General features: G+C 43.8%; 1 pseudogene across 1 annotated transcript; it reads left to right on the top strand.

The window, feature by feature from the left end:
- The first annotated feature begins 55,134 nt into the window (after window positions 1-55,134).
- On the top strand, window positions 55,135-59,984 carry LOC147897507 (uncharacterized; annotated as a pseudogene). The gene is made up of 3 exons (XR_015541688.1): window positions 55,135-57,173; window positions 57,270-58,507; window positions 58,590-59,984. The product of XR_015541688.1 is annotated as an uncharacterized LOC147897507 (transcript).
- The last annotated feature ends 12,105 nt before the right edge of the window (window positions 59,985-72,089 follow it).

The following is a 72,089-nucleotide window of genomic DNA, read 5'->3' as shown; positions in this document are numbered from 1 at the left end:
TCTATTTTGCATATTCAGCACCATAACAAGACCGTCATACTTTGGTGGGAGAATCCGTATGCACCTTTGTGCTAGATTCTCACTGGTGATAGTGATGCCAATCATAGTCATCTGATCGCACAGATTCTTCACCCTGGTGATGAACTTCTCTGCCGCTTCACACTCAGACAACTTCTCGTTCGTGAGTTGAGTCTCCAAATTCTAAATCTGCATCTAATTCGTGATTTTTCAAGACCGTCCATGCCTCCTCTACTATGGTGACATGTTGAATTAATGCCATGATGGAATCACTAACACTACAGACAATAGAACACAATGCATCTGCATTTCTTCTTGTCCACGCAAGAATCTCATCCACAGTTGGTACTATCTGTTGTCCTACATTGGCTAGATCCGGCCTCGCGTCCACCACAGTAGCAGTGTCCCAAAGCTCATATGTGCTTGGGATGGTCTTCATCTTGAACTTCCAGAGTGGATAGTTAGAGCCATCCAAATTTTCGCTTTCATTGAACAGTGGGATTCGCAGTCTTGCAAGCTGGGCCATCTCTCACAATCTACTCGCAAACAGAAACACACTACCAAATCGTCTTGCTAGAGTCCAGGCTCTGATACCATGTAAGAAAATAATACAACGTCTGTGCTCAACAGATAACAGGTTCTTGTATGCAAGAGAGAAAACAAGATAGTATGGAGAATCAAAAAATTGATTACTATAGAATTGATACAATAGATGGCGCTGCCTCTCAACCGTACACTCCTCTAAAAGAAGCTTTGATGGCATGCTAGAAATAGTAGAAGACGGAGGCTGGATGCTAAGGAATCAGGGTCGCTGTAGCCAGTGTTGAAATGGGCTTCACGAGCTTGCTCTTATATAGCCACCAGTCATAGTCGGTTAGGCTCAATTGGGTGAATGACCCAGTCTACCCAAAACGGTTGATTGGGGGTCGGTCCCAAAATAGGCCACCGACCATATGATAGAACCGGTGTGCAAAATAGAGCAATTGACCTATGGAGTCCGTTCGGCCCAGAGCCATCCGGGATCATATGAGGCTCCAAACGGGCCTCGCAACCCGAGAGTGGGCTGCCTCGAGAAATGCTCCATCTACCCTCAGTGCGATCAGTCAAGGGATGCCTTCCCGCACTTGCATGTAGCCTAGTTGGCAGTGTGCCAACTCTATCTAAAGCCGTCCAACCATCAAGCCACACATGGCCCCCATTTGGTGTCCAAGCCAAGACCTACCGGATAACCGAGCTACTCAAATGCCTTCTCCTCATATGGGGGGCTTATAAGTAGAGTTAGCTGGTTCCCGCGTAGTTACACGAGAGTGGAGCATTGATATCTAATGCTTCTATCACTTTAATTCAAAGAATGCAGGAGTCTGTAAATGCTTGCTAATTGTCAGGCTATCAGTCTATTTTTTCTTTTGCATCTCGTGACGAGGGCATGCATGATAGAAAGAGGGCATGCTCAATGGTAATCTTCTTCTTTTCTTTTCTTGAGTTCATCATGTGGCTAGGAAGCTCTTCAACCTCACCTGATCTTTGGGATGCCATCTTTCGGGAGTTACATAACATTTTGGGGCACCCTCCTCCACTCCTGGGGAGTTGTACACATACATGACGGGTACTCCAAACACCCCCTAGGAGTTGGCAGTACATACTCCAAACCATGCCATTCCCACACCAGCTAAGATTACCCCACCAAAGTTGAGATGGCCTAGCCGGCTAAAAACCAAAGCCCCTTCTCCCCCCTATGGTCAGGAGGCCCTTCTACCTTGCACAGCCACCGATGTGCTCGTGTGCAATCAAGAGTCACTTCTCCAGCTATAAATAGCTAGCATACTAGCTCGACACAACAAGGCAACATGCGTAGTAGCAAGGAGAGCAGTGGGGGATGCATGGCACAGTGCTTTGGGGGGGTAATGGTGGGGGCGTGGATTTTAGATGATGTAGATTCACTACAAAGACCATCCAAAAAAGTTGGTTGATGAGACCCTCACTGCTGTTAGCTCTACGTATCCCAATCCTCGCAATGTTCAGTTCACAGATAAATGGGCCAAGTCAAAGATTGTTATGATACTTGCCAATAAAAGATCTTCGCTTAAGAGGCAGGCATTAGCCGAGATTACCAGGAGAGAGGGAGGTCAATCACGAAGGGGCTAGCCCCACACGGCTCACAAGCATGAGTGGAAGAAAGCAATGAATGCAGTAAAGGTAGGGACCCCAGTCTGCAGCACGTGGAGGCACGAAGAATCCAAATGGAGCAATATGAAAACATGCATTTTGGAGTAGGGAGTGTTGAATCATGGGAGGCCCAATTTGTAAGTATCGATCTCAAATTATATTGTGTTTATGTGGCTTATTAGGAGGTTGTTTCTTTGTACTAACCCCTCCATAGATTGTGTCATCTTCCAGCTTGATATCATGGGCAAGTACCCTACTCCTATCGAGATAGCCTACCACCACCACCATCCAGCTTGATATCATGGGCAGGTACCCTATCGAGATAGCCTACCACCACCACCATCCTAGAGGAGATACACGGAGGTACTTCTATCATGACAGGTTGATTACTGAGAAGCAGTATATCTGAGCTACTGGAGCGCCCCCTAGGTATTTAAAAGTAATTAAATAATGTCAATACTGTAAATAAAGATTTGATTTTTTATACATTGATACATGTTGTCCCTTGTTTATAGGGCCCTACGGCTGATTAGGAGGAAGAAGATGAGGAAGAAGGGAGTGAAGAAGGGAGCAAAGAAGGAAGCAAGGATGCAGAGAACTTAGATTAGTCGTAGAAGTAGTGCTAGCTACTCTTTGTTGTACTTGAAGCCATTGGCTTGGCTTGGTGTCTCTCTTGTACATACACTCCTCTTATTTTTTGTACTTGAAGCCACAAGACGTGGCTTGGCTTCATGCTATATGTACATAAAAGCACTTTTTGGGCTATGGATTAATATACACTCCTTTTATTTTTTTGGTTTTCAATTTTCTTGTGCAACGTTCTATCAATGACTGCCTTGTGAACTAAATGTTTTGGGGTTGTAATGTTTTATTTGGAATTGTAATCATCGGCTATAGACGTGCTTGGAGTCATGCTAAATGTGGTTGGCTATAAGAATTGAATTGCACAATGTGGAAATGGGATTCTTGTAACTACATAGCATACACAACATACACAACATTCTGTTCAACCAGGAAAATTTTGAAGTTATTTTAAAAAAAAGATTCTGTAGAGCGTCTATAAGTGCGTCTATGTATGCATCTTTCTTTTTTTTTTTAATTTCTATAGAGTGTCTATAGGTGCGTCTCTAGGTTATATAGATGCACCTATAGATGCGGGTCTGTAAATGCACAAATAGATGCACAAATAAATGCACCGTAATTTTTTTTAAAGTTAAGGAAACACATCTGTGTGCGTGTTTGTGGGTGCTTTGTCTTGTTGTGTGTGCTATGTTTGAGTTCTCCAAAATCTGCCTCCCCCTTTCTTTTTTGAGACAATCTGAAAGCTAACTTAACTTGTGATGTATTAACTTTCTTCTTGGCTTGAATCCTTTGTAGTATTCCTCGGTAGAACCACTAGAAGAATTATTTTAAACTATTGGCTTTCTGTTTTCCTCCAAAATGTTGTGTATGTCTAAAGAATGCATTCCGTGTCATGTAGTGTGATTTCTCCATTCCTTGTGTGGATGAAATTACAGGGCATCCATATTTTTTTACAAACAAAGGAAGATGATTGTAGATTATATGCTGTTTTGATACATAGGCAAGTGGGAATTATAATATATTAAACTAATATTTTTTGCTTTTAAAAAAAACATGCACAAAAATAGGATATTGTTCTTACCATGTAATGAGTGATGTTACATGTTGTCCAAGCCTCTTTCATTGCCTTTCCAAAACTCTTTACCGCTTCTTCAAATTCTTGTTGATCATTTTTTTTGAAGGTAGCTTGGTCACAAAAAACAAAAAGCTTATCTAAGCATTTCCACACTTCTACCTTGATAGCACTTGTAACCAATCTGTCTGCCTAATGATCTTTGAGAGGATTGTGTACTTTTCTCCACAAGTTATACTTTATCCTTGATATGTTTGTTGTTTTACTACCATTTATTTTTCTTTTCTCTAGATGAGACAAGAATCTTCTTGCCTTTACTCCACCAATAGATGGTTTGATAGGGACATATTTTCCATTATTTAAAGATCCTTTGTAATATGTACATCTCCTCCATGGAGACCAATTTCTGATAGCACAACTTCTAAAGATTGTAGTTCCTCTTTTCTTCTACTCTCGGGGTGAAGTTTCCATGCAAATCCAATATATAGAAAAACTAGTTTCTCAATTATCCTACATAATGCATGCAATGTACAAATGTGAACATTGCATAATGGGATCTCAAGAACTGCTTTGAAATTTTTATCTACTTTATCTTTGTTTGGTGATCTTTTCCACCATTTAGAATCTAGGACATGCGCTGGTTCGTTGCATTACAAGCAAGGAGACTTTGAGTTATCCCCTTTGCTTATATTGAACATACACTTCAGTGTCTTCAGGTCACCTGCCATATGCCATTCAATTTGAAAAGTACCCTTCCCTGGAACATGAAGACGGCATCCTTGGACTTGAATCTTTATAATTAATGGTATATATGTTTGATGGACTACCCATTAAAGTACTACATGGTCCTCAGTCTTCACCTATAATTTAAAACCATAGGTTTACAAGATATATATGGACATTTTGGGTAAATCTATCCATTGCACCATAAGTAGATATGCTGGGAGCTTGCTCTTTGCATGTTTTCCTTTTGCTCAGCATTTACAAGCGGAATCTTTCCTCTTTTCTGTAGTGGTACATATTGTTCTTCTAAATCAATGTGCAAAGGTGTAGTCACTTCTTTTGAGGTTCTTCTTCAACAGTGTGGTTGCACGTAGCCATTTTGTGAGGCTTGGTTCTTCATCTTATCTGCTTTTTATAAAACTGATCCAATCTTTTGCAGTAACCATTCAAATATTTGGAAAAAAATGGATCAGTGATGGCGTGATGGGTTCTTTATGAGAGGCTGCCAGAACGTCATCGAAAGAGATGCAAAATCTATATGGAGAGTTTAATGCAGTGTCTCCTCAATTATTTGAAAGGATGTTTTTATTCCTCCCTGGACTGACACACATGTAGTCTTGAACTGACAGTTTTCCATGTTTTATTGCTTTCTCCACATTTTATAAGAGAGATAAAAGAGAAAATAGCAAATTCTTACAGGGCCCGAAAATGAGCTCCCTTTTTTCCTAATGATTCTATTAAATGCCCTTGCACATATGGAGCCAAAAGCATTTTTTTGGTCCAAGGAATGTGACAAGGCTTACTATACCAACTCAAAGTTCAACTGTCTAGATCACCAATCCTTTTTTTCTTTTGGGCAAAAAATAATTTGTTGTATTAAATTCAGAGGATATATACAATCATACTCATATCATTTCAAAATAAAATTCCCTTCAAGGAGGTAGACTCTGAGTCAAAACTCCAAGGAAGTAAAGAGAAACCAAATCCCCCCCAAGGAAGTAAATTGAAGCGTTGTTTTAGTAGACTAGCTAAATCTACTAGGGGGTGTAATTACTCCATGGGTTCATCCTTAATAGAGGGAAAAGAGGAGGCAACACTTGTCGTGTAATCCAGAAGTGATTCATGTTTTGTGGGGATATTGGGGGAATGACATCGAAGCCTTTACTCTCAAACAACACCTTGTGGGAGCTACATATGCGTAAACCATCTACCTATGTCACCCAAGCATCTATTGGATCATGTGCAAATGCTTCCATGAGGAAAGGGAAGAGAGGGGAGAGGGAAAGATAAGGGGAATGAGATCATGAGTGAGAGGTAGGGAGAGAGTGGCAATCACAAGACAACTTAGCAAGAAATAGGAAGAAAACTCAATGCAAGATACCATCACCCTCTGGCACGTCTACATCATCTGAATCATCCCCGCCCCCACCATTACCCCCCCCAAAGCACTATGCCATGCATCCCCCACTACTCTCCCTACTACTATGCATTTTGTCTTATCATGTCGAGCTAGTATGTTGGCTACTTCTAGCTACAGAAGTGACTCTCGCGACTACACGGGAGCACATTGGTGGCTCTCCAAGGCAGAAGTGGTGAGAAGGGGCTTAGCTCTACCGGTTGGGCTATCTTGACTCTAATGGGGTAATCTCAGCTGGTGTGGGAATGGCGTGGTTTGGAGTCTATACTGCCAACTCCTGGGGGGTGTTTGGAGTACCCGTCATGTATGTGTATAACTCCCCAGGAGTAGGGGAGCGTGCCCAAAATGTTATGTAACTCCCGAAAGATGGCATCCCAAAGATGAGGTGAAGCAGAAGGGCTTCCTAGCCACATGATGAACTCGAGAAAAGAAAAGAAGAAGATTACCATCGAGCATGCCCTCTTTCCATCATGCATGCCCTCGTCACAAGATGCAAAAGAAAAAATAGAGTGACAGCCTGACAATTAGCAAGCATTTAAAGACTCCTGCATTCTTTGAATTATAGTGATAGAAGTCTGTATCTGCTTGCTCAATGTCAGGCTATTGAAGCTTCACATGGGGAAAAAGAGAGAAGGAAAGAGAGGAGAAAAGAGAGGAAAAGAGAGGAGAAAAAGATAGAAAAAGAGAGGAGAAAAAGGAGAAAAGAAAGGAGAAAAAATAGAGAAAAAGAGAGGAGATAAGAGAGAAAAAGAGAGAGAGTGAAAAGAGAAAAAGTGGGGATAAAAGAGAGAAAAGGAGAGAAGGAAAGAGAGGAGAAAAGAGATGAAAATAGAGGAAAAGAGAGGAGAAAAAAGAGAGAAAAAGAGAGGAGATAAGAGAGAAAAAGAGAGAAGAAAAGAGACGAAAAGAGAGGATAAAAGAGAGAAGGAAAAAGAGAGAAAAAGTGAGGATAAAAGAGAGAAGGAAAGAGAGGAGAAAAAAGAGAGAAAAAGGGAGGAGATAATAGAGAAACAAAGAGGAGAAAATAGAGAAAAAGAGACGAAAAGAGAGGATAAAAGAGAGAAGGAAAAAGAGAGAAAAAGTGAGGATAAAAGAGAGAAAAAGAGAGAAGGAAAGAGAGGAGAAAAGAGAGGAGAAAAAAGAGAAAAAGAGAGGAGATAAGAGAGAAAAAGAGAGGATCTAAAAGAGAGGAAAAGAGACGAAAAGAGAGAAGGAAAGAGAGGATAAAAGAGAGAAGAAAAAAGAGAGAAAAAGTGAGGATAAAAGAGAGAAAAAGAGAGAAGGAAATAGATGAGAAAAGAGAGGAAAAGAGAGGAGAAAAGAGAGAGGAGATAAGAGACAAAATGAGAGGAGAAAAGAGAAGGAAAGAGAGGAGACAAGAGAGAAAAAGAGAATGCAATCCCTTATTTCCTCACGAATTCAATCCCTTTCTTCAGTCATGCAATCCCTTTCCATCATTCATGCAATTCTTTTTTTCATTCATACAATCACTTATTTCCAACATTCATGCAATCCCTTTCTTGGGAGGGGAAGGGGAAGGGGAAAGGGAAGAACACACAAGAAAATTTATCGTAGTGCATCTATGGAGAGGAGAAAAGAGGGAAGGAAAGAGAGGATAAAAGAGAGAAGGAAAAAGAGAGAAAAAGTGAGGATAAAAGAGAGAAAAAGAGAGAATGAAAGAGATGAGAAAAGAGAGTAAAAGAGAGGAAAAGACTGGAGAAAAAAAAAGAAAAGATAAGAGAGAAAAAGAGAGGAGAAAAGAGAGAAAAAGCAAATGCAATCCCTTATTTCCTCACGAATGCAATCCCTTTCTTTATTCATGCAATCCCTTTCCATCATTGATGCAATCCCTTTCTTCATTCATGTAATCCCTTTCCATCATTCATTTAATCACTTATTTCCACCATTCATGCAATCCCTTTCTTGGAAGGGCAAGGGGAAGGGGAAAGGGAAGAACACACAAGAAAAACTGTCATAGCACATCTATAGATGCATCTAACAATGCATCTATAGGCAAGGCTATCTGTTTTCCCAAAAGTTAGAGTGTTACTAGATGCGCTTTTTGACACGTTTATAGACACGCTCCGACAAATGCCTTTTTGAAAGAAATGTAAAAGGACATGCCCGCGACCTCAAAAAGAACAACACTAGTACCAAAAACATCCCTTTCCTGCATACGACAAAGAAGAATCCAAAGAGAGCAACTTCCAAAAAAGACCAACCACCAAGAGACTTGCCTTGGATAGAGGAATGAAAGCTTCTTGTCCTTCTTCAAAGATGCTTCTCTTTCTTCTCTTCCTTGTTCACCCTCTTCTCTTGTATGCTTAGGGATGACTGTGTAAGCCTGGAGATGAGTGTGGCTTCTGAGTGTGGGTGCTTGGAGATAAGTGTGGATGCCCAGAGCTATGTCTGTTAATAGGAAATCAAGCCAAGTGATGCTAAAAGTATGTGAAGGAAAGCAAGCGTGCTAAAAGTAGGTTAAAAAATTAGCTCACAGTCTGCGCATCTAAAAGCGTGTCTAAAAGCACGTCTATCAGCACATCTACACTGTGTTTTAGATGTGCCTATAGATGCATTCCATAGCACAGATGCACTATTAGATGCGCTTTTAGATCCTACACAAAGTTTTGACATTTACAACTCATGCAAGGACACATTTTTTTGGTTGTTTATCTGTAGGATGTCTTCATCTTCAACAAGTAGCTCCAGTCAAGATGAATCCCTCCATATCCACCATCGTGAAATATGGTTGAAGAAAAAAATAAATTGTATGTGTGATCGATGTCGAGGAAACATGTATCGTGCATGCAGAATTACACTCAATCACGTCTCAAAGACCGAAGAATGAGATGTGACCGTAAACATGGCAAGTGTTAAAGCATTAAGGTTGATTAAGATACCTATGGGTGTTCATATGTTTGATATATGATCCTTTTTTATTTTGATATAGGATGCAATGCCACACCCGCATATGTTGCCAAATGCTCATCATGAGGAGGCGAAGCATCGACGATATCAAGTGGGATCTTTAGGAGGGATCGTTAGGGATGCATGGAGTGATGGTGATAGTAGCCCTCTGCCATTACCTCATGAGGCTGTGAAGAAGGATGTGTTTGATGATATGACGCAGGATTTATATGTCCATCAGTCCTTAGGTAGGGATGATAGCATGGAGCAGGACAATCTTTTTACTATATCATCGACTCCACTGTTTGAGGGGTGCATATTCTCTATTCTACGTGCCTCCCTTGAGTTACTAAACTTGCAGACCATCTATGGATGGAGCAATGCAAGTTTGAATGCATTACTCAAGTAAGCTTTAAAGTCGATTTCGCGAACATGGTGAATTATGCTAGTGGGTCAATTACTCGAATGCTTTTTCTCATTTATGGTGAGTTTATGGTCTTCATGTGCAGGCTATTGTGTAAAATGCTTCCAAGGGAGAATCAAGAGATATGGCAAGGCAACATGTGACCTCTCTTGGAGGATTAGATTACAAGTGCATCCATGCATGCGTCAACGATTGCGCTCTGTTTCATGGACCACATAAGGATGCAAGAGAGTGTCCTCAGAGTGTCCTACTTATGGAAAGGCAAGATATAGAGCACATCTCAAAACTTTGGATGTGCCTCGTAAGGTTCTACGACATTTTCCCATAATCCCTTGCATCCAACATATGTTCAAGTGCAAATCCATTACAAAGCTCATGTCATGGCATTCCTCCCATCGATCAACCAATGGCAAGTGGACAACTGCTGGCAGACACTCTTGCGTGGAAGCATATTAAGGACACATGGCCAAGCTTCCAAGAAGAACATAGGAACTTGATACTTGGATTGGGTGTGGATGGTGTGAACCAATTTGGTCTCAAAAGAACCTCTTACAGTGTATGGCCAGTGATATTGCTGAATTATAATCTTCCACCCTCCATGGCAATTAAGAAAGGACATGTAATGTCATCCCTTCTAATTCCAGGGAAACATAAAGTAAGAAATCCTATTTTCTATTTCGAGCCATTGATTGATGAGCTAGAGAAACTTTGGAGAGGTATCGAGGTGCATGATGTGAGCAGGCCTCCCTCGTCACAAGACCTCAACTGCAAAGCAGTCTTGATGTGGACGATGCATGACTTCCCAGGCTATGGCGAGTGTTTAGGTAAGCATTGAACTTTTAATTATGAGTAGGCAATCGATGTGCACCCTAAACCCACCTTGAACTCTTAATTGTGTCTATTGTTCAGGTCTCACTACATCGAGTTACCATGCATGTCCTGTTTATGGTCCTTCGCTAGTTGGCTCATGGGCAGACGCTTTGAATAAAGTCATCTATGAGAATCACCATCAATTTCTTCCACCTGATCATCCTAGATATGTCACTGTTGACTCTGTGCCAACATGAACTTATGAAGAAAGAGAAGGTGTTACAACTTTGTGTTACAACTTCTAGACACAACTTTATGTTACGACTTTGTGTAACAACTTTGTGTTGCAAGTTTGTGTTACAAGTTTATGTTACGACTTTGTGTAACAACTTTGTGTAACAACTTTGTGTAACAACTTTGTGTTACATCTTCTACATGAAGAGAGAGAATGTGTTACGACTTTGTGACACAACTTTGTGTTACAACTTTGTGATACGACTTTGTGTTACATGCAGAGAGGGAAGCTCTCCAACTTGTATAAATACCCCATAATGGAATGAAGCCCGCACTCTTGGGGCATTGTGTTGAGTCTACATTGGTATTCCAAGCATTTGTCTCAAGTGTCCATGCTTCCTTGCACTGCACGTCCAAAAGCATGTCCTAACCTTGCAACCCTTCTCCCCTCTCCTCCAACCCTGCAACCCATCCTCTCCCTCTCCTCCTCCCTTCTCCCTCCTCCTCCCCCTCCTCCTCCTCCCTCCTCCTCCCTCCTCCTCCTCCTCCTCCTCCTCCTCCCTCCTCCTCCTCCTCCTCCCTCCTCCTCCTCCTCCTCTCTCCTCCCTCTCCCTCCTCCTCTTTCCTCCTCCTCCTTCCTCCTCTCTCTCTTACTTCACCCATGCTCTTACACCTGCTTCCTCTCCCACTCCTATGCTTTCCTAAACCCTTAAACTCAATGATCTACGAGGGAGACGAGTTCTCCACCATGTACTTTACTCTGAACCTTGGATCCTCCTCCTAACCCTGAACTCCTTCTAAACCTTGGAACCTCCTTCTGAACCCTGGAACTCTTTCTAACCCTGAACTCTTTCTAAACCCTGGAACCTCCTTCTGAACCCTTAAACTCCTCCTAAACCCTACAACCCCCAATGAAGGTGGAAGCCTTCATTACCCCAATAACAATGGTTTACGCGCCTTTTACACATGCTTGCATTATGTTTACTCACCACACTTAAGCCTACGTCTCTCACCGGAACACGACTCGAGGTCCTAAGCTACAAATATACTACAACGACAATTCCAATATATCTGTAGGTGACAAAAAGCCTCGGAACCCTGCAACATAGAATACCCAGCTCTTCCTACAGAAGCGGTAGGAAAGAGCCAACATTTGGCGCCGCTGCCGGGGAGACTAGCGTCTCAAGTAGCGAGTAAACATGCGTAGGTAGGTGTAAAACAAGTCACTACTTCAAACTTTCACGCACATACCACTCAAGGGCAAGGAGAGTAAAAATTTTTCCAAATCTAGCCAAACATATCAACCCCAAACATCCACTTTGGGTTACTACCTTAAGAGATTTTCTTAATTTCTTAAATAAAAGCCGCATGATGTACAATTAGGCTAGGTAGTGGATACGGTTGCGTAGAGCTTTCAATTACGATCATTTTACCTTTTTACAGAAAGGCAAACCGAGCTCTCCACAAAGAGTTATGGCTTGGGAAGAGTTTAGGGTTAAACCCTAAACCTAAACCCTAAACCTAAAATCCAAACCTATAAAAACCTACTCCACCCCCCTCATTCTTCATCTTTCACTTTTTGCCTCCATTCTCTTCCACCTTCCGAGCCCCACGCAAGACACTCCTCCCTCTCCATCGACCGCCCCCTTACTCCTATCCTCGCCATGTAAGTGACATCGAGCCCTTCTCGCAGCGATGACCTAGCCTTCCACCCACCGTCCATTGTTCCGCGACAATCCCGTTACATCGAGAAAGACTTGGAGAGCGATCAGGTGATCACCTCTCCCTGCTTTTCGGTTGCAGTCTTTCAAGTTTGTTTCCCTCTTTCTTCCCCCTCCCCCTTCATCTTCCCCCTCCCCCTCTCCGCCTCCCCCTCTCCACCACCACCTCCCCCCTCCCCCCTCACCTCCCCCTCACCCCCTCTCTCTCTCACTCTCCCCCTCATTCCCGGCCCCACCCATTCTCTCTCTCTCCCCCTTACCCCCCTCGTCCCCTCTCCCCCACCACCTCCCCCCTCCCCCCTCACCTCCCCCTCACCCTCTCCCTCTTTCTTCCCCTTACCACCACCTCCCCCCTCCCCCTCACCACCACCTCCCCTCTCCCCCTCCCCCTTCATCTTCCCCCTCCCCCTCTCCGCCTCCCCCTCTCCACCACCACCTCCCCCCTCCCCCCTCACCACCACCTCCCCCCTCCCCCTCCACCACCACCTCCCCCTCTCCCTCTCCCCTCCCCCTCTCCCTCCCCCCCTCACCTCCCCCTCTCCCACCTCCCCCTCCACTACCACCTCCCCTCTCCCCCACCACCTCCCCCTCTCCACCACCTCCCCTCTCCCCCTCCCCCTTCATCTTCCCCCTCCCCCTCTCCGCCTCCCCCTCTCCACCACCACCTCCCCCCTCCCCCCTCACCTCCCCCTCACCCCCTCTCTCTCTCACTCTCCCCCTCATTCCCGCCCCCACCCATTCTCTCTCTCTCCCCCTTACCCCCCTCGTCCCCCCATCCCCCTCAACCCCCCTCCCTCTCTCGTTCCCCCATCCCCCTCACCCCCCTCTTCCTCTCATTCCCCCATCCCCCTCACCCCCCTCCCCCTCTCGTTCCCCCTTACCCCCCTCACCCCCCTCCTCCTCTCGTTCCCCCATCCCCCTCACCCCCCTCTTCCTCTCGTTCCCCCTCTTCCTCTCGTTCCCCCTTACCCCCCTCACCCCCCTCCTCCTCTCGTTTCCCCTTACCCCTCTCTCACACCCTCTCTCCTACCCCCCTCGTCCCCCCATCCCCCTCACCCCCCTCTTCCTCTCATTCCCCCATCCCCCTCACCCCCCTCCCCCTCTCGTTCCCCCTTACCCCCCTCACACCCTCTCTCCTCTCTCTCTCTTATCCCCTACCCCCATCCCCCTCTCTCCTCTGTCCACCCCCCTGCGACCCCCCACCCCCCCGGCGGCGCACGCAGCGCCGCCCCCCCCCCTCACCTCTCACCCCCCGCTCCCCGCCCCTCCCCTGCGGCGGCGCACGCAGCGCCGCCGCCCCGCGCCCCCTCACCCGCCCGCAACCCGGCGGCGCACAGCGCCGCCACTCGCGCCGCCCACCGCCCCGCCCGCGCCGCCCACCGGCCCGCGGCGCGGCGCCACCCCCGCGCGCCCGCGCCAACCCCGCCCGCGGCACCGCCGCCCCGCGCCCCGCGAGCGCAGCCCGCGTCGCCCACCGCCCCGCCCGCGCCGCCCACCGGCCCGCGGCGCGGCGCCACCCCCACGCGACCCCGCTCCCCCCCGCCCCGCGGCGGCGCACGCAGCGCCGCCGCCCCGCGCGCCCCGCCAGCCCCCAACCCGCCCCGCCCCGCGCTCCCCCCGTCCGCCACCCCGTGCCCCCCGCCCGCGCAAACCCCCTCGCACCCCCCTCGCCCCCCCTCGTTCCCCCTCGCCCTCCCCCGTTCCCCCCGCCGCGTCAAACCCCCCCCCCCTCGCCCTCCCCCGCCCGCGCAAACCCCCTTGCACCCCCCTCGCCCCCCTCGCCCTCCCCTTTACAACCCCCCTCGCACCCCCGTCGCCCTCCCCCGTTCCCCCCGCCGCGTCAAACCCCCCCCCCCCCTCTGCGGGCGCCGCCGTCGGGCAGCCCCCCCCCACACAAAAAAAAAATAATAATAACTAAACCTAACCACACTAACCCTACCCTAACATTAACTCTAGGGTTAGTTTAACCACAGTTAGGTTAGTACTAACTACAGTTAGGTTAGGTTAGTTAACCCTAGGTTAGATAGCTAACCTCAGTTAGATTAGCTACGTAGGTTAGGTTAGTAGTACTTGAGGTTAGGTTAGTTTAGTTAGCCCTCAGTTAGATTAGTTACGTAGGTTAGGTTAGTAGTACTTGAGGTTAGGTTAGTTTAGTTAGCACTCAGTTAGGTTAGACTAACTACAGTTAGTATCTAACTACAGTTAGTTAAACCTCCCAGTTACAGTAACTGGGAGGATCTAGGTTAGTTACTCTAACTAGAGTCACTTGGTTTCAACCCCTCGGTTGGACTTAAAGTCCATTCACACCACCATTAGGACCCCCCAAACGCCAAAATTAGCCCTCCTTTAACCCCTCGAAACTCATCCGTTTGGGACCCAAATTGAACCCCGTTTGAACCCAGATTTCACACACGGAAACACCACGTTACGGGGTATTTTTCCAGCCCATTGCACACCATTTCGGCATCCCTAGCACACGTTCGTTCGCGCCCCCGTGTGGGCCTCATTTTGCATTAATTCACTCGTATTTTCACGCCGCGACCTCCGATTAACGATCCGTCTGCACCATCACATTTCCCTACACACGTAGGACAATCCTAGGCACATTATTAACACGACGGTCCCTACACATGTAAACACCACTCTAACTCTCCTAACAGCACTACCTCCACACTCACACTTGGGGTAGCGATACCCTCGGCAAATCACGCACCATCTGCATGCAGTTACGTTCCGGCCAACGACTTCGACTTCAACGCTCGCCCAATCCGCAACTAACTCCACTGCAACAACCGCCCTCGCCAATCCTCTACCCCGAATTCCCCCCTGAGATTCAACAACTTCCTTTAACTCCTCCACGCCCCAACATGGCTGGACGCCGTCCTGAGCATGATGGGGACATTGAGCTCGATGCCGAGGCTGACAACTTCTTCAATCGACGAAATCACAACAATCACGGCCGCCGCCCCTTGGGAAAACTGGAACTTCCCAAATATAATGGTAGGGGAGACCCTGCTCGCTTCCTCCAACATTTTGATGCCGCATGTTGAGCAGGTGGTGATCAGTCCCATGAAACTAAGGTGGCTTGGTTTCCAATGGCCTTAACTGATGAGGCATCAGAATGGTACCTCGACCTTCTTGTGGAAGAACGTGCTACATGGGACCTACTTCAAACCGAGTTCAAACGTCGCTTTCAAACGGAGAGGCTACAAGATGATCCCGCTCTCCAACTCAGCAAGATCGAACAAGGCCGGAGGGAAGATGTACGCACATACCTGGGAAAGATGAAGAGATTGATCGCCAAATGTGACCCACGCCCAGATGCAAAGTACCTCACGGCATGGTTCATAGCAGGTCTACGAAAGAAAATCCGCAAGGAGATGAAAAAGATAAGTAGCTATGAAACATTCAGTGCTGCTCATGCGGCAGCCATTGACATCGAAGATGGCATGACAGATTCAGACACTAGCAGTGATGATGCCAGGTCCAATACACGAGATAAGCGCTCGAAAAAAGGTAAATCAAAGGACATTGCCGAAACATCCAATGAAGATCGCCTCGAGGCCATGACCTTGAAGCTGAAAGAAGATATGATGCAGGCCATGGATCAAAAACTTCACTTGTCTCAGCCGCCAACTCAAACATATCCACGGCGAGAAAATGTCTGGTGCCCACACTGCTTGGCAAATCATACAGCAAATGAATGCCCAGTCCTAAGAGCAAGAATCAATGCACAAGCAAATCCACCGCCACGATTGTGGTGCCATATCTGTGTCGTCGGCGGCCATGATGAGACCAGTTGCATCTTCAACATGCGCAACAATCCGCCTCGACCACCACAATACCAAGCGGCACCCATGCCAGTATACAGGCAACCGGCACTTGCACAAGCACCCCCAGCTCCGAGACTAAATCCTGTACCCGTTCGGACACAAGTCCCCCAACTACTCAGGAATCCGAATCCACGACCGTATCCAAGAGCAGCAAATCCAGCTCCTCAGGCAGTTCCAATACATCAATTACAAGCCGAGGAAGTCGGCTCGCTATTTGAGTATGAAGCAGAGTACCCAGTGTACTACGTCGAAGGTGCAGAGGGTTTAATACCAGTCTATGCAAATCAAGTGCGACCCAACACATTTCGCGCACCAATCAAGTGTTACGGTTGTGGAGAAAATCATAGAATCGCAGAATGCCCTCATCGCGGTAGCCCAGCCACTTTCCAACCACTCTGCAGAGATTGTGGCATAGGACATGCCTGTATGGATTGTCCCATGAAAAATAAGGTCCCAGAACAAACAGAGGTTAAGCCCGACGTCCCCATCGGCATCATTGGGGTGGACCATCAAAGTCTGGGACCGGCAAGTCTAAGGTCACAACCTATCAATGTAATTACACGCCAACAGAAAGCTGCTACGAAGGACCCTATCATTCCGATCCAACCGAAGCGACTTCTGAGAAAGAAAGCACAAGTTCCTCCACCTCCACCAAGCAATGAGCAGCCGAGTTCATCTACATCAACTCCCGAGCCTCGAATAAAAGCAGCTCCATTCCCGAATGCAGAGGTGGAAAAGGCTCGTTTTCAGGCACTTCAGCAATGGGTCCAAAATGAACAAGCTCAATTTGAGGCTTAGAAACAAGCTCAAGACCCACTCCATGACTTGGCCCAACAAAGTATTGATACTGTACTCGAGCCTTTGTTCCAACAACAGACTCCACAACAGAATGTACCACCCCGTCAACTTGAAGGAGCTGCACTCTCTAGCATCCTGAGTTGCCCTGTGTCCATTCCCATCGGAATCCTCTTACGAAATTGTCCCAATCTCTGGGAAAGTTTCAAAGGATGGATTGAACTCGCAAATCCCTCTCCACCTATGAACGACATTGATGATATCCCTGTGCGGATGGGTGAGAAAGATGACATACGCAACATCACTGTGCCTTTGATCCACAAGGCATATAATGAAATCCAAGCCATAGTGGATGGTGGCGCAGGTGTCAATGTCCTATCAAAGGAGCTTTACGAAGAATGGGGTCTCCCACCAATGCAAAAGGCTAATTTCAACATACGCCTTGCCGATGATTCACGGGCTAAACCCTTGGGAATAGTGAATGGTGTGTCCACAAAGATCGCAGGAGTCCGCTTTTCCCTTCAATTCACAATCTTGGATCTCCCCAAAAAATCCTATCAAATCTTACTGGGACGTCCTTGGTTACGGGAAGCATCAGTCCTCCATGACTGGGGAACGGATAGATTGACAATCCAGAATCGAGACACTGCAGTCAGGGTGAATGTGGGGACAGGAGCTATTAAACCCATTGTTCCTAGAGCATTAGATGACACATCTTCCACGACAATTTCGAGCAAATCAGATCCCTTGCAACAGCATGCCATAGCAGGTGACTCACAAAGCAATGTCAATAACTGGATACAAACATTGGCAACCATTGACAACTGCCATTCATTAGACCCCATCTTCTCACAGATAGATGTTAACACACTACAGGTTGATCCTCCACCGACACATGAAGAACCAATCGATCTAGAGATGCCTTTCTTTATGGCTGACCTCGAATGGGATATTGAACCTGAAGAAGGTACCCATACCAATGATGACTCCGATTTTCCTTGGGACCTTGAAATAGAGGCTGCGAATGCTGCAATTGAAGATCAAATCTTTGATAATGACCTAGCCATTCTGCATGCCCTAATGGCAGTTGAGCTCCCAAAAGTTGAACCTCCACAGTTGCATAACAGCAGACGATCCCGCAAGAAAGCTGCAGGAGGAAATCGCAGAAGAGCCAAGGCCGAGCACTTCAATGAATTCGAACGAGTCCAAACACGGATTGTGGAATTGTATCTTGCAAAGGCAGTCCCCTCAAAGTCAAAACCACCACCTCTTGAATGGTCCCCTGAAGGACTGGAAGGAGTATGTGCAGCACATGAACCCTTACTTGGAAACACCTTGCCAGTGGAAAAGTTACCCCACAGTTCCCAACCCAACGTAAGAAGTTTCGGAAATATAAGCCACATGTGCGGATGAAGCTTGATCAAGAGACTTCAGAAAAAGAAAGGAAAGAAGAGCCTAACAAATTACTTAATGCAACTATGCCACCCAGTACTCATGACACATCTCAGGCTAGTTCAACCCCATCAGAGGCCGATCTTCGAGCAGTGCCAGAATACTTTAAGAATTATACAAGTGGAAGTGCACCAATAGCAATGCCAAGACCAATCAGAGAATCTGAAGTTCAAGAAACCGATAGCATTGGAGAAACTCCAATCTATGAGGGACCGGCAAAAACACGCACAATAAACCTCGCCCTTGAAGGGGAGGAAGAAAAGTTGGTTTTCATTGGGAAACAGCTCCGTCAAGAAGATGAAATCAAACTCAAAGACCTCCTAATGGAATACCGTGACTGCCTCGCATGGTCATACAAAGAGATGAAAGGAATTTCACCAGAAGTGGCAGTTCACACGATCCCTATAAGGGAAGGTGCTCGCCCTAAGGTATGTGGACCTTATCGCACAAATCCTAAATATGGCACCATGGTTTATGACGAGCTGGAAAAACTCCTAGATGCCGGATTCATCTACGAGATAGAGCACACTGATTGGGTTTCACCCATTGTCATTGTGCCTAAACGCAACAAGAAGCTCAGAATATGCGTAAACTTGAAAAATGTGAATGCCGCCACAATTAGGGATCACTACCCCCTACCCTTAACAGAAACAGTGTTGGAAAAGGTGGCAGGATCCGAAATTTATAGCTTCTTGGATGGCTTCAGTGGCTATAACCAAGTACAAATTGCTCCTCAAGACCAATCAAAAACAGCATTTGCTACAGAATGGGGTATTTTTGCATATAGAGTCATGCCATTCGGCCTTTGTAATGCCCCGGCCACATTCCAGCGAGTCATGTTCACAGCTTTCAAGTCATTCTTGAATAAGTTTCTACAGGTGTTCTTGGATGATTTGTGCATCCATTCAACCAAACAGGACCACTTCAAATGTCTGGAAGAAGTATTAATCAAATGCAGGGAGTATGGCATCTCCCTAAATCCAACAAAATGCCAGTTCATGGTCACCCACGGAGTTGTTTTGGGGCACATCGTCTCTCAACATGGGATTGCAACTGACATGGACAAAATCAAAATCATCATGGAATTGCCTCCTCCTACAAATTCCAAAGGTGTACAGGTCTTTATGGGACATGCCGGCTATTATAGAAGATTTATATTGCGGTATGCCATGATAGCTAGACCACTTTACAAGTTATTAGTGGAGTTCTTATGGACCGAAGAGTGCGACCGAGCCTTTGAGCTTTTAAAGTGGCGCCTAATCACAGCACCCATCCTTCTATCTCCCAATTGGGATATTGATTTTCATGTTCATACTGATGGATCCAAGTATGCAATTGGGAGTGTGCTTTGTCAACTTGGTGAACATAAGAAAGACTACCCAGTCTACTTCGCCAGTCGACAACTCAATGATGCAGAGATCAACTATACAACCACAGAAAGAGAAGCCCTAGCAATGGTGTACAGTGTAAAGAAATTTCGGCACTATCTCCTTGCAAATGATTTTGTCTTCTACACCGACCATCAAGCATTGCTTTATCTTGTGAACCGTCCGTGTACCACAGGAAGAATAACCAGATGGCTCCTCTTGCTACAAGAATTCAACTTCAAAATTGTGGTCCGCAAAGGTGCCCAACACTACATTGCCGATCACATGTCTCGAGTAAAGACAGGAGAAGAAGCCACTGGAGTAGAAGATGACTTACCAGATGCCACACTATTTCAAATAGATGCTGTTCTAGAATGGTGTGGAGATATCATTGGGTACTTGATGGCAGGAAGACCACCCCCTGACATGAAAGCAGTAGATGCCAGAAAATTGATTCTAAAGGCTGCACCATATCAACTCATTGCAGGACAACTATACAAGATGGGCAAGGACCAGATATTAAGAAGATGTGTAATGCCTCATGAGATCCTGCCAATCCTGAGTGAAGTCCATGAAGGCATTGCAGGAGGACACTTCCAAGGGGAAGCCACAGCAAGAAAAGTTCTCCTCGCAAGCTACTGGTGGCCAACACTGTGGGCAGATGCCTATGAATATGTAAAAGGCTGTGATGTATGCCAACGAACTATTAAACCACAACACAAAGACTTCAATCCTCTAACAACAGTTGTTGCACAACAGCCATTTGAAAAATGGGGGATTGATTATGTGGGTCCCATACATCCAGTAGCAAAAGGCACACAGGCACGCTACATCATTGTGGCCACTGATTACTTTACAAAATGGGCTGAAGCTAAGGCAGTCAGAAAGGCAGATGCCAAAAGCACAGCAAGATTCTTGTATGAACATGTGATCACCCGATTCGGATGCCCCCTTGAAATTGTGTCGGATAGAGGCACACATTTTGTCAATGAGGTAATCCAAGAACTCTTGTCTGGCTTCATGGTCATTCATAGAAAAAGCACACCCTACTACCCCCAAGGGAATGGATTAGCAGAATCCACAAACAAAATCATATGCAATATCCTCACCAAGGTAGTAGAACCGCAGCATTCTGATTGGGCAGAGAAACTGAATGCAGCCTTATGGGCATACAGAACCACATTCAAGGTCAGTACAGGGAACACACCTTTTCAATTGGTGTACGGCCTTGAAGCCGTGGTCCCACTTGAATTTATAATACCAAGTCTGCGCATCGCAATACAGGAACGCATGGGTGATCATGAGTCCTTGAAAGAAAGGCTCTGTCAGTTGGAAAAGCATACAGAGACAAGACTAGTCGCTTATCATGCCATGACAACAGAAAAACGTCGAAGAAAGGCATGGTTTGATAGGAATCTGAAAGCTAAAGACATCAAGGAAGGCGACTTAGTCCTGTTATACAATGCCAAAGTACACAAGGGCAAATTGAAGTATCTGGGTCAAGGACCCTACCGGGTACGAAAGATGAATCCCATTGGCGCTGTGCTACTTGAAACACTCGATGGAGTCCAATTCAACACAACAATAAACGGGAGCCGACTGAAGCGCTACTACATCAACACGCGAGCCATCCCCGACAAAAACGAAGATTTGGGAAACCAAGTCTTCCTTAGTTAGGATTAGATTGTATCACGAGCACTCACTTGCATATGTACGTCTTCGCACATATAGGTAGCCTCAATCGATTTTACCTAGAGCTCAGGATTGGTGAATGAGTTCTAGCTGCCCTATGAAAATCCCAGCAAAAAAAGCATATAGTTAGTCCCTACTTAGCTACTAGGTCACGTGCACTCACACGCTTTCGCTTAGACACATAGATGATTGCATGAATAATTGTACAACACACTTTCATTCCACCCTCTCAAAAGATGTATTTATTTTAAATATTTTTTTTAAAAAAAAAAAAAAAAAAAAAAGAGATCTCTCTCCCACACCCACACAGAAAGGTCATACAGGCATGCCAATCAATGTAATGATCAATGGTACACTACATGTACATGGATGCAGGTTCAGAAAAGATGCCGCCACTAAAGAGGATGCGCAGAAAGAGCCCACCACCACAACCACGAGACCCCCTCCCGAGTTCGCAGCCATCTACATCCTCTCAACCACGGAGACCACAGACGTTTGTGGTCCAAAGCGATAGCTCCGGAGAAGATTCAGTGCATGCCCAAGCAGAACAAATGCCACCCCAGTCACAGCCGGCGTGCACAACTGTTAACAAGGCCCAATCATTGGAACTTGTCTGGCCACCCACCTCGACTTATGCTCTTTCCCAAGAAGCAACATCTTACTTAGAGCAACGGGGTTTAGGCAATTTGCATGAGAGCCTCAAATCCTTGGAGGATAGTCCTATCATGACCACCTACATCAAGGACTTTCTCCACTCTTACTACTCCAGCAATGCAACAGATGGCAAGTACGGTACAATCACTGTACAGCAGAGCCCACTGAACATTATCCTCGACAGTACAGTCATTCAACGGGCTTTCTCTCTGCCAAGGCAAGGTGGCGAATACCCTAAAAGGTCTGCGGATGCAAAGTTTATTGAAGTACAGACTCTCCTCACCAAGGGTACCCTGATCCATAGAGATGGCATCTTGCTTCGCACAATCCTTGACCCTCATCTCAAGGAAGCAGCACAATTTCTATCCACCATCCTGGGAATAAAGAACGGCAAGGAACGCTCCCTTCCACTCCGCACATTTGTTTTGCTGAGTAGGAAGCTCAAACAAGACTGGGTCCAACACTTTGTCATTTTCTTTACCAAAAAACTCGATGGTTCTTCAGGCCAGAAATGTAAAATTCCGCACTTATTGGCTATCATCATCAAAAAGGAACTCCAACAAAGAGAAATGACTCTGCCCCAGTCTCCAAAGCCAATTGAGGAGTTGGACATACCCTTCTCACCAGTATGGGAGCCATCATCAACTGCTCCAGCTATCACATTGATAAGTACAGATGCCTTAACAGAAGTACCTATTTTGGAAAGCAGGATTGCAGAATTGCCTCAGGAAATGCTTCAGCTCGGTGCACAATTGCAACCACTAAGTCTCCCCCAACAGCACCCACCCGAGCTCGAGACAAGGTTGGCACCCGAACCTGAGGAACGATCAGCACCAGAGCTTGAGACCACATCGGCACTCGAACCGCCCATCGACATCATGCCAGTCGATGAGCCTCAAGGAGAGCTCATGCCAGATCAGCAGTATGACTATTGTCCACAAGGGAGTGAAATGCCATTGGAACAACCTCCCTCAAGTACTACAGAACCCTCGGGATGGCTACATGGGCACCACTTGTATCAGCAATATCGCCAGACCTCATCACCATCTGTCATTCTCCAGCATCAAGCTAGCCAAATGATCCAAATGTCCGAACTCTTCACTAGCTTGGCTAAGGAAGCATATGCAAGAGAATTGGAAAGGCAGACGGCATCAGAAATCGAAGACCAATTCCAGGCAATCGCCATCGAGGTCAAGGCTCTTCGGGCACAGATAGATGAGAAGGAGGTAGAAGAAGTGCGCATGAACCAGGCTCTCCAAGCTCAAGAGAAGGCCGTAAGGGATGTGACCTCCAACCTCCATCAAAGTCAAACACAGCTGACTGCGGCAGTCGAAGCCATGGCAATCCTACAGACCTCCTATAACTCCCTGACAACTGCACATGCGCAACAAACAGAGGAAGTGGCACAAGCTCGACTCACTCTCATTCACAAAGAAGACGAGCTCCAGGAATGCAAGGACAAGCTAGAAGACATGCAACAATCTTTGGCAGTACGTGCCTTTAGCATTGATGAGCTTACAAGGGAATGCCGACTCTTAAAAGACCAACTTGTTCAAGAGGCCAGCACTTTACAAGCCCAGTTCTTGGACCAATGGTCCAATACCACTGAAGACATCCCTCAACAGGCAAAGGTCACCTTGCAAATGAAAAAGCTTAAAGAGGCATACACCAGCATCTACCATCAGTACAAAGAAAAGATGAATGAGATGCACTCCCAAAAAATAGCCATCTCCAAGCTTGAACTCCAATTGCTGGTGCATAACAATGAGGCCTTGCAAGACAATGACGACCCACTACAATGCACAACCGTGGTGTATGAAGAGCTTGTGACTGCTCTCCAAATGGAAGATCACCTCCACGCACGCGTGCTGATCCAATGGAAGCAACTCCAACTCAAGATCATAGCTGCTCATCCAACAATCGACTGGAAACGATCCATCGGGATTAAAACCCTGCGCATCATTTGCCAAGACTTGTCTGAAGATGAGAAGAATATCTTCTGCCTGTCTACACATGCCGGGTTTATAACTCTCAGGACAGATGCTTTCATTGCATATGCCTGCCTCATGGGTAGTCCTCCCCTCAGGGTTATTGCAGGTTTGTTGCCGTTGCTGCAAAGGCCATCCCTATTATTTGCACGGCATGACATAACGGGCATCCAACCCATGCAGCTGATCATCCCATCGCACCAGCAAAAAGAAGTGTCGGACGATGACAAGGCCTATCTCACATCCAACTTCCCATATCTAACCACTCTTTCTGCCAACATCATAACCTCACTTCCCCTTGCTGCTGCTACCCTCTTAACCTTCCCCGAGCTTCATCCTAACATCTATTCCCTCCATCGTCTCTTTGCTCATGCCTCTCACCATTTTCAACTTACCCAACAGTCCCAAACTTACGAGCCCCTCACACCTAGCTTTTTCCCCTCCCTTGCTAATCCTACCCTTGAGGATTACCAAGCTGCTCAAACCATTTGCCCATTTCTTCCCCCCCTCCCCTCTGCTCCCCCTTTCGCCACTATCACTCAGCCATATTTCTCCCCCATGTCCCCTGCTTCTCTCCCGGCCCCGTCATCACCTCCGACACTTCTAGTGCTGCCATCAGCAGAAAATGATGCAGTATTTGATTTTGAATATCAGGATCCGGATAATCCAATTCGTACACCCATGCCAAGTTCCAATGATGAGTATGATTTTGATGAGATACCACTTCCCAGTAACCCCATCAAGGAATTTTGGAGCAAATATCCTGATATGAAAACTCGCGGTGGATGGACCCTGGGTAACTTCCCTACCAATCTTCGTCAGCACCAAATAAGTGAAGCTTGGATTAGCAAATTGGATCCACAACCTGATTGGCGCCGTCCCAAGCTCTTTGATGTAAGCTTCTTAAAGGAGTACTTATGGGCACCTCCATGTCTCAGAACCCATCCCAAGTTCTATGCAGTTCCACGGCGTAAAAGATGGGAAGCCAACATACACACTTTGGCTGAAGATCGAGTCATTAATTGGCCAATGATCGAATCCTACTCTGGTGTAGAATGGACTATCCAAGGCGCCATGATCCGAGCACTTCAGCAGCATGAACAAACAATGCGCGGCAACATTGATCGCTTCCTTCGCCAAAGTGCCATATTCTGCAAAACATTAGCATTAATTCTGGAGGTCCCTTGTTACCTTGATTCCCATTTGCCTCCACTCAGCTTTAATCCCAATGAACGGATTGATGCTCAGATTACAAGCCGACTATACCAAAGAGTGATCTTCTTGGAGGCACGCCACATATCTCTGTTCGAGCAAATGGTGGATACAGGCTACCTGGAAACTGCGCAAAAATTGTATGGTGCTAAGGCTCTACAGCAGGACCGTCTGGCACGACACAAGTTCCACAGCCACTGGACTAAAAACATGGCAACCCAGGTACGTGATCGCAATAAGCCATAACCCGAGGACGGGTAATAAAATGGATCCGGGGGTATGTTGACTCTGTGCCAACATGAACTTATGAAGAAAGAGAAGGTGTTACAACTTTGTGTTACAACTTCTAGACACAACTTTATGTTACGACTTTGTGTAACAACTTTGTGTTGCAAGTTTGTGTTACAAGTTTATGTTACGACTTTGTGTAACAACTTTGTGTAACAACTTTGTGTAACAACTTTGTGTTACATCTTCTACATGAAGAGAGAGAATGTGTTACGACTTTGTGACACAACTTTGTGTTACAACTTTGTGATACGACTTTGTGTTACATGCAGAGAGGGAAGCTCTCCAACTTGTATAAATACCCCATAATGGAATGAAGCCCGCACTCTTGGGGCATTGTGTTGAGTCTACATTGGTATTCCAAGCATTTGTCTCAAGTGTCCATGCTTCCTTGCACTGCACGTCCAAAAGCATGTCCTAACCTTGCAACCCTTCTCCCCTCTCCTCCAACCCTGCAACCCATCCTCTCCCTCTCCTCCTCCCTTCTCCCTCCTCCTCCCCCTCCTCCTCCTCCCTCCTCCTCCCTCCTCCTCCTCCTCCTCCCTCCTCCTCCTCCTCCTCTCTCCTCCCTCTCCCTCCTCCTCTTTCCTCCTCCTCCTTCCTCCTCTCTCTCTTACTTCACCCATGCTCTTACACCTGCTTCCTCTCCCACTCCTATGCTTTCCTAAACCCTTAAACTCAATGATCTACGAGGGAGACGAGTTCTCCACCATGTACTTTACTCTGAACCTTGGATCCTCCTCCTAACCCTGAACTCCTTCTAAACCTTGGAACCTCCTTCTGAACCCTGGAACTCTTTCTAACCCTGAACTCTTTCTAAACCCTGGAACCTCCTTCTGAACCCTTAAACTCCTCCTAAACCCTACAACCCCCAATGAAGGCGGAAGCCTTCATTACCCCAACAACAATGGTTTACGCGCCTTTTACACATGCTTGCATTATGTTTACTCACCACACTTAAGCCTACGTCTCTCACCGGAACACGACTCGAGGTCCTAAGCTACAAATATACTACAACGACAATTCCAATATATCTGTAGGTGACAAAAAGCCTCGGAACCCTGCAACATAGAATACCCAGCTCTTCCTACGGAAGCGGTAGGAAAGAGCCAACAGTCACCCCTTGGAATGAAGTCCCCCCACAGTCACTCATTGTAGGAGATTGGATGAGAATTTGGGACAGCGGTTCCACGACTCCTCCACCACTTGGCATGAGTTGGTAAGGGTTTGTAACTATTATGTGCTATATTGAATGGAAATAAAGATTGCACGCTAACACCAGCTTTTGTTTCGATACTCCATCTTTTATCTTACCATATTGGTCCCACCTTAACATCAATCACTTGCTTGATCCCATGCATATCTTCAAAAATGTGGCATCTACCATTTGGGAGCATTTGAATGGGACACGAGATCCAGCAAGCATAAGGGAGGATCTACGCACCACAGGGAGGATGCATGAAGCTTAGCCACAAGAGAGTCCAAATGGGCGTGTCTTTTTCCTCATGCACCGTGGAGGTTATTAAAGCTAGAGATGGTGGTGGTGAAATGATCTATCACTATAATTCGTACTCCCATTGGATGCATGAGGTGTTTGAAGGGGGCCTTCACAAAGAGCAAGAAAAGAGGTGTAGAGCAATTATATGGCTTGAAATCTCATGATTGGCACAAGATGCTCCAAGTATTTTATGTGCATAATACATTTTTCCTTCCAAATTTGTGAGTGAATTAGAAGCAACTAGTCAATCATTCCTCATGTGTTTATTTCATTCTACCTACTAGCATTTCTCGTAGTGCATTGAAGGACGTGAAGGATTGTATTTACAAGACGGGCAAGCTTGTGAGATACTTTATAGGATACAAAATGTGAAGCGTATCAATGCTCCATGCAACATTTTCATATTGCTAATATCAACCTTTATTTCATGCTTAACAGTGATGTGATGAAAAGATGGGTGACCACATATGAGGATGCAAACTCAAGAAGACAAGGAGAAAGGTGTTGAGATATCGAGCTCCACTCGTGATATGCCAGGGTGACCGTTGTGTATTTATGTCCCCGACTTGTTAGCTACAGATGCGGTTGGTACATCATCCACGAATAATAGCTAGATGATAGCTATCCTTATCTACTCTAGTTCGTGGCTCAGTTAGTATGCCACCTTAGTTAGTTGAGTTTGGTTTGAGACCCACATATAGGGTCCTTCTATTTCTTTGTACTTGAGTTCTTTTGGCTTTCACAACTAAGAAGAGGAAAACTGTTTTCAGCCTCCACCTGTGTGTGTATTCCCCCATTGTGTATGTGAGAAAGCTACAAGTGAGACTCCTTCCCTCTCTCCCACTATCTTCACATGGTATTAGAGCCTTGTTCGTGATAAGGAGCTCAAGAAAGCAAACCAAGTTCGCGGTGTCCTGGTAAGAGGACCAGTGTTGCTTTCCTATTTCGAGTTTGGGAGCAAATCTCTGCAGGTAGCACAGCCAGAAGTGCAAGAGTGCACTGTCTTAGATTGAGATGCCCTTCGCAGTGTGGCGAGAGAGCAGTATATGCTACGAGTGAGGACAAAGCCCCTGGTAACTTTTTTTTTCTTATTCGAGGCCATTTCGGGGCCCGTTTTGAAGGTGGAAGTTCTTCGCAGGCACTCAGAAAAAGGCCCTGTTTTTGCTGTGCGACCACTACTCGGCTGGTCGGTGAAAAGTTGCTGTAGAAATTGCATCGTATGCCTGTGTGCAGAGATATTGGGAGTTGCAGAATCGTGCTTGTTGCCTGTTGATGCAAAATTGTCACAGTATTTCGGATTCTATGATTGTGCATATTCAGGATGCAAGTACGCCAAAGGAGGCATGGGATACTTTAGCAAAAATGTACAGCACAAATACGCAAGCCAGGAAAATGCAGCTCAAACAGGAGTTGCACAATGTGCAGAGAGAAAATTTGAGCATAAATGACTACCACATGAAGGTGAAGAAAATTCTCGGGGGATTCACTCTTCATTAAAGGGGGACGTCACCTGCGTGCATGAACTTCAAGAAAACCCCCTCTTTAAGAGCCACGTAGGATGATAAAACACCCCTATTTAAGCTTATAAGATACCACCAAAATTCCATTATGTCCCCCCCTTTCCTTAAATCTACATTCTCTCTCAAGCATTTAGATTACACAACAAATTTAGGTTACTTTCCCTATGACTATTAAAAAACATACACAAAATCAAACTTGTTTGGACTAGTTACCCAAGGTAACCTATATTATGTCCCCCCTTCTTAAATATGACATGGCCCCCCTAGCTTAAATTCAATATTGGGGGAAAAAAAAGGGCCCCCACTGCTAATGTATAAGCTTATGCCTCATTTCAAAAAAACCCCCTATTGTACACTCATGTGATATCATAAGTTTTCCCTTGTGAATCCCCCGGGAGAAAATTGCAGATGCACTTGCTTCCATTGGGTCGCCAGTGGAAGATGATGATCTAATTTCTGTGACCTTGAATGGTCTAGGAAAGGATTATGCACAGTTTCAGACATCCATTGCCGTCCGTAAAAAATTTCCTGATTTTGAAGAGTTGTTTGCTCTTCTAATTGCTGAAGAGCAGAGAAATGGGGGTGCATCTTCTTCAGGAGGAACTTCAAAAGAAACTGTCTTCTACTCAAATGCTGGAAGAGGTAGAGGCAGAGGTAGAGGTAGAGGTAGAGGTAGAGGAGGTCGATCTGGAGGCCGTGGTAGAAATCAAAATATGCAGCAAACTCAAGAAAACTAGTCCTATGGAGGAGGACGTGGTAACTCTAGAGGCAGGGGGAGCCAAAGAGGCCATGGTGGATGGCAGAGAGGCCAAAATGCAAACAGCAATGTTGAATGCTACTACTGTGGAAAAATGGGACATATGGCTAAAGACTGCTACAAAAAGCAGAATGACATTATGAATGGAAAATTGCAGCAAGGCAATTATGCATCTTCTAGTAGACAAGGTGATGATAGAAATGAGCATCTATTTATGGTGCAGCACATGACCAATTCTGTGACAAGTGTAGAAGAACGAAATGATGTGTGGTATGTTGACTCAGGTGCGTCAAACCACATGACAGGTCATGCAGAGTGGATGCAAGATGCAAGGAAAATGGAAAAACCAGGATTTGTGGAGACTGGTGATGATACTACTACACATCCTATTGTGCAGATTGGTAAATTTCCTTTGTCTATGCAGGATGGGAAAAAGAAATACATGTCTGATGTATTTCATGTCTCGAACATCACCAAGAACTTGCTTTCTGTTGGTCAAATGGTTGAGCAGGGCCTGCAGGTCAGATTTAATCCTCATGGATGCTTTGTTGAGGATATGAAAAATAACGGTCGCTTGATAGCAAAAGGAAACAAAAAAGGCAGGATGTTTACGTTGGATGCTGACATGCCTGAATTGAGTGCAGCAATGTTTGCACATGGGATCGGTGTAGTTACAGATATTGATATCTGGCATAAACGCATTGGTCATGTTAATATACAACGACTTGAATCAATGCAAGCCCAAAATATTGTTGCAGGATTGCCTAAATTCAAGGTTGCAAAAATGCATAAGGTTTGTGAAGCCTGTCAATTTGGAAAATAGGCAAGGAAACCATTTCCTAGGCATGTTCAAGAGAGTAAAAAGCCATTGGAATTAATCCACTCTGATGTGTGGACTACAAAGCTGCATCTATTGGAGGCTGTCACTATTTTGTCACATTTATTGATGACTTCAGCTAAAAACTTTGGGTGTATTTTATCAAAAAGAAAAGTAAAGTGTTTGGGCACTTCAAAGCTTTTAAAGCTATGGTTGAAAAAGAAACAGGCCTGCAAATAAAATGCCTAAGGTCAGATGGAGGGGGAGAGTACCTCTCAAATGAGTTTGCAAGGTTCCTGCAGGAGCATGGCATAAAGTAGCAATATTCATGCAGTCATACCCCACAGCAAAATGGACTTGCAAAAAGGAAAAACAAGCATATTGGAGAGGCATCTCGGGCCATGCTAAATGAAAAAGATCTACCAGATTATTATTGGGCTGAAGCAGTTGCTACAGCAATTTACATAAAGAATAGGACTCCCACTATAGCAATACATGGCATGACACCAGAGGAGATGTACACTGGTAGGAAACCAGACATTTCTCATTTGAAAATTTTTTGGTGCATTGCCTATGTTCATGTGCCAGATGAGTTGAGGTACAAGTTGGATCCAAAAGCTGAGAAGTGCATCTTTATTGGTTATTCTTTGCAGCAGAAAGGGTATAGATGCTATAACCCTTCTACTCATAAGTTTACAGTGAGCAGAGATGTTGTTTTTGATGAGATGAGTAGCTGGTATAAACCATTAAATGTGATGATTGATGTAGATGCACAAAATGGTAATGCTGCACAGAATTCAATGCAGCAGTCACAAAATATCAATGGACCTGCAGTGTCCTCTAGCAGTGGTTCACATACTTCGCCATGGACAGGCAGATTAAGATCAGGAGAATCTTCTCAAAGCAATGCAGATAGTGGTATGCAGGTATCACAGAAAGGAAAAGAGAAAGTAGATCAGCCCATGTTTGATGTGAATGCAGGTCACTCTTATGTGGATGGTGAATCCAGTGGCTCAGAACAGAGCATTGATGATGAGTTGGGCATCCCTTCTGTTGTTACACCTAGAGTAAGGAAGACCAGGGATGTTTTGAGAGCACCTGGAAGTGAGCCTATTTTGTGCAGGTCTACCAGAGCTAGGTATCCTGTGGATAGGCTGAAATATGATGGATTTACAGCCATTCACTATGCCTATATGGTCAAAGTGATACAGGAACCAGAACCCACTTCTTTTGAGCAAGCCATGGGAAATGAAAAATGGGAGAAAGCCATGGATGAAGAAATGGATGCCTTGGAAGAAATGCTACATGGGAATTGGTGCCTTTGCCTAAAGACAAGAATGCAATTGGCTGTAAGTGGGTTTATAAGATCAAGCACAATGCAGATGGTTCTGTGAATAGATACAAGGCAAGATTAGTTGTCAAGGGGTATGCACAGACATATGGCATTGATTATGAAGAAACATTCAGTCCGGTTGCAAGGATGGCAACTGTAAGAGCAGTCATTGCTATGGCTGCATCAAAGGGATGGTCTTTACATCAGATGGATGTAAAGAATGCCTTCTTGCATGGTGATTTGCAAGAAGAGGTCTTTATGGAGCAGCCAGTAGGTTATGTTCATGCCATTCATCCTGAGTTTGTTTGCAGGTTGAAGAAAGCCTTGTATGGCTTGAAGCAAGCACCTAGAGCATGGTTTGACAAGATAGGATTGTATTTGTCACTATTGGCTTTCAGATTTCCAAGGCAGATTTCTCACTCTATGTGAGAAAAACAGAGAAAGGGATTATGCTGCTTGTCATTTATGTTGATGATTTGATCATCACAAGTAATAGTGATGAAGATATCCTTCATGTGAAAATGCTATTGAAGCAGAAGTTTGAGATGAAGGATTTGGGAGAGCTGCGTTATTTCTTGGGCATTGAGGTGATTAGATCACCAAGTGGGATACAGCTCTTGCAGAGGCAGTATGGATTGGACATGCTATCCAAATATGGGATGACAGGCTGTAAGCCTATTTCAGTTCCTTTGGAGCAGAATGTGAAGCTAAGCTCAGATGCATGTGAGCTTCTGGAAGACCCTACTATGTACAGATGCATAGTAGGAAGTTTGATTTATATGACTATTACCAGGCCAGATTTAAGCTATGCTGTTGGATTGGTAAGTCAGTTTATGCAGGCTCCAAGGAAACCACATTTGGATGCGGCTAGACGCATACTCAAGTATGTGAAGTCCACATTGCAGTATGGACTATTTTATGAGGCTGGGGTTCAGATACAGTTGCATGGATAGATTGATGCTGATTGGGCTGGTAGTATTTCTGATAGACGATTTACCAGTGGATATATGTTCTCTTTTGGGAGTGCTACAGTCACTTGGAGCAGCAAGAAACAGCCTACAGTTGCCTTGTCGAGCACAGAGGCTGAGTACAGGGGTGCAGCAATGGCTGCATGTGAGGTAGCTTGGTTGCATAAGCTACTCTATGATATGCATCAGTCTACAGATGGGCCAGTTGTCATTTATTGTGACAACATGAGCAGTATACACTTGGCAAATAACCCAGTCTATCATGCTAGAACAAAGCACATTGAGGTGCATTATCACTATGTGCGGGAGAAGGTTTTACTAGGTCTTATTGATCTAGTTTATGTTAGCACAGAGGATCAGGTAGCTGACATATTCACGAAGGCATTGGGCGCAAAGAAGTTGCGCAAGTTCAGAGACTTGCTTGGTGTGCAAGAATTGGGATTAAGCTCGAGGGGGAGTGTTGAGATATCAAGCTCCACTCGTGATATGCCAGGGTGAATGTTGTGTATTTATGTCACTGACTTGTTAGCTGCAGATGCGGTTGGTGCACCGCCCACGAATAATAGCTAGATGATAGCTATCCTTATCTACTCTAGTTTGTGGCTCAGTTAGTATGCCACCTTAGTTAGTTGAGTTTGGTTTGAGACCCACATATAGGGTTCTTCTATTTCTTTGTACTTGAGTTCTTTTGGCTTTCACAACTAAGAAGAGGAAAACTGTTTTCAGCCTCCACCTGTGTGTGTATTCCCCCATTATGTATGTGAGAAAGCTGCAAGTGAGACTCCTTCCCTCTCTCCCACTATCTTCACAAAAGGGCCCTCTTTCATACATACCACGGATCTCATGTGCCATACCCTTAGCATCTAAGAGCACTTCCAAAGGATATATATGTGGATTGGCTACTTGACGAAATGGAGAGAGCAGAGAGAGACAAGGGGATGCATATCACAATGGAAGAATGGGAGTATGCTAGGGGATGCATGAGCAAGGTTGATGTATAGAATGTTATGCATAAGTTAGGAGCTTTCAACAATTTAGATTGCTTATTTAATTGATTTTTTCTTGGTGTCGTGTACTATGTTCAATGCTATATGGTGTTACGGCAAGCATTTTTTAACACAATGGATTGATGATAAGAGAAACATACAAGATTGCGGCATCATTGCTAGCTTTGTGGGAGCCAATGGAGCCAAGGATGATTATTGTGGCATAATCCAATATATTATTAAGCTTGACTTTCAACGCTTCTTTGTGTATGTTTTGGATGTAAAGTGGGTTAAGGACGTGGTGGAAAGAGGCCCTAATGCAACAATGAAATGCCATGCAAGTGGCTTTGTAACTATTGACTCCACAAAGTTTTGGCAAAGTAAGAAGGACATACTAGTACTACCACAACAATGTGAACAGGTATTCTACACACATATAAAAATACTCACTTTTAAATATTTGATACCTTAGATGCAAGGAAAATAACATAGTTGTATTTGTGTTTGAATTAGATTGTCTATCAAAACCAATGGTGGATAATAATAGGTGGTGGCATGTCATACCTATTATGCCATGTTCCAAAGTGATGTATAGTACATTTACTAGTATGGAGCGTATGGAGGATGATCATGGCCATGGAGGTGATGATGACCATGATACGAGAGAGAAGGATGATCATGAGATAGGAGATAGAGATATTGAGGCCAATACTCATGAGGACGAGCCTACCATTGGTGATGTTGATTTTGATGAGCACATTAGTAGCACAAGTAGTAGTGGCTGAATGTATTTGTAGATCTCAACACTGGTTTGGATTTTGAAGTAGATAGTTTGGCAATGGTTGAACTCATTGAGGATGAGATTGAACTATAGCCCATCATTGATATTGGTAAAACTATTTTACATATTGTCTCATTCTCACCTCACTTAATTTTTGTATATGTGGGTTTGCCAAAAAGCATTGATATTTTTATTAAAATTATGTGCTTTGGTAATCATGGAAAATTTTTGAGAAGCAGTGATGTTCATTTATCAGCCTGCATCAAAATCTCACTTTCTCTATTCTCTGTTTTGCATCTAAATTTGCAACCGATATTTTCACTATTCTAGCAATGCCTATAGATGCGCTCACTATTTTTCGCATCTATCAAGCATGTCTATAGTTGCTTTGTCTTGTTGTGACAAAGACATGCTTAGTGGAGACACTCAAAGATATTTATAAACCACAAATGGGTAGATAGAAGCTAAGTGCTAAACCTTGTTCATCAATATGTGTCATTAAATGTAACAAAATTTTTTTCGCAATGGACAATGTTTTGGATCTTTCATTCATAAGAAGTCATTGTATGCAACCATTGAAATAAATATACAATGCCATACAAGCTATCCTTCCAATGGTTTGCCAACTTTGCTTGGAACCCATCTTGTGACTTATTAGAGACCTTTTTTTCTTGAGCTGAGGATCAATCAAACTCTTCTCATCTTGTGCAAGAGTTGTTGTTGTCGCAGTTTTCTCTTCATCTATTTTGTTAGGAAGGGCCACCAAAGAAGGCTCTCAATTCCTTATGAGCTTATGCTTTCCATAACCTTCTAAGGAGAGGGGATCCTTTACAATACAAGCTAGTTCCCAAGCAGTATATGTCAAAAAGTAACTAGCTCTTGAACCTTCTCTATCAGAATGTGCTAAAAATCAATATCTTTGTAGCAGATAGTTCTTTAATATAATGAGAAAGGTTTGATAGTTTACCAAGCCCAGGAATTCTACTTCTAGCTACCCTCAGGAGGAATGTGTCATCTTCAATGAACAACTGCCATACGGGAAACACACTTATATTTAAAACAAACCATTAAATTGCATATCTAAACTCCAAATTCAAGAAAGGTAGGTACCTTACCTTCATATTCTCATTTTCTCAAGTATATCATCATTAAACAAGGAGATACCCATCCCCTCATTCCCCTCGGAGCTCTAATTGATATCCAAGCTTGTTGTGAGGTTCATTTGTGCTTGGGTTTTCTAGAAGATTGTCTCATCCACCTCTTCATACATTTTGGTTTGCTCAAAATAGATGGACAATTCTTCCAAAGGATTGAATTTGTCCTCCAACTCTAACAAAGGATCATCATGAATCCTTATTTCCTTGTCAACCCTGCAAGATTGTGCAATAAGGGCAATTTCATAATCCTCTCTCAAATTAATTAGGCACTGTATGTCATACAACAAGGCATACTCTTTTCCCTCAATATTGAAAGAGGGAATAATGGGCACAGTGAGGTCAGAGCTTTCAGCCTCAACATCATCCACTAGGACAGCATCTCTTAGGGTGTCATTTTTTAAGGCCACTAGATCCAATGCTGTAGCTGCAAGCTCCTCCTCTTTTGGGTCAATCTTCTCTTCCACCTCTCATAGGTCTGACTTATCTTATGTTTCCTCTTCCTCATAGAGTCCTCAACTGATCCATCAGCATAGTGTGTACATACATGGCAAATGCAAGTGACTCTTCAAGTATCCTACAATTGCCCTTGTGTACAGTGTAGATTCCCTTGTGGTAGTCCTCAAAACTATCAAAGAGCTTGTGCCTTTGATACCTCATCCTGTTATTTGCGGCAATGTGCTTGATATGTACAAAAGTCTTACTGTTGTGTCAACTTTTGATCCTTCAAGTGCCAGCTTGTTGAAGGATTCATACACCTCTTTAAGAAAATCCTTGTGCTATGTCAGAAGAGACTGTAAATCCTTCTCCTTATTGAACATCTCATGGTATTTGTGATACCACATTTGGCATTCTAACTTTTGTAGGAATTCAAGGAGCTGTAGTTGGGGTGACTTCGTTTCCTCCTCCTCCTTTCCCTTAGCAACTGACTGTCCACCTTCATTTGAACCCTTTTCATTGGGCTTTCTTCTCTTGAAATACAAAATTAAATTTGAGTCATGCAGATATAGCTAAAAAGAAATAGAAGCACTGGAAAATAAATTCTTATCAAGAGATTCCTACTCCCTTACAGCATAAGCTAAGAGGTTAATGGTCTTCTTGACTGGTCTTGCTACCTCACTTGCATCACCTAAATGGTTAGCTCCTCCTCTTTGAAACTTTGTAGATAAATGTGATATGATTGTCTTTCTAGTTAAATACAATAAAATCGTGTTTTCTAGCAAAGCATTCTATCTATGCAAATCATAACTTCTAGCAATAGAAACAAGATTTGCTCATAAATGCGATATGGGGTAATCCTAAGCTATATAATACTCAAATCACATTTTCAAGAAAACCCCTTGGCCATACACTATTAATCTCTAGGATCCATGGATATAAAGCATCAGGTCGAGACAAATTCAGATAAATCTTAAAGAAAATAGTCGATCATGCAAAAGATGAAGCAAATGCCTAATATTTGATGCAGTGGAATTCGATAGATCAAGAAAACACTTGGAAAGGTAGATCAAGACTGTGGTGTATTAAGTACCTGTATCCTTTCTCTCCTTGGCTTTTGCGCAAGTGTAGCTAGGCGAGGATGATGGTGGTAGACCTAAAGTGTTGCCCAGATGAAGATGACGAAGAAGATGTAGATCAAAACTATTGAATGGATGGAGAAAGTGAAAATAAGAGGAGATGGCACAGATGTCTCTACAAGTCACACTTGTCAGCCACACATGCCAAAAACGATCTTTAAGAGACTAGTGAGTTAAGTATCTAGTGATTGCATATACCTATTTTTAGATGAAGATGCTAGACTTAATCATCCCCCTTGTCATCTCCATCTTGAGTTTCATCTTCCTCCCTATAGGCATGTGTTATACAACCTCACTAGCTCTATCACACTGACCCAATATAGCTCCATCTCCATCACCTAGACCCACTATATCTCTAGCTCAACCCATCAAGCTAACACCCATCAAACTGTCACCCAACATTAGGGGAGAAATGCGGTCTCAAAAGGGCCTCCAATTAGTGTTTCCTAATTTCAAGGGATTAGAGAGTGATTTGAGGTGTACCAATAAGAATGCTAGAAAGTGTGGGGCAATGGTATGTTGAGGTGGAGTGTGGGCAGGCCTACAGAGAGCCCCTATTGGTTGCTCCCCTTACACTAGGGACCACCCAAACCATCTCCCCCCCCCTCTTAACCCATGTTTGACCCTCCTACTAGGTGCACCTCGCCCACATGAGCCCAAAACTGTTCTGGTCCAGCCTACCAAATCACTCCATTTGAACCAAATCCCATGCATTTTTCCTCTTCCCACTCTTTTTCCGCTCCCTCCTGCTCTGGCCTACTTGCTGCAACTCCTCTCTCTCTCTCTCTCTCTCTCTCTCTCTCTCTCTCTCTCTCTCTCTCTCTCTCTCTCTCTCTCTCTGTCTTTCTCTCTCCCCTCTCCCTCTCTTGTGCCTCTGTTGGAGCTGCTCTGTCCCTCTCCTTCTCCCTCTCATATGCCTCTATTGCTACTGCTCTGTCCCTCTCCTTCTCTTTGTTTTGTGCCTTTAAATCTGCTTTGTCCCTCTCCTTCTCCTTCTCGTGTGCCTCTGTTGCTATTGCTCTATCCCTCTCCTTCTCCCTCTTTTGTCCCTCTGTTGGAGCTGCATTGTCCTATGTAGGAGTCCCATTCTTGTTGTTGCAACCTCTGCAAGCATGGTGAGGAGCAAGGCTATAAGACCACACAATGTTGTGACCTCTTGTGTCTTCCACAATAGTCTTCCACAATACTAGAAATGCATTGGATGAGTGGATCCCTTGCATCTATAGCTTAAATGACTCGACAGTGATGAAAGGATCGACCAAAGGTCCACATAAGCTTCCCAAGAGCAAGAGAGGTGACATCTTGCATGAGTGGAAGGGGTGCATCTTGAAGTTCAAGTTTGGGAAGAAAGGATGGCTCACAAAAGTGCAACATGTTTACATGGGAAAAGATATGTGGATTCCTCCATCATTCAATCAATCTAGGATACCATCACACTATGAGCCTTTCTATCTATGTACCTTTTTCACTTGTAAGTGTAATAAGTCCATTTGGAAATTTTGTGTTTGGTTTCTAAGATCTCTTATTCATGGTGGCAGATGTTTTCGCTTCGTACTTCGAGGAGTGAGAGCCAGTTGAATCATTCATAGGCAAGTTCACTATGATTCATGAGGATTTAGGTCAGCAAATGCATGCAAGGGAGAAGTTGGCCTCTTTGCGAATCAAGAATGTGTATTGGTATAATGCAACATACATCACTCCAACGACATCATCCCATCTACAAGCCATTGCACCACCACAACTTCAAGACATGGATTGCAGCAATGTGGACTCGAGGACATTGCAATCGTACAAGGGCAAGATTGCAAAGGATATGGGCATGGCCATGAAGTTTACATTTGGATCCAAATGGGCAAGGTTATCTTGGTTTATTGCCTCTACACATTTTTTGTTCTTTATTTTATAATATACATATGCATAGAACAAAAACTATGTGGTCTTGCAAGCGTGTAGATGAAAATGCTATTGAATATTTAATTGGGATGAATTGGGGAACCAGGTCAGGCGACCAAAATGGTGATGTGTTTCAATGTCATGCATGTAAAGACAATGTGGTTATTAGATACCGTTTGTCATGCCAAATGTTGTATTTAGCTTTTTAGTACAGGCGCTGGAAGAAAATAAGTGGCCTGTGGCTTCCCCTAAACTTTAATGATGAAGACAATACCGGGATAAGTTTGTCTATTGATGTTGAAGAGGGAGATGTCAAGAATGTGAATGTCACATCACAATGGACTCTACGGGACGTGCAAGAACGCCTATTGGTCATGGAGGACAGCATGTTAGAGTCCTTCTATGTTACCTTAATTAATAGTAAGATCAGTCGCCATGTGGAGAAGTGCATGCATAGTGCCAATTTCATTCCTCCTGCAACTTTGAAGATTGCTAACAATGTGTTTGACTAGTGCAGCATTTAATTTTTTGTCTATCAAATCCTATTTATTGCTTCAAAAGATGATGGACAATTAAATTAAAATGTTATTTCTTTTAATGTTTTCTCCTTTTAGTTCATGGCAAATGTTTTTCAAAAAATTTGGGGATTTTATGATTAATTTTAATTTTTAGGGTTTTGATATATATTAAGGGGTAAGAGCCCTTTTTACATCACATTCTCACTTTCATGTTTAGAGGGCCATAGAAACTCCCATCCTCAAAAGCTACTCCCTCAATCAGCTCTGTTGTTATTTGCCATGGAATCAACTAGAACTGTGTTTTATGACTTCATCTCACGAACTGCATTTGCAGATTGTGAGGAAGGGCTATTTTTCGTGTTTGATAGGACTTTAGATGTCCTAGGCACATATATGCAAGCCAAGGATGACTTCTCAAATCTCATCCTTTACATGCAAGATAATTAATCAAATTTTGCTTATACACTTGACCACTCTTCAAAGAGATGGGTTCCCATAGATTACATAAAGTATCTGTTCATAGAGGAACCCAAGTTTGTAAAGCTTTTGGCCTGCTTTTGTGACAACCTTATAGAGGAAGGGTTTAGGATAGTCAAAGTTCAAGACATCCTAGACACGGGGATCATAGGAAATATAGGCACCAAATTCCTTTCATGGGGGATGACATTCATCTTCCTTCTCCAAGAAGGAAATTTAGAAGAAGAAGCCTCATCGTCTAGCACCCCCTCTAGTAGAACTATTGATTTGGTTGTCCCTAGACTAGACTCAAACATGTACATGGAAGAGAGTATTGACGATGCAACAGAGGAGATCGAAGCAGCTCAAGCATTGAGCCTACTTTAGGAGCCCCCAGTAGAGCAAGAATCTACATCGCAGACCGCTGACCCAAAATCAAAATTATGGTCCTTGTCCCCCCTCATCATCGATGGAGAAGAGTAGGTATTCCTCCATGGCATAGAGGTTCTTTTTGGACTATGAGAGGATGAGGCACTCAGAGTCTGTTCAATGTTGACACAAGTGTCAAAGACCCTAGGGTTTTAGGTTTCCAAAGACCAAAAAATGGAAGAGTTTCTCTTGACAATGCTGGTTTCAATGAGAGAGGCAGACATGTCTGTATACGATGCACAACCCTCTCATGTAGAAGCTTCCACCTCCAACACAGGTCAGGAGAAAGCATCCACCTCCCAAATGGAACATCACACAGCACCTGGTTCCATCAACATTGCAAATGAGGAAGGGATAGAAGTTGATGATGCTGTAGTGGTAAGTTCGAACAATATTTTTTATTTTGATGTTCTTTCAGTATAATTTGCTTTGTCTGTCTTCTAATGTTTGTTAAATTGTTGTAGGACGTGTTTGAGCTTGATGAATTCTCATCTCAACGGGGTAATCTTTGTAGTGCATTTGGGCGAGATCATTCTTTGGCCCATTACCTTGGCAAAGTCGTAGAGCATATTGTCGTCTTTCATAGAAAATTTTTTTCCCAAGGTCCTTTGGAGGTGCTGAAGTGCAAGGAATTGTCACGTGCTATCAAATACTCCAACATTACTCCTCCATTACTCAGAATGTAGACAAAGTCATTTTGGTACACCGCCTGGTTCTATTAATGCCTTTGGATCAAACATTCATGGCACGGCACAATAGCTATGTCTTTAGCAGTGGGAGAGGAGGATGTTATTGTTGCTATTGCGGCTAGACTTATATCTAGGAATACACTAGGGGATTCAAAGACCCCTATTCTCAATGTACACAAATAGCTAAGAAGAAAGATAGCCTGTGAGGCCTTTTGTATATATAAACATATATTTAAATGCATATTTCAATGGATACATGACTACATGTCTTTATTATCTATTTAAGTTATCACTGCTCGTCATGAATTCCATTAAATTTTGTTTAAGTTGTTGATGATATATTTTCTCCATCATTTTAATTGTGATGATTTAATACATTTCTAGCCAATTTAGTATCATTTTCACCAATTCTAGGTATCGAAAGTTTATTTATGTCCAATCCTAAAGGAATTTTACCGTCGCACAGAAGGGAAAAGTGTCCGGGATGTCGCAAGGACCCTAGAAATTCTAAAAAACCCACCACGGCATGAATTTGGGTATTCTGGCAAGTCCATAATACCCAAATTCATGCCGTGGTGGGTTTTAGGATTTCTAGGGTTGTGGCGATGTCCCGCACACTTTTCCCTTCTACATGATGGTGAAATTCCTTCAGGATTTGACAGACTTCAAAACTTACATTAAAGTATGATCAGTTACTTCAGTCATAAACATGGAGAATACACAACAATGCGATAGTGTAGATAATGTGGATATATTTGTGTAGATAATGTGGATATATTTTATTAAAAAAGATCGGCCCTTAGGCCTTAGATACAAGTTCGCATCCTCAAACAGAGCAGTGGTCACTTGCTCCGCAGCCTCCTAGAGTGCCCCCATAGCTCCTGTGTTGAATTGCATGTCGTCCTTGTATCCATGTGCTATCTCTTATACCACACATTGGAAGGTAGCACGTGGGATCAGGTTGTCAGTGGTCTTCTACATTTGTCTTATCTCCCTTAGGGCCCGTGCTCTTGGCTTTGCATTGTATGGCTTCTTGACTCTTGGTGGAGACTTTACAGGTACCCAAACATGATCCCATGGCCTCATGTCTACCTTGGATTTCTTGCATTGATCCTCCTCCAAATCCTCCTCTCACAGATGTCCCAAGCTTTGTCCTTCTTTGGGATGGGGCTTCCTTGGCATCTGCTTTACCCTCTTTATGGGCACAGGTACCATCTCTACGATGGGATGTATTTTCAGGAGAGGGAAGATTGTGCTCTTACTAGCAGTCTATTGGCCCTCAGGAAGCCTCTCTATGTTCGGGAGGTTATCAAATACATTTTGCTTGTGCGGGGGAGTCCTCTCATGGGGAGGGGAAGGCTGAGGGAAAGGGAGGTTCTCAAAGATATGTTGCTCGATTAGGTGAGTGCTCTCATGGGGAGGGGAAGGCCAAGGGGAAGGCTGAGGGGAAGGTTGAGGGGAAGGTTGAGGGGAAGGCTGAGGCTAAGGGGAAGGCTGAGGGGAAGGCTAAGGGAAAGGCTCATGCTCTTAGGGCTTGGGAGTGGGCTCACGAGACTGGGAAGTGGGCTCACAAGGCTTGGGGGAGGGCTCACAAGAGTTGGGGGAGGGCTCACAAGAGTCTTGGGAGACCTCACGAGAGTTGGGGGAGGGCTCACAAGAGTCCACCATTGTAAACAGTGCGGACAACCAGCCAATTTGCTCCTACTCCATCTGCCATGAATCCATGGAATTGAGGTTTTTCAAAACCATTCTTCTCCATCATATTGTTCAGTAGCTCCCAGAATTGACCTGAGCATGGTTATCTTCCACCTTGAATTCACATATTGCTATAGCTAATAGTTCCCTTATGAATGGGTCATACACATGAGCACCCATTGTTGACCATCCCCTCACTCGATGCACATGGTCAAAATAAACCCATTAAGATCCCAAGCTTCCACCACACGGCATGCAATTCACTAGATCAACTCCTGATCTTGGACCAATGGTCGACATTTTGAAGATATGTGGTTGTTCTTCATCTTGTAATTGTTCAGGAAAAATGATACTTTGTAGGTATGGATATATGCATCTCCTCTTTAAATCAAGTATTGAATCCATTCCACCATCCCCTCCTCCAGCCTCACTTCTTGCTCTCTGCACTACTCTCTGAAACCTCCTACTCTATGTCATTGGTGTAATGGTTTCAAGCACTTCTTTGAACATTCGATCATCTAGTGGCTCCACAACAACCCCATCTTTTGATATCATCATATCCATCACAAAGTCTTGTGCCATAGACACCTCGATATTTTTGCAAGAGTAATTTCTATTCAACCTAGCATGCATTGAAACTAGATCCTCTACTTGCATTTCCTTTGCTCGCGACTTCTACCTTTTTCAACTGGATGGTCATGGAAACCTACATGCACTGAACATCTTGTCATCTTCACTCATTCATGGGGAAATCATTAATATATAATAACACTGCATAGGTAAACACACTTTGGTATTGCATCACAATGCTTGCACACAAGTGACCCCAAAGCTGGATCGATGGGACCAGGTAGAGGAGGCATCCTAAGCTTTCCTTTCCACTGTGTATCATTTAAAACTTCCACTCGTTCAAGGAAAGGACAATCCAAATTACATCTCAAATAACCTAAACATCTACTCATCCTCACAACACCATTGAAGCAGTCTTGCGAACATGTGGAATATTTTTTCCAAACATGGCCATTAGCATTCTGTTCCATTCCAGACATTGGTGAGCCCTTAGTCATAGGTGGAAGTTCGAAGAGAATATATCCATCATAAGTTAGAGGAAGCTCAGTAACCTTCTCCACTCGAATTGCAGATTTGAGTGCAACATGAAGAGAACTATTCAAAGGCATTCTCAATGTGAAATTGTCCCCTAAGCTCCACCAATGAAACCTCTAGGAAAGGAGTGTCATAACGAATGGTCAATGATTCATGTTCTCCAAAGCGAATGAAAATTGAAAATGGCATGATTCAAATGCTAAAGCCAAGATGTAGCACTAGGCAACACCAACCAGAGAACAAGAGAAAATATAGCGATGTCGACGTTCAACAATTTAGCCTACAGGTCTGTTTACTTCTGTTCGCTTCCGTAATCTAAGAGCTAGGCAATCAAAAGAAGATCCAAACGGCAATGAACAAAGAGCTTTAGCGAGCTTCCATATTCCAGGAGCTAGGAAACGAGCAAAGAGCTTCAATAATCCAAGAGCTGGGCAACTAGAAGAAGGTTTAACGAGCAACGAGCTGCAACGAACTTTGAGGAGCAAAGAGATTCTGAGGTAAGCACTCCTCTTTTCTCCTCTGAACTTCAATGACCATAACCATGCAAGGGAGGGGCTGCTTGGGGAAGCAAAAGAGGTAGCCTCTTTTGTTGCCCCAAGCAGTCCAAGACTCTCCCTCCCATCTGAGTGCTCAAATGGTTCAAAGAGTGCCTCTCCTTGCTGCACCATAGCCTTCATTTTAGAAAACTCATTTGCATGTGTGCAATTCAGAAGCTCACCATACGCAATGTCACCTCCTGCCATAATGAAGAGATACAGCAGAATGGACTGCTGCATGAGTATTGGCAGAGAGCAATGCCTTTGGTAGGGGAAGCCGCCAAAGGTGTCCATGGCACTTACAAGGAAAGCAGAAGGTTTTTAGTATAATAGGGGAAAGCGGGTAGAAATTAGGCAGATGGCGAGCTTGGAGACATGGTATTAAGTCACATGGAAGTTGCAAAGATGAGTAGTGAGCATAGTCTATTTTTGGGAGTAGATGGTTTGTGAGGTAAAGGTGTTGCTTTGCGATAGCAACCCGGCTGAGAAGACGAAAGGTGTGCTAGAGTAGAATGTAGCATGGAGGATGAATAATTGATGGTGCTACCCATAGCCTTTTAGAGAACACTAGGATCTTGAGAAAATTACACTTCCCATTCATTCTTAGGGACTTTGCCTATTTGGTAGTGGAATTTTGGAAATGAGACACATGGCGGGCATCGAGACGTGCGTACGAACTATGTAGCATGGAGGTTGCAGAGAAGGGTAGCAAAGAGGGGTTTGTAGTCTATTTTGGATGCAGGAGGACTGTAGAGTAGTTGGTTTTTGGGGGGGTTTGAGTGGAGGTTGTGATGGAGATTTGCTTGGGTCTGAATGGAGGCTGCGATGGAGAGGGTCTAAGATGCAAGTATTTTTCTTCTTGGAATGGGTAGAGGTAGTGCAAATTTGTTTATGGGTAGTTTTAATTATGCAAGACATTCAAACAATGGCAGTGAAGTAAATTGATTTGGCGATTGGTAAGATTCTGGGAATTTCAAAATTGAAGCCTCAAGATTCGAGCACAGTATGTTCTTTGAATTGGAGAGGAGAATGGGCTTCTCAATCCCAAGCCCACCATCTTGGAAATGAAGTGCGTCTTTCCTCTGATTGAGAGGATTGAGAGGCCTTCTGTAGCTTTGAAAAAAGCTATTTCATAAGCTCTCTCTCCCTCTCGTTCACTCTCACATTCCTTGGAAAGCCATTCAACATCTAATCCAAACAAGAAGGACATTTCATATTCATCAACCATTGGTAGAAGCAAAACTATCACAAACAAAGAGAGTGTTTTTCTGTGAGAGAACATTAGCTATGGTGGCAGCATCTGCAGTGGCTCAATTAGGAGCTTCCATGGCCACGGCCACCTCCTCGTCGTCTGCTACTTGCATGCATTCCTCCTTTGGTAAGCTCACCCATGCCTTCTTCGGCAAAGGCCTCGGCTTCTCCCCCACCCTTCCCACCCATCCTCGTCCGAGCGTAGAAGGTCAGTCCCTCTCCTCACCATTCAGTCTCCTCCATCCACTCCCTCCTTGCTCAATTTCGAGCTAATCAGAGGGCTATTTTGTTTCTCACGTTGATTTCATGAATTCTTTGTTGCTTCTAGGCTGTGCTAAAGGAGTCTACTCTAAGTTTCGGTAAGCCTAGTTTTGTTCCCTCTTGATGCCTTCTGTGATTGGCTGGGTGATACTACTCTCGAGCTTTCACGATCAGTGCCCAATGACTATGCCAAAAGCAAGCATGCTATTTGTTGCTTTTCCCTAGTAGCTTGTCTCTACCTTAGAAGGATTTGTAGACCACAAATTTGAGCTCAAATATGTTTTCCACAATGTCCGACAAGCAATATCACAAGAGAAGCATTGTCCTCCACTTTGGCGTGTGCCCTCAAATCTAAAGCAATTGGCTCACCCACTCTTCGTGTAGACCTCTCATCCTGTGCGTAAGCAAATCCTGGCTTTAACAAAAGCCATGCAAGGGAGGGACTCTTGGACTGCCTGGGGCAACAAAAGAGCATGCTGTCTCTTTTGCTGCCCCAGGCAGTCCAAGACCCTCCCCCCCATGTGAGATATTCAAGCAATAATAGGGGTAGATGTATTGAAACAACGACATGAAAAGTTCTACCTACCCATCTGCATACCTATTTCCATATCCACCCAACCTACCTTCCACTGCCGTGCATTGTACTTGAAATTGCCACAAAACACGGGCTTCATCTAGCTCAATGTTCAAGCATAGATATAGTATGCAAGTCCAATGTTCAAGCGTAGAGACAAGGAAAAAATTTATGAAATCTTGTAGACCAAAGGCATCTAGGTAGCGACCACGGTAAAGAAGGTCAAATTCAAAGACAATCCTGCCTATACTCTAGGATTGCATGAGGGACCAAAATAGGTAGCGCATTAACGCGTTGTCTATTTTGGCCCCTTGGGCAGTCTAATAGCCCCCTCCTTGCTTACAAATTGTTGCATCTAAGATCAAGTGCATGTACAGTAGTGCATGGCTTTGTTTTGTGTCTAGAGTCTGAACCTCTCATGAAAAGACACCTTGAGAGGTCAAAAAGGGCAGTGCATTAATGTGTTGTCCTTTTTGTCCTCTTTGGTTGTCTTTTCATGAGGGTAATGGGTAGACATACAAGTGCATAGAAATGCATATACACTGAGCTTGTTGATGGCATTTCATGCATTTTTAGTATTGCATCCCCTGGAAGTACATACTATAGTAACAATCTGTGTTGGCAAAATTAAAACAAGAGTTCAAAAATGTTTCCAAATCTTCAAGTGCATGGAAATAAGGTTAGATGTATCATTTTGTACCAATCATGCGACTTTAGATCACTTAGTTTTCATTCTAAGTAAAGGCACCCTTTAAGAGATGCATGTACCCGGTTGGGGTTTTCATACCCGCAATAACACTCTTCATCTAGGCCGCCTCTGCTTTTGTTAATACCAATGGTGGCTTTGGTAAAATCATCTTGTCGGCATGATTTTGTTTTGGCCAGAAGGGTCTTTTGTTTTTCATCAGTTTCAAGTCCTCTCATGGTTTTGCTGTATCTCTATCTCGAATCATATGTTTCCACAAACTTTTTGACACATTTTTGAATATATGCATTGGGTCCAGTAGATATGTCACTTTATGATGCCTCCAATAAGGAAGAGAGTAAAATATGGAAAAATGTTGCATGCCAGGTAGAGGTGTTTCCACTTTTGGCTCCCAATCCTCAGATCTCATGACTGGAGGAATAGGATCTAGTTCAACCTCCCCAAAAGATGGATTGAATCAATATGGATGGTCCATAGGAAGAAACCACTATGCTTCTCATATACTTTCTTTGAGAGATTTTTGAGTACTGGTTGCACAAACTATCTCCACAAAGTGGACATGCATTGTATCTGAACACTTGGAGACCTATTAAAATTATGGGACAAAAGAAAATAGTATTGAGAAGTGAAAGAAGAACACCATCAATCGCAAAACAAACAATCACAAATTGATTTTGGTGAGTCAGGAGGAATTGACAATTGTACCCAAGTAATCATGCAATCCGGGATAATCATGCTCAAAATGCCTTTTACTTGAAAATGGCATTGACCCAAAGGCTTTGAAATTTCATAGACCTGCATGCCATTCCATAAAATCTGCAGCTCGTCTACTAAGGGGGCTAGATACACATCCATGTTCTTCACCTTGTGCTTGCCTGGCACAATGAGTGCCAACATTAAATGCCCTTTGTTTATGGTCAGCCAAGGAGAAATGTTGTAGATTGTGACTACTAATGGCCCTATTAACCATGATGCAGATTGATGTCCAAATGGATTAACACCATCCATCCAAGATGCAAATGCCTAGGCTCAACAAGCCTAAACTGTGCCCACTCCTTTTCTACATGCCTCCAAGCTTTTCCATAAGTCCAACTAATGATCCACATCGAAATGGATGTGAGATGCGTATAGGACCTCTCTCGAAATATTTTGTCCTTGTGTGTCTTGCTGATATTGAGATGCACCACATTGGGGACAAGTTGTAGAGTGCTCATATGTTCCTTTGTAAAGGATGCAATCATTGGGACACACATGAATTGACTTGCATGCATCCCTAATGATGTAAGCATTTTCTTTGCGTTGTGTGAGTTGGTAATTGTGTTTCCTTTTGGAAGTAGTATTTTAAGTAACTTGAAACATCGATTCATTCAATGAATTCGAAGCCATGTAAATTGAAAGTACATGCAGTGAGACACTACTTGTAGTAGATCCAAACTCTTATGAAAATAGGGGCAAAATGCTAGTGTCCGACCACATCTGTAGGTTGCTTGTAAATTTAAGATCAAAAGAATTGTTGCAAGATTATATTTTCTTGCCCCTTCATATAGCATGGTGCTTTCTTCACGTCATAAGCTTTCCTCTTTAGGACTCATGTTATCCTCCCTGATCTCTGGGACATCTTCATCTCTTTCATCTTGGGGTGAAGGAGCATCCAAGTAAGTATTTATGAGTTCTTGCATAATTTCATCCTCATTCAGTGCATCCTCCTCTTCAATGCTTGTATTTTGTTGCTCTTCTATCTCTCAATCTTCCCTTAGAGCATTTCGATATCCTTGGGTCAACATTGTCTCATGAGGATGATTATGCAATGCGTGCGCTCTCAAACTTCCTTCCACGAGCTCATCTCCCTACATGAACCAAATTTAGATAATTAGTTGAAAAACTCACATACAAGCTCCTATCCCCATGACCCATTGCCTTACTGCTATCTTGCCAATCGTTGCCATCGCTCCTATCCAGTCGACCCGTTGCCATATCCCCATGATCTGTCACCTTACTACTATCCCGCCGGTCATTGTCATTACTCCTATCCCACCAACCCATCGACAGATCCCCACTACTCATCTCCTTACGCCATCCCCTGGCTGTAGGGATACCAGAAGCTATAAAAGGCCACACTATCCCCCTGGGTCATCGCCTTAGCAAGAACACCAAAACTCTATTGAAATTCTACCAAATCTTCCTCAGTCCTCTGCCTCCTTCCAGCCTACATTCCAACCACCCTTGAATGTTCTCAACTTCGTCCTCCTCCACCAGCTCTCTTCTCACGCAATTTCCATCCTTTTTTCCCATGGATCCCAACAATGAGTTCTTTGACTTCGAGATGGAACTCGACATCCACCCCCCCAATCCATCGCCCACTCGCCCCTCTGAATCCCAGAGCACAACTTTAGGGACAATCCGAATGCCCTTAGACGTCCCAGCAAAGGAACTGCAAAAACAAAGGAGGAAATCGCAACACAACAGGCCTCCTAGGAACAATTAGCACAGCAGCTATGACCACCCCCTCAAAGGCGTCCTGAAAAAGTACCCCAACTCCAACACAGGGGGAATACAAGATTTTAAGGTCCCTGACCCATTGGCCACTCAGAGAAGCCTATGACTACAATACCTCAACGGCTGCACCATCCACTCAAAGTATGTCTATGAGGGGCACGACTACACCCTCTACTACCATGACGCAGCTGCATACCAAGCTCTCAAGGAGCCAGAAGTACAAGCCTCCCTCGCTATGATAGGCCTCAAGCCCGTGCCATGCCACCTCGGCATGAAGCTATTCGGAGAATTCCTCAATGCCCACAACTTGAACTCGAATGTTGGCATTCACCACGATGCAATAGGCATCCCCCACTTCTACCACCTCAATGTGGACATGGTGCATGCTGCCTTCGGCCTCCCCATCATTGCAGACAAATACTCCCACAGAAAATCCATGCATGAGGCCCTAGGTAACATCTGCAACATGGAAGAAGAGCAAGGGCCACATCCACTTCTCCAAAATCACAAAGCCTAAGTTGGAGAAATTGGCATGTGTGCTCCAGTGGATGACCCAAGTCAAACACACGGCCACTACCAATCAATCGTGCCCAACATCCTCACTAGGTTGGCAGTGCCACAGGTCACAAATTGGGAAAACTACTTTTGCATGTAGATGCAAGAAGACCTCAAAAGGTCTTGGGCAACCCGATGTTGTATATGCCCATGCTCTACCACATGCTAGGGCAACAGCCATCGCTGATCGGATTAGTGAACTAGCCAATAAAGAAACTTGTATTCCATCATTGAGCTCAACCTTAGGTAAAGGTGAACAAATCTCTTTATGTGTGTGATCGATATGGTTCGTAGTCTCCTTGAACTCATAGATTTTTATGCAAATTGAAAACCATTTGATGCGAATCGGAGTCGATATCTCCTTGATTTTCACCATGGAACATGCATGGGCGTTAAAGGCCCGTGCAAAGTATCATGGCCATAGGGTCCCGTTTGCATGGTCAAGAATGAGCATTTCCATGTTTTTGCCCATTCTTCCTCTATGCACCTAGTTTTAGGCATGTGAAAAGTATCATGGCCATCGGCTCCCATTTGCATGGTGAGAATACCTTCGAGGCATGTTTTTGTACCATTGTACAGGAAGCATGGAAAAAAACATGGAAATTTTCATTCGTGACCATGCAAACGGGGCCCTATGGCCATGATACTTTGCTTGGGCCTTAAACTCACCTAGTTTGAGGCCGTGTAAAGTATCATGTCCACCGGGTCCCGTTGGCATGGTGAGGATACCTTCAAAACATGTTTTTGTACCGTCATAGAGGAAGCATGGGCAAAAACATGGAAATGCTCATTGTTGACCATGCAAACCGGACTAGATGGCCATGATGCTTTGTAGGGACTTAGAATCATCTAATTTGAGGCCTGTGCAAAGTATCATAGCCATGGGGTCCCGTTTGCATGATCAAGAATGAGCATTTCCATGTTTTTTCCCATGCTGCCTCTATGATGGTACAAAAACATTCCTCGAAGGTATTCTCATCATGCAAATGGGACTCGATGGCCATCATACATTGCACTGGCCTTAAACCCACCTAGTTTAAGGCCCGTGCAAAGTATCATGGCCATCGGGTCCCATTTGCATGGTCGAGAATGAACATTTCCATGTTTTTGCCCATGCTTCCTCTATGATGGTACAAAAACATGCCTCGAGTGTATTCTCACCATGTAAACATGACCCAATGGTCATGATACTTTGCACGGGCCTTAGACGCACCTAGTTTGAGTCCCATGCAAAGTATCATGGCCATCGAGTCCCGTTTACATGGTCAAGAATGGACATTTCCATGTTTTTGCCACCATGCTTCCTCTATGATGGTACAAAAACAAGGGTTTGGGGTTTGCAAATGGGGAACATGATGTTGGATGGCTATGATACTTTGCATGGGCCTCCAAATAGGTGAGTTTGAGGGCCCTTGTAATGTATCATGGCCATCGGGTCCCAATTGCATGGTGAGAAGACCTTTGAGGCATGTTTTTATACCCTCATAGTGGAAGCATGGGATGCATGGTAGTGTGAGGAGGGCTGCATCCCAATCCTAAACCTTTGTCAATGACTTCTATTGTAAATCCAGATCAAGATCAATGTTCTTCAGTAAGAATGATTTTATCTTCAATCTCTTCCTCCCTCGAAAGTAGCTGCTAGAGCCAAGGAATCCGCCAAGGATATGCCACTAGAGCCAAAGAATTGGCCAAGGATGTTGTGAAAGCTCTCATCGACAAAAGGTGTGTCCATACGTGTAGGACACCCTGTGCCTAAATGCTTCTGATTTGCGCTACAATCTGAACATTGTGAATGTGTTGAACACAAGGACGAGAAGGTGCTAAGTCTTTGGTGGCCAAGCCCTTTGATACGATAAACACTGTAATTGGCTTTGAAACTATTTGCATATGATCTCTAATTCTTAAATTGGAATGCTGTAATGATTTACTTTACAGCCTCTTTACAGGAAGGTCTTGAGCTGGTTTCTTGAATTGTTTGCAGCACCACGGCTACATACTTTGAAGTCCAAGGTGTTCATAGGCCATTGGAGCAACGATGATGATTATATTTGCATCCATGAGCTTTGCCGAGAAATGGCATGTAGGAAGGCTTGCCTAGAACCCGACAAGAGATGTGTGGAGCAAGTTCCAACATGCAAGTTTTGAAGAATGCATTCGTTTCAAAGAATGCAGTGTAATTCGTTTTGAAATTGTTTGCATATGATCTCTCTAATTCTTGAATTGGAATGCTATAATGATTTACTTACAACTCTTTAGAGGAAGGTCCTGAGTTGGTTTCTTGAATTGTTTGCACCATAGCTACATACTTTGAAGTCTAAGGTGTTCATAGGGCATTAGAGCAACAATGATGATTATATTTGCATCCATGAGCTTTGTTGAGAAATGGCATGTAGGAAGGCTTGCCTAGAACCTCTGACAAGAGATGCGTGGAGCAAGTTCCAACATGCAAGTTTTAAAGAACGCATTGGTTTCATGAAAGGAAAGTTTCGAAGCTTGCAATTATCCCTAAGGTTCCATAATTGGGAGCAATTGAGTCGAAGGAGATACAAGAATGGGTTACCCTCCTTGGCAAGCCTAGATATAAGTATGTGCAAGTTGGATAGATGGCTAAGTATCTCACTCTACAGTATTGTTGAGAAAATGAATACACCATCGTTTAATAGTATAAAATTTGTGAGTGTCTCAAAGTGCAAATGCTCGAGAAGCTGAATTTGAGAGGGTACGAGCACTTGAGGTCGGTCTGTTTGGCATCCATGGACCTATAGAGGGGATAAATTTGGGTAGCTCGAAAAACTTGTAAGCCTTGAATCTATAGCACTACAAACAATTGAGCTGCATTTAGTTGAGTTGGGCAACTCTTCTACTCACATTTACGAAAGGTGGATAGGTTAGACTAACCTTATTATGTCAAAAGTGATGTCCAATGCATGCTTGAGCTTGGAGAAATGGGGGAATGCACCTAATAGTGATGGAATTTTAGAGAAAGCTACATGTTTGGAGACCTTACAACTATGAGAGTGCCACAAGAGAAAGTGCTGGATTCGAGATTTTGTGTGAATATACGAAAACTCAACTTGAACACGGTATATATTTTACTATGTGGAGAAATCCATGGGGCCTTTCCCAATCGATGAATCTTGGGTGAAATGTTTAGCTTTTGTTTCGCAACTTGATTATGCAGAGTATGTGTTGATTGCAGTTATCAAAGCTCATCCCTTGTGCCTAGATATGACTTTTGTGCCCTGAATTGACGTGTCTTCATTCTTGAACAAAGGTTTGTACTTTGAATGCATTTTGCATCTCTCTCGGTCTATCATGGCTTTAAGAACATTAGCTTTTCATTTTGTGGAGCTCCCTTTCATGGCATTTAGAACATGAGTTTTTGGCATGGCATCACACAACCCACTAGGAGCTCTCAGCTAAAGATTTTTTTGTAGATGTTGAACTGCAATGTAAGAGCATTCCTAGTCGTTGGATTTGTTTACTTAAAACTACAATTCTTATTCCCTTTAGGCAGGCCATGTGAATATCATTCACCTTATTTTAAAAACCCTTAAATTGGAGTGATTGGTAAGGGCAATGTGATGGATTTTAGGGGAGGCCTTGCCTTGGAACCAATGTTCACAAAAAACTGATGTTCAATGTGAGGTGAATGGCAAATTTTGGAAAGTAACCTTTAAATTTGAAAATAGGAGGTTTTAAAATGTGCAAATTTCAAGGCATCATAGTTATATATTTTCTTAAAACTTGAATTTTTTAAATAAAACTTATAAATGAACACTAAGACTTGTAGTGTTCATAGAAAACGTGCAAACTATATACAATGAACTTGCAACATTTTCATTTTTACTTGTAAACGATATTTTCTCAATTTTGTAAAGTTAGAAGATTTCACGTAATTTAGCTAAGCAAGATATCACATAATTTAGCTAAGTTTCAACTGAAAAATCTGCAAATTCTCAAGAAAAACCTTCGAAAATTAGAAATAATGAAATGTAATGATTTTTCACAAGCAGAAGCTTCCTTCAGCATTTTTAGCTTCCTTTGATATGAGAAGCTTTGGATTACACTTCATTGTGTTGCTCCTTACTCTCAAGAGTTACTTGTAGCTTGTGGGGCGTTATAAGATTCACCTATGTAGTAGTAGTTCTTATAGAGATGTTAGCTTTTCTTTTTTTTTTTTCACTTACTTTATTTATGATCCCCCCCACCCCGCCAAGAAAAAGAAAAGCCTTTGAAAATTGAAAAACCCCAAGTTTTGTGATTTGTTGAAAAAAATACTTTCTGTGAACTTTGTTTGGAACCCTAGAGCTATAAATAAGAGGGGATAAAAAAATGTGGTAACAAGGTGAGCCAAAGGAAATGAAAAGGGGTATGGAATTCAATGTTGGTAGGAAACATGCAAACTATATACAATGAACTTGCAACATATTCATTTTCACATGTAAAATATTTTTTCTCAAATTTTGCAAAATTTGTACAATTTTAGGCAATTTAGTTATATCTTAGCTAAGATATTTGCAAATTCTAAAGCAAAATCTTCGAAAATTGGAAACCCCAAGGTTTGCGATTTTTTGAGAAAAACCTTTTTTTTGAACTTTGCTTTGAACCCTAGAGTGATATATAAGAGGGGATAAGCAAAATGTGGCAAGGGGAGCCAAATACTTGCCATGCTGGTAGGCCAAATGCCCTACCACTGCATTGTCGCACGGCATCTGCAGGTGATTTATTGAGGAAAACATTTTCTTCGAACCCCGAGTTTTGTGATTCGTTTGCTTTTTTCGGTAGGAAAATATGATATTTATTAAGAAAAATTGAGATTATAAAAAGTAGATAAGAAGCATCCTTGTTTCTAGCAGAAGACGTAGCGAATAAGGGCCTTTACACACCAAAGAGTGCTTGTCCATCTTTAATGGGGGGAGCCAATCAGAATGCGTAGATGGGTGCCCCCCCTTTGGCGGTATGTAACCGCTCTAACTGCCGTCGAAAGCTGGCATAAAGCCAATTTTTTTCTAGCGAAAAAACTCGAGAACTCCGAGGAGAGTCTCTAAAGCAGTGCGAAGTGTTGAGAGAAAAAATATACTCGGGGAAGGCTCCTCGGAACCCTAGACTGAAAGCAAAATGTGGCAAAAACAACAACAAAAAGGAAATGGGAAAGGTATCTATCTAGATAGATATTATGAGAAAGGGGGAGGAATGACGTGGCCGAGGCCTTCTCTTTGTGAATTGAGGGTTTACGGGTTTTAGCAAATGCTCAAACTCATCAAGCTCGGCTATGGCGTCCTGCTCAGAAAGCTCGGCTATGGCGTCCTCCTCCTCCTCCCTTCGCCTTTGATTCCCCCCTCTCACCACCTTTCCGGAGCTCTTTCGCCCCACTATGTCCTCCCCTGCTCCTCCCTCTTCTCCCTCCTCTCGTGAAATTGCCTCCCCTTTCGACCCCTCCTTGGAGAGAGTTTACAAGCGTCGCTCCCTTAGCCTCGGCCTGCCTCCTGTACAGCCCGGCATGCCCTCTCACGAGCTCCACTGCGAGAGTTTGCCCTGTTGTTTCACCCCGCAGCTTGGACGTTCCCCTGCCCCGGCGACCACCTCTGATCAGCTGCCCCCAAACGAGGCCGGCTTAAACCCTGCGCTGCTTTGGAGAAGCTTCAGTGGCAATAACAGAGACGCTTCTGGGGTCTGCTCCCTGAAACCCAGCGGCAAGAGTGGGTTTGACTCCAAAGGCAAGCTCGTGATCAATTTGAGTCGAAGCCCTCGCTCTTTGCTGAATATATCGCCAGTGACGTTGACGATGAAGGCAAACGCACTTGACGAGAAGGGTCAGACCAAGTATCCAATCAGTCCTTCGGCAGCCGCGCCAGTGTTGGCAGTATCCAGTGACAGAGCTCCCGAGAGCATCACGAAAGATAGCACAGGGTCTGACTGCTCGCTGCCGCCAGGATTTGAACCAATCAATCAGTCCACTGATCAGCACTCCACTGGGGATACAGCCATCAGTGAGCTAGCCAAGAAAGTGAGGCTACGAGTCAAGAGAGTAAGGCTTCCTGTAAAGCCTAATGTGTTCCAGAAAAAAGACGAGCAATTGGAAGGGAGGCAGCCCGTAAAAGAAAGAGGCCGGGTCGAGGGATTCTGTACGGAAGGATCAGTAGATGTCGATGCGCTCAATGTCGAAAAGATTGAGGCTGCAGAGAAAAGCTCCCAGCTTGAACCGTCTGCAAGTTCGAAAGTTGCGGAATTGGCGGATGATGTAAAAGATAAGGAGATCTTACAGAAAGATGCACAATTCGAAGCACACGAACAGTTAGGTACCTCGAACTCTGAAGGAACTGGTAGATCCGAAGATGTAGATATGACTGATACTCCTCTCTTTGGTCTCAAAGAACCAGAGTCTGTTTTCAATGGAAGCTCTCGAGGTATGGCTGCTACTGCTCTCTCTAGTCGTATAGAAGTAGAATCTTATTTCAATGAAAGCTCTCAAATTCGGACGATTGCCCCCTCATGTGACGAAGAGGATGCTCCACACTCTTCCCTCGACTTGCCTCCGAAAGAAGTAGATGCTGTAAACGAACTTTCTGCCATGTCGAACCGTGGCGATCTGCAGGAAGCTTGCTGTCCCCAAGCGGTTGTTCCCGATGCACAAGACATGGATTGTCAACCGGTTGACGTCGAGAAAGCGGATCAGTGTGAAATCCCATGTAAAAGTGGAAGTGTTGCTCCAGGCAGTATCTCAGTTGACCTCGTGGATGCCTGACACACTCAAGGATCCAGACGATTCCTGTAGAAGAAGCATCGATAAAAAACACAACCAAGGATCTCAAAGCTATTTCTGCTCGTGCAAAGCATTCTGCTAAAGATCCTGGGATCACCAGTTCGGGAAGCACGGCGCCCCTTGGTGCCAGAGAAATTTCCAGTGCCATCGTCCATGATAGGAGTTTATCGGAGGCTTTGACATTGGATATCAAAGAGCGTAACGTTCTCGAAACTCTTCTTGCGGAGGAGCCCCCTGGGTATAGCTCAGGTGAAGTTTCCCAGTCAAGCCACAGTTGTGAGTCTGAAAGAGCCGATGCTGAGTCCAGTCAAAGCGAAGATTCTGATGCCGAGTCCAGCCAAAGTGAAGGGTCTGAAAGCGCAGAGACACACTTTAGCCACAGTCAAGATTTTGAAAGAGCAGACGGAGGAAATGTATGCAGACGCTTCTCTCCTGGAACTCCTGGCAGAGGAACTTACTTTACTGAGCAAGTTCCATCTGTGTTGTGTGATGCAAAAGGTATGCCCAGGAGTTTTCATGTTCAACAATTTGATGTATGCCTTTCATCTCTGATGTTTTCCTGACGAATGCTTCCTTTCACTGTGTAACCACCAGGCAACGTCTGGCATGTTGGTAAAAGGGCCGATAAGGCACGATGTAATGAAAAAGGTCAGACGATCTCTCCATCGAACACTGTGGCTGGGGAAAAGCTTCCATCTGCCCCTGATTCTTACTGTGATCACAGTGAAAACCTTGAATCTCATCTCAGTGCTGAACCTGAGAGTGTTCCTGAACCCCCTGCTCATGAGAGTGTTCCTTCTATTCAATCAATCCAATTGAACTGGAAATGGCCTACTGATAGTGACCTTTCCTTTGAAACTGCACGGTCTGTAGTTGCAAAGGAACGGTAGGTTTTTGTAGGCTGCATTCCAGATGGAATTGAGAACATCGGGGTAATCCTGGAGAGTCTGATGGAGAACTTTCTTGAACGATTTGATTTTGCCCCAGCAATACTAGGTGAGATACAGGTAGTCAAAGTGCTCAAAGATTTTGCCTTTGTGGAATTGTCAACAGAAAAAGTTGCACAAATTGTCTTGGGGGCTAATCAGCTTGATGTATTTGAATGGGGAGTGAATGGATACCACTTCAACATTGAAGGATGTAAAGGGACTCACACTTCTGTGAGGCCCCTCATTGAATGTATGCCATTGAAGCCAGCTAGAGTGATATTTGTTGGCAATGTACCGAAGTCCCGCTGGCAGAAGGACTATCTTGAAGTCTTTTTTTCCAAGATTTTACAGGGTTCTGATGGATCTATAGATATTAAGTTTGTGGTGTCTGTGTATCTCCTTCCAGAGTCTTGTGATGCCTACTTGGAGGTGGCTTCCGAACTGATAGCTGACGCTCGTGTTCAAGTGCACCAAGAATCCACAGCTACTAAAAGACATCGGGGAAGATGTATTTATCTGCCGTGATGCCAGCTCAGCACCTCTCATGTCTAGGCATTCAAGCGTCATATGCCCGCAACGGTCCCTTTTTGTTGGTATCTTTCCGGGAGGGGATGATTTCAAGATTGACTGCGTGAGGAAGGTCTTTGAGGAGATTTTACTCTTAATTTCAAGGAAGAGCAACCAAGGTGGGTACCTTGAGTATATATCTGTTCAACCTGGTACAGATTATGCGTTCTTCCAATTTAATTCTGAGGCTACGGCAGATGCGGTAATGGATGAATACATTGAGAATACTCGGCTTTTTGTGCCTAAAGATAGTCCTGTATCCTACATCATCCTGCGCCCCCCAGATTAGTTTAGATCAGGGGCCAGGTATCGTTCAGGCTACAATTGGCGAGGACAGTCTGGGCATCCAGACTCAGTACACAATCCCCGACAGATAAACGAAATTCCTATAACAGGCTTGGAGGTCTGACGCAGATAGAGAAAGACAAGTACACATGACTCAACGGCTGTCAAGGTCAAGAAGTACCTGTTCAGATCTGCCCTCGAACATCACCCCAATGCCTCGGAGGTTTGGAGATGAGCCTGGAAAGAAGCCAGATTGTGTTATCCCAATTGGTATTTTCCCACTGCCACTTGCGTCTTGGAATGGACTCTCTGCAGCTGGAGTCTGTTCAGCTGATCCAGAGTGTATGATTATTGTGGAGGGACTTGCAAAAGGGCTGAGCCACAAATTGCTTCGAGGAGCTTTGAATGAGCTATTTGAGAGGACCCTCTGTCATACTGGCCTTCTGGAGGTTGGAAGTTTAGTGGTGAGATATCTCACCACTACGTTTCCGACCTCCAGAAGGCCTGATGAGCATCTTAATATTGTGGCGTGCTTGCCAAATGCCAAAGTTGCTCATGCATTGCTATCAATGAGAAAGGTTTTCCTGGTAGCTGGAAATGAGGTGAGATTGTTTCCAAAAGATCGAAGAAAAGCTTTTCACTGGAGAGTAAACTTTGTGGATGTACCGGGTGGACTTGGTGAGCATTCCTGCTTAACAGATGAGGAGGGCTCATTCAGAAGCTTTGATTGGAATGGCCCCGGCTTCCTCCGGGAGGGGAAACGAGGGCATTTAGATCCTGAAACTCAGCATCTATCCAGCTATGATTCTGTGGGAAGGCCTGCCATGAGGAGGAAGAATTTGGCTTTTTGCGCAGATGGATGGCACCAAAATGAAAGGTTGAGAAGTGTTTCACCCATATCAAAGCAAGAATTTAGAGAGCATTGCAAGGATAGGAATGTTGGAATCGAGCAGCACAGAAGTTGGAATGGCTCACTCAGGCATGATGGTAGGTTGCCAATACCGACTATGGAAGAATCACTTTGGCAGTGTGGCAATCCAAAGGGAAAATTATCTCCTGTTTTCAAGGGTGCAGGGTTTTCAAACTTGGAGAACAGAAGCATCATGCAAGTGAAAGAAGCTGGAATGAAGTTAAAAAAGAAGCATGTTAAAGATGCTGTAAAAAAGTTTTCTAAAGATGGCAAAAGAAAAATGTGGAATGCAGGCTTGCCTTTTGTAATGGAAGGAGGGAAGCTGGTTGGAAAGAGGAATGGGATGCGTGTATTTAACGGGAAGAGAATGCGAAAGGAAGGTGGGCTAGATGGTCCGGTGCACATGGTACAAGACAGGTTCCGAAAACAGGCTAGGTATGAAGGGATTGCACGGCCCAGTTTTTTCTGAGACTTATGTATTGTGCTAGAGGTATTGATATAATGCCCTTGTTTTATGGGGGTGATAGAAAAATGGGCACCAAGCTCCTGCTTGGAATGCACTACTGTATTCTTGTCCTGACATTATGTAATGTTGAGACATGGCTTTTTTTTTTTTTTTTTTTTGGGGGGGGTGGGGGGGGTAAAAAGAAACTTTGATATTAAAAGATAATGAACACAATGAACTGCTAGAGCTAAAGTCTTTGTTTCAAAGCTGAATGGGCGAGTTTAGCTCGTCATTCTTATAGCTAAAACAGGCTAGAATCACAAGGATTTCTGTCTGCTCTTCTTGGATCAGATATTTCCCAACCTTATCATAGTCAAGCACAGCATTATTTCTCAGCTTCCAAATCAGTTGGGTAACAGTCGCTCAAATGATTAATTGAACTTCATTAAGTTGTCCTTTAACCCCGAGTAGGGCTTGCCTCCAGGTCAACCGAATCGTTATCTGAGCACGATGTAGCCATCTGCGAATGCTAAATGGTTAAACAATTGCGCAGCTCCAGAATAGATGAAGAGGATTCTCTATCCGTATACTGCAGAATAAACAAAGCGGTGGGACGTCCCTCCATTTAGAAATTGTCTTTGGTAGAGAATGTGTATGTAAGCAGCCTCCACAGCATGAAATTAAGGTGGTTGGATGGGTGGTGTTTCCTACGTGCGTTAAACCTGTGAGCTGAAACAGAGCAAGAGTCATGGAGCAAATTGTCGCCATCGTTCACGCACTTTGTGCTGGAATAACTTTAGTGTCAGCTTTAGATCTGTCAGCCACAAGAGAGAGGTGTTGTAAGGCCAGTCATCCTTGAGTCTGCCCATTACCCGAAGAAAACCCTTTTCCTGCTTGTTTGCCCGAATGTAATTATAATCTCCTGTGGATCAATCCTTGTAGCGAATTTTGCGGTTGTTATATCTTCCCAGTAGGCATGCATGCGCATGTGCTTGCAAGGACCTCTTGATCCCTTGACACTAACGACGCGGCTGCGGCGGTGTAACAGTGATCCCGAGCATGGAGACATCATTCCGCAAGAAGCTTCAGGAGGGGTCGAGTGGCATCAGAGTTTGCCTGCTCAGTTAGTTTCACCGCCAAGGTTACGGGTTTGGGTCTCGCTTGATGCACGTTGGGTGTTGAGTGCATCTTCGTCTCCAATTGTGGTTTCGGCGGCTTCTCGCAACAATCAAGGACCTATGGCACCGCTCCCACAGGAGGTAGTTTTTGAGTCAACTTTAGCGGGCAAGGCAGCATGATGGTTGGTTGAGTACGCAGTGGACCATTTCGCCACATATGATGATGCTTGCGACGCATTCTTGGATAGATTGCGTTGCTAGGATGTGGAAGGATATGCATCCAAATTCAACTTACTCATGCAATGCAATGTGTCTACGAATGAACGGCCTGCCCAGGATGTACTCAATGATTACTTCATTTTGGGGTTGTCACGGGATTTGTGGACGGCGTAGGTCACAGTGGATCGGACATAGACCACACTCAAGGCGTTCATGGCGCAAGTAGTGTGAGTGGGGGATTCGTTGCATGGGAGGATATCCAAGAACCGCAAATCCATGAAGAGTAAAGCCAAGAAGAAGCAGCCAAAATCTGAGAAGTCGGATGATAGTGATGATAACACAAATGTGACCTCGTTCTTGGGAGTTGGTCCTCGCAGCTTGGTATTAGCACGGGTGATTATACTAATCTCCAAGCACACCAACGGATCATCATCAACAATGTGTACCATTGAAGTGCTGGGCATTTTCGCGAACATCTTTTGCCGCTTCGAACGTTGCCAATCCCATTTTTGAGCCTCCAAGCATTCGTTCTACCAATGGCCTTCGCCCAAGCAAAACAGACAGGTTTTTGGTCAATTTTGACGACCACCCCTGCCTCCGCGTCCGTAGCCACCGCCACCTCCGCCTCATTAGTAACGTCTGTTGCTGCGACTGAAGCGATAACTACTGTGGCTGAAATGCTTGTTGCTGTGGCTCTTTTTACACAAAAGACGCATTCGCATCTTGCCGTTGACCAATCGCTCTCTGACCGCGTCCATTTTAGTGGCATGCCATTGTGTTGTATTAGTCGAGCAAATCGTGCACCAATTTGCATTAAGAGCACACTCCTCTGCGGAGTGATGGGCAGTGAGTGCACCAGATATCCTTCAAGGCTTTAGGTATTGATCCTTCTCTGGCAGCCATTGGAGTATCCTTGCCTCCTTTAGAGGCTCTACGGGTCTTCATTTTCGCTTCCTGGTCGGATTCCTCTGAACTGGTAACTTCAGAGCTTTCTTCCAAGCTTGACAAGTTGCTAGATTAGCCAGCCTAGGAACACATCCGAAGCCTAGTCTACGAGTTGGTGACGAAGGAGCCACCACTAATGCCACTGGTAGAGTCAGCAACAACGCCTAGTGAAGCACGTAAGGTGCAGTTTTCGGAACCGATTGTCCAATCAGAGGTGGAGACTCAAGCCAAGTTCAAGCTACACTTACCAGGGAATGGTCGAAGCAACTCCGTTGGTCGCAAACCAAGCCAAGAAGCGGGAAAATTCTCCGCAAAGGGAGCCGGGGTTGAAGTGTATTTTGGAGGCACCGATCCAGATTTCATTGGGAAGATTGCTTAACCTGGTTCGGGATTCCACTAGCAATTGTTGCATTTCGTGCACACGGAGTCTAAACCAGAAGAGGTGGAGCTATGCCAAGCTGATTCTTGCCCAGTATTGGTAGTCCTTCTCACCGACATGAGAATCTGAGTTATATCCGCAAAGGCACAAGGGCGCACTTTTGCTAAGGTGCTGGTAGATGGCGATTCGGGGGTCAATATCGTCACTTTGAAGACTTGCCAAGAAATGGGATGGATGTCTTGGGAGCTGGCACCATTCTTAGTCCGCATGGTTGATCAATGTCAGGTTTGACCACTCGGAATCTTACGGGCCGTTGTTTTGGAGGTGGTGGGCATTTCATTCGTGGTGTCCTTTGTGGTGCTCAACATGGAAGCCACAACACTAGAGTATAGCGTCCTCTTATGTAGGCCTTGGTTGCGGAAGCAAAAGTCAATCAAAATTGGGAGTAGAACGTCATTTCAGTGTGGAGAGGAAAGAAGAAAGTGTGGGTCACAATGGGCGTGGTAGCAGCTTTGGCGAATGCGGTACAACTTGTGTTGGTCGAGATGGTGAACATGGTGGACAGATTGGAGGATGATGAGGAGGAAGCCTTTCTCAAAGTAAATCGGGAGTTAGTTCCTATCTTCACCATTTATGTGGAACGCATTATGGAAAGTTACATGCATCAAAGTCTTATGGCGGGTGCGGCCAGCACAGATCCGAATGAGGCGACTGAGCCCTAGCAAGTAGTAGTGGATTTGGATCCACGGGATCTCATGTAGCAGGAGGGAGAATTTGAAGAATGGATGAGCCGAGTCACGTGAGTTCAGGAAGATGCTCTGGATACGGTGTATCTAGGAGAGGATGGAGCATCTAAACCAGTCAAAATCAGCACATTGTTGACCGGTTGAATTTCGCAGTGAATTGATTGCTCTCTCGCGGAAATTTTTCGATGTGTTCATCTGGGATTATGCGGATATGAAGGGTCTGGATCCAAAATTTTACTAGCAGCGGGTCAACCTCAAACTAGATGTGACGCCGACAAAGATATAGAGGTATCGTACGAATTCGCACGTGGCTAAGCAAGTGCATGAAGAATTGGAGCGCCTGCTGTTGCGGGTGGGATTCATTGCATCGATTGAGAATCCGGAGTGGATTTCCCCGATTGTCATTGTGCCAAAAAAAAAAAGAAAATGCGGATTTGCGTTGACTACCGCAAGCTGAACGCGGCCACTGTACCTGATCCATTTCCCTTGCCGTACATGGATTCTATGCTGGACGAAGTGGTGGGGCATGAGGTGTACTCTTTCTTGGATGGATATAGCGGGTACAACCAAATCCGAATGGCTCTTGAAGACCAGCCCAAAACATTGTACATCACATCATGGGGGGTCTATGTATGCACAGTCATGTGGTTTGGATTGCGGAATGCTTCCTTGACTTTTCAGCGAGCAATGCAGGAGATTTTCGGCTCTTATATGACAGATTTCATGCGGATTTTTTTGGATGAACTTAGTGTGTTCGGTTAGGGGAGCTCTATGTAGATCTATTGTATCTTTTTGAATTTGTTGTCTTTGCTCTATACTAAACAAGAGTGCATGTATGCATGGAAGCACTGGCTCTGACTATGAGGCTCTATCAATTAAGGCTATTTCCAAAAGAAAGTTAAAACTAATTTTCGCACCCATGTAGTTTACAAAATGTATTAAGGTTGCTTCAAAGTGGGTAACTTATACTTAACCTTGAAAGATCCGCTTATTATCATTGATAACTCTCTAAATTTCAAAGTCCTTGGTATGTATTTATTAATTCCTTCATTTTTGGGGCCGAACGATTGGCTCAAATCAATTCTTCCCCGGTGTCCTTATTTCTTATGTTGGAGTATGATTTCACTTTTGATGTTTGTTTGTTTTTTTTGGTCTAGAAGTACAGAAGGTGAGTGTGTCTGTCTGGTTTTCCTTGATTCCACAACCACTTCCCCTTATTTAATTTTTGTGTCTGAGACATGACCGAAGTTAAACCCCCAACTTTGTATCATAGTACCATTGACGCCTTGCGTGCTTTTGATAAGCACACCTTCACCAAGCTTGTGAGTCGAATTCGGCCTATTCGGCGAGTGGAGGTGTTGCCAAGGATTTATTATGGAGATGTTATTTCCAAGTTTCCTTGTGCAAAGGAAAGTGTTTCAGCAATGTCAGGGATGGAGCACAAGTTGGATGGCCACCTTTGGACAAAACCAGGAAAACGTTAAATGTTGCCTTTGACGGTGTGTACAGAAGAAGCCTTTGTATTGGTGCAATGGAGTGCCAAAATTCAGATTGTCCTTGGTACATAAAAAGGGGCTCTAGGAATTCCAGTTGTTTTAAGGGGTCAATAAAGAGAACTTGCAATGTGGGTCTACTAGCCATGAGCAATGGCAAGATAGTCTGCCACTACTACAAAAGAAGCAACCCATATGTTGCAGATCTTGCAACTATAGTGTTTATTATGTCATGCCTAGTGACGAGTCCGTCAGGTAAACATTCACATTGTGTTCAAGAAGGATCATTCAAGAAATTGCTAGAAAAGACCATAGACATGGTGTAGAGAGTGGTGTGTGCTAATCAAAACACTAGTCCAAGAAGGGTGCATATGTGCATTCCAAAGCAGTTAGTGATGTCAAAGCTTGTACAGGAGGGAGGCCATGAGCATCTTGAGAAAAAAGAGTTGCACGATGTCCTCGAGAAGCTTGGACCATTTTTCCATAGTGGAAAGTATGTATGCATTGAGAAGTGATTGAGTCACCTGTTTGAGCCTCCCTATACCGTGTGTCATATTGAAGGTTGAAGAAGATGGTGCACAAAGCACGCAAGGGGCCGAGTGTAGAAAATTTTGGCTATGACAACTAGCTTAGGTTGAAGAGGGATTACAGTTATGACTTCTTTTACCATAGCAGGTTTCTCGATCAAGGGATTGAAACCGATAGGTGCTTTATGTTTAAGATGTTGACAATGGAGCTTGCATTGGCCATGGATCTAGATCATAGGACGAGGAGTACAGGCAATGGGGATCTATGCCAATAATGGATACAATTTAACCACACCCATCATATCTCAAGATGGGTGACAATGGCATGCCACGTATATGATCCCGTGTTTCGCAATATTATGTCAAGTTGTCTACTATATACATCAAAACTGGCCTTTCACTTTTGACTGTTGTTGTGTGGTAGCTTTCAGGAGCTTCTTACCGTAGTCACTTGTGAGATGAAAAAGGAGGACAAGGAGTCCCAAGTCTATTTTGGGAGTGCCTGAATGATGTAATGGGAGGGCATGGATATGAGAAAGCAATTTCTTTGGGTTCATGGCAGGCAAAGCACAAGCAAAATGGAATGCAATAAGACAAGTATACAACAAAGGACATGGAATGCATGGTCGAGAGAGGTCTTGCATGTTTCACTGGTTGTAGAGCGTCACCCTCCATACCACATGGTATGTGGTAATTGGGGGGTGAACTATTAAGAAATCCTACGTATCACGTGCGTTCAAGGGGTATTTAAAAACCCCTCAACTTAAATGTTTTCCCTAATAAAACTACCCCTCTTTATGAACGAACGGGTTTTTGCCTAAAGTCGAATTAAAAAACCCCTCTATACTTATGAACGAACGGGTCTTTCCCCTCTTTACTTATGAACGAACGGGTTTTTTTCTAAAGTCAAATTAAAAAACCCCTCCTATTATTGTAATCCTGTTAAGTTTTTCCCAAAGTGGGTTTAAAATACCCCTCCTTTTGAATGCACGTGATGCACTAAACTTGTTGGAGGTGAAACCCTCGAGCGTGGTCAAAGGTGCTCAAAATGTGGATAATGACATATGTGAGCAATCGCCAATTGTAGCAACAAAGGACGTAGCAGAAGTGTAGGCTTGTTTTGTTTGATAGTGGTGGCGTAGTGGCAATGTGAGACCATGATGTACCTATAATGGATGCCTAGTTCAACTCGTGGCATATTCATATTTTCCATTGGGGCAATGCAATTAAATATGTATGACCACTGCATGTATGTGCTTATTGAAATAGTTTGAAGATAAAAATATTGCACGAATGCAAATTATTTGAGTGATTATTGCAGGTATTGAAGAGCAACGATGAAGCATGCACTCCACGATAAAACTTATCTGAATCAAAACATGGAAGCTGGCTAATTGAGGAGTACAAGAAAAAGTTTTCCTTTTATGATGCCTATGTTATGGACATTCCCTTCTGCAGAGTGCCAAATAGCATGCGTACAACCTTGCTAGACACATCAGATCAGGGCCTAGTCTTGATAAGTTTCTTGACAGGTCTTCTTGCTTCACATCAACTCCATCACAAGTTACAGGGGCTGTGTGAATACTAGCACAATAGGCACCCCAATGTACAAGGCATCAAGTCCTTTGAGAGAGTCAGGCAAGCAAAAGAGAAAATTTTTTTTTTGATTGACATGGAAGATGATTTAAGACACATACTAGAGTACAACGTTTGTGTTTGGGATGAGCCCATGTCTAAGACCAAGAAAATACACTTTTTGGACAATGACATAATTGATGCAAATGAAGCAAGATTGATAGAGGCAACAATTGTGTCCACTGAATCCACAAATGTAGGCATGGTGGAAGCACGAGTGCATCAAAATTTTTGGGCAATTAGGAGGACTGCAGAAAGCAGCAGGCTCAAATATCTAGGGATGATAGGTAGGCCTAGGAAATGTGGTTGGCCCACTCTAGGGTGTGCGAAGGGAGTCCCTCATCCTTTCTTCTCAACGAGGTCTCACATGGCTAGGAAGACAACCCAGATGATATATTTTTGCAACACAGATGTGACGCACACATGGGCAACTAATCGGAACATTGATGATCCCCCACACGGTGTCCCTCTATTTGTCCTATGATGAAAGGGACAAACCTTTCAAAAGAAGGGGTTGATGCATTGTTGCATGAAAATTTTAGATTGTAGGTTGGGAAGTCGGGACCCAATCAAATTAAAGGGGAGAGGCAAGATATTGGGACACAGGACACACCTCTAGCAAATGTCTCATTCAGAGATGGGAGATGGATGAGGTAGAGGACCAACATCTTAGAAGAGGCAGCAAAAATAATAAGGAAAGATCTTGAATTGAATGCAATTGTCACCCAAGAAATGGTCCTTCAATCAAAAGATCACAAGGTTTTCACAATGGAATCATTTGGGGAAGGGCTCATAGCACATCATTATGATGTACACATTGCAAGCCATCCATCATGAACCTGTCACTAGATTTCCTGAGAAGGATTCAAAACAAGAAGCCATATCTCTCATGCAAAGTACACGTATTCTATATACTTGAGAACATGTTTATACATCAACCGATCTTGACTGAGGGATGTCATTGAAGCTCCTAGTAGAAAGCACACCTACCGTGTTGTTGTAGGCTAAAGAAACGTCTTTGGTATTTTGAATGATTTTGATCACATTCTGGCCAATTCCTTGGCTCGGCAGTGCGGCAACCTCAATTATGTTGCACATCCTTTAGTTTTGTATTTTTTTGCTAGAGGAATGTGCTCCAAAAAGAGACCTTCTTTGTTAATCTTTAGCATTGGTCTCCTACATGTATAACTCTACGTTGTTAAATTATTTACATGCACAATTCAACTTTTTGAGGGAAACTCTGTTCCATATGAGTGCATGACTTTGTATGGTCCATAAAAGAAATCGTTTTGCAATGCGATATTTTCTTCTTATCTAGCACGACAATAATTGGTATTTCCTCGAAGTTGGCTTAGGGGTTCTTGTATGGTTTTCATGGTTGTCTACAGAGTGTACATTGCATGGAAGAACTGTGCATTGTTATTATGACTTTGGCACAATAGTGAGGTAGGGGGTTGATGAATGCAAGAGTGCCTAACTATTGCAGGGTTATAATGATGTTTCCACCTAAACCCTTAATAATAAGTATACTGGGATGGCACCTGGCATTGCAAAAAAAGTCCAAGAAAATAAAATTTAAAAGACAGGGCAATAATATAGAATTGAAAAAGTAGTCCAAGACAATGAAGTCAAAATAGAGAAATCCATGTGCGCTTGTCAAGGGAGAAGAATGGATGATATTTTAAATTTGAAGCACTGTGCCTTGTCATTATGAGTTTGGTGCCATGATGAGGTTAGACGAGGGGTTTGTCGAATGTAAGTGTACCCTTTGAAGGGCTAGAATGATGCTCTGATGATGTGTTGCTTGGGATGGTCATGTTGTGATTGTATCGCCCATGTAGATGGAGATGGTGGAGAATATTTCAATATAAAATCAACGTGTATTGTTATTTTGAGATGTGTACAATAGTGAGGTCGATTGAGGGATTATCGAATGCAATTAAGTTGCATAGGATATTTTTATTAAAACATAATGCATTGTTATATTTAGTTGCGTGCAATAGTGAGGTCGGGTGAGAGATTGCTTGAATGTAATTTTCCACTTTGTATTGGCTACAATGGTGTTTTGATAATAAGTTTCTTGCAATGGGCATGTTGTCATTGTATCATGTGTGTAGAGGGAGTGGAGAGGAAGATATTTCAATTTGGAATCATGGTGCATGGTTAAATTAAGTTGTGCACAATAATGAGGTTGGGAAAGGGTGTAAGTGTCTCATTTTCAAGGGTTACAATGACATTATTACGTGCATGGATGATAAGATGTGGGCTTGTGATTTTATGGTGCATCAAGGGGGAAGGATAAGTTGTGATTGTTTCATGGATGCAATGGGGGATTATATCTCACATTGCATTGCTAGTTTGGGTTGTGCTCAATTGTTACATTGGCCAATGGGTTTCTCAAATGAAATTGATTCATTGAAAGGATTGTATTGATGTGATGAATAGTTTGTGAACGTTCAACCGTCTCAATTGAGAAGCATTGTGCATTCTTGGTTGGAGTTGCACATAGTTCTTAATTTGACCAAAATTCTTAATTGGTGAGATTGACATGAGCACGTTTGCATTGCTAGTTTGAGTTGTGCTCAATTGTGACATAGGGTGAGGGGTTTCTCAAATGTAATTGATTCATTGAAAGGGTTGTATTGATATGTTGAATAGTTTGTGAACGTGCTACTATCTCAATTGAGAAGCATTGTGCACTGTTAACACCATATTTGATAGTTTCAAAAATTTTCCCGAACTTGATCCGGTAAGCCCATATTCATAGGAAGAATGAGGAGTAGGTTTGATGATGATAGAATGAGGAGATGGAAGTATATATAGAGCTCTCAAAATTTTTAAAATTAAAAAAAAACACACAAAACCATAGCCCATCCCTATATAACTATCTTCACGACCCACAAATCTCCCAAGCACCCTCACCATCCAACTCTCCACCTCCTCCATCTCCTTCTCCTTCCTCATCCCACCCCTTTGCTCCTCCTCCCTCCTCCCTCCTCCCCCCTTCCTCCTCCTCGCTCCTCCTTCCCACTTCCCCTCCTCCTCCTCCTTCCTTCCCCATTCTCCCTCCTCCTCCTCCAATGGCAAAACATTGCTTTCTCTAAATCAACTTTCTTTTTAAAAGAAGTTTTTTTTTTCAAAAGTTCTTTTTATGAAAAAAAATGGCTTTTTCAAGATTGAGTAGGTTGAGCATACGCTCAACCTTGGCCTCCCCACCAAGGTTGATTGTATGCTCAACATTAGCCTCCCCACCAAGGTTGAACACACACTCAACCTCAGTTTTTTTTTTTGATGTCGAGGTTGAGTGTGCACTCACCTTGGGGGGGAGGCCAAGGTTGAGAGTATGCTCAACCTTTAAAATGCCATTTTTTTGCAAAAAAATCACTTTTGGCTTTTTGCAAAAAAAAGCTTTTCCTTTCCCACACTTTTGACAAAAAATATAACTTTTTACAAAGATATATTTTTTCTTTCCCTCACCCCCCCCTCCTCCTCCTCTATCCTTTATGTTTATTAAACAAACCCACATCCTCCCTCCCACCTCACGTCCACCAAAAGATGTACTACTTGTTTTAATATTACAATGGTGTATTTCAACGTGAAGACATTGTATATTTACACCACTTCTCTATGAGAGCAATCATACTTTCATGTTCCTAAGGATTCAAATGACTTTATTCAAGCAATATCTATTTTAATAGTAACTAAAAACAACCATGAGACTATAATATTCATAAAATTTTGGACTTTCATTTAGCAGTTTTGAAATTGGACTTTAAAAAAGTCAAGAACTTTTGAATATGTTGTTTCTTGGTTTGAGTTGCACACAGTTCTTAATTTGACCACAGTTCTTAATTGGTGAGATTGAGTGAGGCAGGTTTGTAAGTACTATCTAGCTCGGCCTTCACATTGTGAACATGCAGTAACTGATTGAGAAACTGTACAGAGAGAAACTATATAATGGGGTGAGTAGAGAGAGAGACAAAAGAAAACCAAAATAAAACTACTTGCCATTTTTTCCACTCACTATGAACTGATCATCGAAATAAAATGTCCATTGATTTCCATTCATCTTGAGAATGATACACTCCAAGTTGGAATGATTCACTCACTTTATGACTAAGGTACTGTGACGCCCAAAATTGATATTTTTTATTTGACATTGGTATTGTTTTCTTCTATGTTTGATAAGAGTTTGAGTAGCAAGTGATAGCCTAGCGGCTCTCACTTATTCTAAGATATTGTATGGGATTGAGAGAATAAGTGGAATGGATCATTGTAAATACCATAGGTATGAATTATAAATACCTTGGTATGGGGTGAGAGTTATTTGTGTATGGGATATTATGGGGTTTTTAGAAAATAGGAAGAGTGAGTCATATAAAGAGGTGGGCTCATGTCCACGTGTTCCAATGATATAAGAGAGGCCACATGCCAAGCGTGTGGAAGGCATGTGGAGGAGTGTGGAGTCAAGAGGAATCCTTCTAGGATTTCCTATGTGGAATAAGGAGGATGTGGACATATGGAAAAGAGAGGTTTTCTATGGGCTCCATGTGGGAAGACTCTTGACTTTCTCAATATTTTAAGAGTTTTGAGCATCTTTGGATGGGACACATGGCAAGAGTAGCCAAAAAGGACATGGATGGTGACATACGGGCTTATGCGATGTCTAATGATAGTTTGTAGAGTGTTTTGAGCTAAGTGTAAAGGTGTCTATGAAGGAGGTGCAATGTTTCCTCGGAACCTACCCATCCAACCCAATCAGCCCCTTCAAACTCCTTGATATATATCAGTTCATGTCATGTTGAGCTGCAAGATCTTCTTTCAACAATGTATCGCTCTTCTCTTTGGCGCAGACCGCCAGCTCACTGAGATTATGGCCTCTGCGGATCCTTTCCTTCTCCCTATGCTTGAGTACAACATCACTTGGGATGTTACCATCTTCATTCTCATATGAGGGAGGAAAGAATGGTGTGGTATCTTGGCATAAAAGCTTCCTTTTAATGTCCCTTTCTCAATGAGAAATACCTTTGTTAGTCAGCTTAAAAGCAATAGGAAGTGAAGAGCTGCGTGAAGTTTATTTCCCCCAACTTCATGTCACATCTTTTACTGGAGACTCCGAGTACGTTTGGTATTGGATTCATCCCACCTTACTAAACGGTAGCAGGTGTACTTGATTACATGTTATGCCTAGTATAGGCATGTGTTTTCTGATGTGA

This window comes from Dipteris shenzhenensis, chromosome 10 (assembly GCF_047967505.1).
Source record: "Dipteris shenzhenensis isolate YYH24624 ecotype China chromosome 10, Dip_SZ_1.0, whole genome shotgun sequence".
In the NCBI taxonomy this organism is placed as follows: domain Eukaryota; kingdom Viridiplantae; phylum Streptophyta; class Polypodiopsida; order Gleicheniales; family Dipteridaceae; genus Dipteris; species Dipteris shenzhenensis.
This window is presented reverse-complemented; position numbering and strand designations above follow the sequence as displayed.